Source organism: Rosa rugosa, chromosome 4 (genome assembly GCF_958449725.1).
Source record: "Rosa rugosa chromosome 4, drRosRugo1.1, whole genome shotgun sequence".
Lineage (NCBI taxonomy): Eukaryota > Viridiplantae > Streptophyta > Magnoliopsida > Rosales > Rosaceae > Rosa > Rosa rugosa.
This window is the reverse complement of record NC_084823.1, coordinates 47376468-47447794: the sequence shown is the minus strand read 5'-3', so window position 1 is coordinate 47447794 and position 71327 is coordinate 47376468. Positions and strand designations below refer to the sequence as shown.

The 71327-nt window shown below is 40.4% G+C and overlaps 3 protein-coding genes, 1 long non-coding RNA gene and 1 pseudogene across 7 annotated transcripts; 3 read left to right on the top strand and 2 right to left on the bottom strand.

The window, feature by feature from the left end:
* The first annotated feature begins 8571 nt into the window (after positions 1-8571).
* On the top strand, positions 8572-9258 carry LOC133742229 (uncharacterized). The gene is made up of 2 exons (XR_009862434.1): positions 8572-8601; positions 8672-9258. It is a non-coding gene; the product is annotated as an uncharacterized LOC133742229 (long non-coding RNA).
* A 19387-nt stretch (positions 9259-28645) lies between these two features.
* LOC133744924 (probable fructokinase-1) lies at positions 28646-29542 on the top strand (annotated as a pseudogene).
* Positions 29543-30761: 1219 nt separating this feature from the next.
* Positions 30762-34415, bottom strand: LOC133745683 (UDP-glucose 4-epimerase GEPI48). Its single transcript, XM_062173794.1, has 9 exons — positions 34022-34415; positions 33395-33444; positions 33158-33293; positions 32931-33032; positions 32606-32833; positions 32190-32268; positions 31979-32061; positions 31467-31558; positions 30762-31263 (listed from the first exon to the last, which is right to left on the bottom strand). Exons 1-9 carry the CDS (start codon positions 34202-34204, stop codon positions 31170-31172), a joined length of 1047 nt encoding a protein of 348 aa, XP_062029778.1. The 5' UTR covers positions 34205-34415; the 3' UTR covers positions 30762-31169.
* A 17114-nt stretch (positions 34416-51529) lies between these two features.
* Positions 51530-54276, top strand: LOC133743768 (RNA pseudouridine synthase 3, mitochondrial-like). 2 transcript variants are annotated; one of them, XM_062171797.1, is made up of 9 exons: positions 51530-52018; positions 52099-52158; positions 52248-52406; positions 52585-52632; positions 52740-52820; positions 53043-53159; positions 53277-53378; positions 53460-53618; positions 53712-54276. In XM_062171797.1, the coding sequence occupies exons 1-9, from the start codon at positions 51683-51685 to the stop codon at positions 54084-54086; spliced, it is 1437 nt and encodes a 478-aa protein (XP_062027781.1). In that variant the 5' UTR covers positions 51530-51682; the 3' UTR covers positions 54087-54276. The 2 variants fall into 2 exon arrangements, with proteins under 2 accessions (XP_062027781.1, XP_062027782.1); XM_062171798.1 differs by lacking the exon at positions 53277-53378.
* A 3206-nt stretch (positions 54277-57482) lies between these two features.
* On the bottom strand, positions 57483-60091 carry LOC133741754 (uncharacterized). 3 transcript variants are annotated; one of them, XM_062169482.1, is made up of 9 exons: positions 59731-60091; positions 59557-59625; positions 59439-59471; positions 58802-58955; positions 58603-58632; positions 58391-58502; positions 58201-58287; positions 58025-58105; positions 57483-57919 (listed from the first exon to the last, which is right to left on the bottom strand). In XM_062169482.1, the coding sequence occupies exons 4-9, from the start codon at positions 58906-58908 to the stop codon at positions 57842-57844; spliced, it is 495 nt and encodes a 164-aa protein (XP_062025466.1). In that variant the 5' UTR covers positions 58909-58955; positions 59439-59471; positions 59557-59625; positions 59731-60091; the 3' UTR covers positions 57483-57841. The 3 variants fall into 3 exon arrangements, with proteins under 3 accessions (XP_062025466.1, XP_062025465.1, XP_062025464.1); XM_062169481.1 differs by having other exon boundaries at positions 58802-58890; XM_062169480.1 differs by having other exon boundaries at positions 58802-58890; positions 59557-60091.
* Between the last annotated feature and the right edge of the window lie 11236 nt (positions 60092-71327).

The window sequence follows — 71327 nt, the reverse complement described above, 5'->3', positions numbered from 1 at the left end:
GGAGACAATTGGGGCCCGCAGACAGAAGAAGGCCCGTCAAGCTCCGTCGAAAACTGCCGTGGTGGAGGGAGAGGCGCCCGCCGCCAGTGACCTAGACTCATTCGCCGAGTATGCGGAGTTCATGACGGATGGTGAGCGGGAGTTCCTCTTCCACCTCTGCGAACGGCTAGGGTTCGGCGGCCTAGCGGGGATCTCGCGCCCAACGGCTATTGACCAGTCGCCCTACAGCTCGGCATTTGGTCAAATATCCGCAGGGTTGCACGACATGTTTGAGGCGGCGAAGAAGCAGCCTCTGGTCGAGGGGGAGCTCAGGGAGGAAATCCAAGGTCTCCAGAGGGAGTTGGCGGAGGCGAAGGAGAAACTGGCGGAGGCAGAGCGGCGCCTGGCGAAGGCGGAGTGTGATTTTGCGGACGCTCGAGGCAAGCTGACGGTGGCCATCGAGTGGGACTTGGAGCGGAATGAACGCATCTCCAAGTTGGAGCAGGACATCGCCCTGCTGCAGGAGCGGATAGCCGCCAAGGACAAAAAACTCATTATCGTGCAGCGGGAGTCCGCCGCCAGAATAACTGAGGTGAAGCGGCTGGAGGGTGAGGTTGCCCGCCTGAGGGCTGAAGGGAATACTGTCGCGGCCGCCGCTGTTGAGGCATTCAAACAGTCGGCGGAGTACAAGAAAGCGCTGACCCAGTCGGCGAAGGAAGGGGCCCAAGTGAACATAGACATGCTGAGGCGGAAGGGCGCCATCGACTTCGCCAAAGCGTCTCAGCCCGACGTGCCGCCGGCGAAGAGTGCCCCACCGGAGAAAGGCGTCGTATCTTCCCCCGCGGAAGGTGCCCGCTCAGGTAGCGGAGAAAGTGGCGCACGGCCGGTGGAAGGGTCCCAGCAGACTCCTCGTCCTACCCAGTCGGAGGTGTCACGTGCTGGCTTCCTGGCGGCGCACACCCAGGCGGACGGCACGATAGAGACGCCAAGTCCCACAGCCCGAGGGTCTGACCAAACGAGCCGCGCAATTCCGCTGCCGCACGCTGAAGCAGAAGATGCCGAGGGTCACCCCTGATGCTCGAACCTTCACCATATTTTCCTTCTTGTCCTTTTGTAGCCGCTGAGGCATAAAAATTTGTACCAAACATTTGAAATGGAATGAATTTTTGATTGTGTTTGTTATGATGTGTTTGTACCGCTAGTATTCTGACTTAGATTTTTCTTTTGTCAATCAATGAAACATTAAAGGAATTAAGATTGGTCCAAGTGCACCACGTAGCGGACGTGGTCCGCTGACGATTGTTGGCGTTGCCAGTTGCCCTCAGTGCAAGACTTGGTAACAATGGTTTGAATAATTCCTCGTTTCATTGATAGCTGATTGATCAGCGTGTACAAAAGTGGGGTAGTACCCGTTGGGTAGCTTCCCTTAGCTAAATATTGAACAAAAATTTAGCTAAGTCAAGATGCGCCTGGGTAGCGGATGACTATTTGTAGTAATACCAAAGGTGTTCGGTATTCCAAGGGTGGGTCGATGTGACGCCATCCTTGTCCATTAAGTAGAAGGTGCCTGGGCTAACGACTTCCACAATTTTGTATGGACCTTCCCAAGTTGGGCGGAGTTTTGTTGGTGATGGAATGACTTCCTTCATTACCCAGTCCCCCAATTGGAGGTTCCGGGCCTTGACTCTGGCGTTGTAGAAACGTGATACCCGTTGTTTGTTTTGCAAGTTGTGCAAATGGGCCTTGTGTCTTTTTTCTTCTAGGAGGTCCCTGTCCAGGTTGACGCCGTTGCTGTTGGTCTCTGGGCAGTAGCCTTCGACCCTAGCGGTAGGCTGAGTTACTTTAACAGGTAGGACAGCCTCTGTTCCGAACATCATACAAAAGGGTGTTTCGCCGGTGGCGGAAGTTGGAGTTATCCGGATGGCCCATAGAACTTCTGGAAGCTTCTCCGCCCATAAACCCTTGGCGTCGTCGAGTTTCTTTTTTAGCAGCTTCTTGATTATCTTGTTTGCTGCTTCGACCTGGCCGTTGGTTTGGGGATGGGCGACAGATGCAAAACTCAACTTGGTGCCCAAGTTGGCGGTAAAGGAGATGAGTTCCTTGTTGTTGAACTGCGTGCCGTTGTCTGTAATGATTGTATGTGGGACACCATAGCGGCAGTAGATGTTCTTCCAGAGGAAGTGAATTACCTTGGCGGTAGTTATTGCCGTCAGTGGCTCCGCCTTTATCCACTTGCTGTTGTAATCGATGGCAACAATAATGTATTTGAACTGGCCCTTGGCGGTTTGGAATTTTCCCATCAAATCAAGGCCCCACGTGGAGTGAATCCATGGGCCGATGATGATTGACAGTGGTTCTGCCGGTGCATGTGGGAGATCTGCAAACTGTTGGCATTTGTGGCAAGACCTCGAAATCCGCCGGGCGTCGTCACCAAGTGTGGGCCAGAAGTAGCCCTGTCGCATTGTGCGATTGGCCAAGGATCTGGCGCCTGAGTGGTTTCCACATTCTCCGCCATGGATTTCCGCTAGGACGACCTTTCCCTCCTCTGGGGTTAGACAGCGGAGGTTGGGATGGGTGAATCCTTGGCGGTAAAGCTTGCCATTCTGGATGTTGTAGCGGGTTGCTCTCCGCTTGATCTGTCTCGCCTGGACCTTATCCTCCGGCAATGTGCCGCTGCGTTTGTATGCAATCATCTCGTCCATCCAGCTGGGGCTGACCTCAATGTTGAAGATCTCCACGAGGGTTTTTGTGATACTTGGCCTGTCAAGGCACTCCACCCTTGTGTCCGCTGGACTTTGATGTGGTTGGGCGGTTACCAGTCTCGCCAGTGAATCAGCCTTGGCGTTCTTTTCCCTGGGGATTTGTGTGATGGTGTGAAATTTGAACTTTTTGAGCAACGTTTTGACGTACCCCAAATATGCCGCTAACTGTTGGTCCTTGGCCTGGAAGCTGTCGTTGACCTGGTTAACGACTAATTGAGAGTCACTGAAGATGTTGACGCTGTCAGCCCCTGAGTCAATGGCGAGGAGCAGTCCGGCGATGAGTGCTTCGTATTCCGCCATGTTGTTTGAAGCTTTGAAGTTGAATTTCAACGCGTACTCCGCGTTCAGTCCCCCGGGTCCTGTTAAGATGACCTCGGCGCCGCTGGCCTTGGCACTGGCGGAGCCGTCCACATGCAGGTTCCAATCTGACTGTGGGGGAGTCGCTTCCTCAGCGGTTATCATGTCTGTTCCGGGCTCTAGCTGGCGCTCGGTGAGCTCAGCGATGAAGTCCGCCACTGCCTGGCCTTTTATGGCGGTTCTTGGCTTGTAGTCTATGTCGAACTCGCTGAGCTCAATGGCCCACTTGCTGAGGCGCCCTGAGTGTTCAGGGTTCTGCATCACTTGCCTCAGCGGTTGATTGGTTAACACATGGATTGTGTGAGCCTGGAAGTATTGGCGGAGGCGTCTGGCGGCAACGATGAGTGCGAGGGCTAGTTGCTCCAAGGGAGGATACCTTGTTTCTGCTCCGTTCATGCCTCTGCCGGCATAGAACACTGGGAGCTCGTCTTGGCCTTCCCGCCGGACAATGGCGCAGCTTACCGCCGATACCGAGACCGCTAGGTAGATGAACAGTGTTTCTCCTTACACAGGGACAGAAAGGAGAGGGACTGCCGCTAGGTATTCCTTCAGGCCCTGGAACGCCGCCTGACACTCTGGGTTCCAGTTGATGACTTTTTTGTGAGTCGTTTTGAGGAGTTTGAAGAATGGGGCACACTTATCGGTGAGTCTGGAGATGAATCGAGAAAGGGCGGTTAACTTGCCCTGGAGACATTGGATGTCCACCTTATACTCAGGGTCCGCCAGGTTAAGGATGGCATGTACCTTGTCCGGGTTAGCCTCGATGCCTCGCTCGCTGACGATGTATCCCAGAAATTTGCTGGCGGTGACGCCAAAGAAATATTTTTCTGGGTTGAGGCGCATACCATAGGCCAGGAGAATGGTTACTATGATTTTGAGGTTTGCCACATGTCCGCTGGCCTTTATGCTCTTAACTAGCATGTCGTCCACGTAGACCTCGATGATTTTCCCCAGATGCTCAGCGAACATGGCGTTCATCAACCGCTGATAAGTTGTACCGGCGTTCTTCAGACCGAAAGGCATGACATTGTAGCAGTAGAGGCCTTTGTCGGTGGTGAAGGTGGTGCATTCTTGGTCGCCGGGATGCATCTTGATCTGATTATATCCGGAAAAAGCGTCCATCATGCTGAGGAGCTCATGCCCGGCGGTTGCATCGACTAGCTGATCGATACGAGGTAGCGGGAAACTGTCCTTTGGGCATGCCTTGTTGAGATTTTTGAAGTCGACACACATCCGCCACTTGCCGCTGGGCTTCTTGACCATTACCAAATTGGAGATCCACTGGGGATAGACGACTTGGCGGATGAATCCAATGCCCTGGAGCTTGGCAACCTCCTCTCCTATTGCCCGGTACTTTTCCTCATCAAAGGCCCTCCGCTTCTGCTTGATGGGATAAAAGGATGGTTTGATGGTCAGCTTATGAGTGATAATTTCAGGAGAGATACCTGGCATGTCCGCGTAGGACCATGCAAAGACGGCGGCGTTATCACGCAGGAATTGAGTGAGCTCCGCCGCTACCTCTGGGTCCAACTGGGCACCTATGCGGACCGTCCGCTTAGGGTGCTCGTCCGAGACGCAGACAACCTTCAACGACGTCTCCGAGTTGACCGGTTCCTTCTTTACATACTTCTTCTCTTCATCCCTAGGATCCTCAAAGATATTTGGTGCCTGATTACCCACCGTCAGAATTTCATGGCGGCGGGCTGACCGTGCCATAGTCGTTGAATAGCACTCTCGAGCCAATTGTTGACTTCCTCTCACACAGCCCGTGCCGTTGGGTGTGGGGAACTTCATGAGAAGCATGTATCCGGCGATAATGCTCTTGAGCTTGTTAAGCGCTGGTCGTCCAATGATGGTGTTGTACGAACTGAAACAATCAACAATAATGAATTCCGTATGTACCTCCGCCATGCATGGGCTAGCACCAATAACCAGTCGCATGTAGTCCGACCCCAGCGGTTGTGTGACGTCTCCGGAGAAGCTGAGAAGTGGCTCGTGATCCTGCAGTAGTTTCTTGTTCCGCTTGAGGTGGTTGTAGCATCCTCTGAAGATGACGTTGACAGCGAACCCGCTGTCCACCAGTATTCTCCCCACTGAGAATTTGCCAAGAATGGCGTCGACCAAGAATGGGTCGTCATGTGGTAGATGCACTCTGCGCTCCTCCTCCTCTGAAAAAGTAATAGGTTCCCAACCTGCCCTTGGGAGCTTGGCGGACCTCTCGTAACGGATGTTGCAAACCTCCTTTGGGTGATTGGCGCGTGCATAGCGCTTTCTTGCCCTGTGAGACATGCTGGTGATTGGAGCGCCGCCATCGATGGTGTTGATGCGGCCCAAGGTCTCAACATTGGCAATTACTGGTGGTGGTTGGCGTACCTTGAACTGCTCCAGCTTGCCGTCACGGTTGGCAATTACCTTGAACGGCCGTTTTGAGAGCATTGCAGCTGTTGGTATTGTGGCCGCTGTCCTCGTGGTATTTGCACCACTTGCCGGTGTTCCTAGGTTTGCCCGTTTTTGGGTACTTTGGAGGGGGTGGCGGTGGGATCTGATCCTTGCACTGATTGTAGATGTCTTCATACGAGGCCGTGAGGACCGTGAACACTGCATACCGCTGTGAGGACTCTGCCTGTTTGTTGCGGTTATCCCCATGGGTTGGGCGGTTGCCCTTGTTGTAATTCTGGTCCCTTTGCCGCTTGCTCTGGTGGTGGCCCTGCTGCCACTCCCTTTTCTTGTCAGTTGGCGGTGCTGAAGGGGTCTTGTGAGCAGTTTCCTGATGACTGGAGGATGGCTGTGTTGGCTTTGTTGGAGTTGCTGGTGGCGGTGGGGTTTCTCCATATGTGAGGAATTCCGCCTGGGCATGGATGACCGCCTCACTCATGACGTGGTCATATGCCGCATTAGGATGATTGTAGTTGAGATGATAGAGGAATGGCCCCTTGAGGAGTCCCTGCTTGAAGGCCGCTAATGCCATTGTTTTGTCTAGGTCACGGCACTGAGACGCTGCCGCCCGCCACCTTGTGACGAAGGCCTTCAGTGACTCGTCCGCCCCTTGCTTGACACAGAACAGCTGACTTGTGTTGTGATGTCCGGCGGACAATAGGATGAACCGAGAGAGGAAGGCGTTTGACAGTGCATGAAATGAGTCAATAGACCCTGGCGGACACTCGAAAAACCAGCTCATCGCCTCCCCGTCCAATGTCTCGCTGAACAAGTGGCACAGGGTGGCGTCGTCGAATCCCTTGTTGTTGGTGACTTTCTTGAAGGTGTCCATGTGGACGAAGGGATCAGACATTCCGCCGTAATGCGACATCTTTGGGGTTTTTGCAGACGCTGGTCTGATAGCTTGCAGAATCGCAGCGGTGAAGGGTCCAGGTCTGGAGGCGAAAAGTGGATTCTGAGTTGGCGCTGGGGCGCCCGACTCCGCCCGGATCAACCTCTGCTCCAGTTGGTGCATCCTTTCCAATATCTGGGCGGTTGCATCGCCGACGGAATCAGCCTGAATAATCCGCTGGGTCTGCCTGCGCCTCGGCGCAGGCGGATTGCCTTCAGTCCTCGCCCTAGCCACCGAGCGGTTGGTGTGTGGCATTGATTCCGCCTCCTGCTCTATCATTAGCTGGGGGATGGGCGGTGGTCCCATCCCCAAAAGTTCAGGTGGGTCCAGCGGTACCTGCATCTGTATGACTGGCCCTGGTAACAATGCGCCAGTGCCTGGTCGACTACGCCTGGTGCTATGCGACTGCTCGCTCTGTGCTGGGCGGGCGGTGGCCTCCAGCGTCCTCTTCAGTTCCTCAAAACGTGCCATAAGCGTAGCCACCTGTCTTTAGGTCTCAGCCTTTTCCCTGCGCTCCTCCTCACGCTCTCTGTTTGCCTTATGAATGTCCGCCAGTGCTAGCTCGTACGAGATCTTGGCCCGGCGGGCGGCTGCTGCTTGGATTTGCCTCGCCGCCGGGGTTGGCCGGGGTTGTGAATAGTGCGCGGTTAACGGCTACTGCTGGGTCAGGGGTTTGGGGAATGGCAGAATGGTCTGCCTGCTCTTCAGCGTTTCCCCCGCTACCGTTAGTCATGGTGATTGTGGTGGGATGACCTTTTGTTCAAGGGTTCCCACAGACGGCGCCAATATTAATGTCTAAAAGTTCGGCGGTAGCTGAACCTTTGTTAACGCTGATCCGGTAGGCGGATCGATACCCGTGGTACTCTCAAAGCTTCCGCTACCTGTCAAGTAAAATACACAGCGGCGTCAGAGGGAGGGAGACCGCGCTGGGCGGTCTTCAACTCTCCGATGCCTAAGTTAGTCAATGTATTTATGTTGACAAAGTAACAGTAGGTAAGTATTGAATGCGTAATTAATGAGGAGAGAGGAGAGAACCTTTTATAGGTGAGGAGGAGGCTGACCTCCTCCTTGTTTTCGATGTGGGACTGATGTGCTTCAGTTTCCAGCTCTGGGAGCTACTGATGCCATTTTGGCACGGCGCATGGCGGCGCGTCGACGGTGACCTGGGGGTGATCCGACGCTGAGGTTGTAGCCAGCCTGGCGATGTATCTGTATGTCACTCCTTTGGTTGGAATTAGTACCTTTGGCGGTACAATGAGCGTGGCCCATTATAGCTAATTATGCTTGCAAATGTACATGTATGTACAATGACGGCTAGGAGGCTTCATGGCTTCTTCTTCTCTTCTTCTCTTTGCTTGAAAATGCAGAACTAGAAGGCTAGAGAATGAAAAGGAAAATGGAAAGGAAATGGAGAGACAAAGAAGATGAAATGGATGAAGGAATGTTGTTGTATTCTTGTTACTTGTTGTAGCCTTTATATATAGGCTACCAAGCCATAGTGTTTGGCCTTAAACAAATCATGATGGGTCAGGTTTGAGCACTTACACACTAATGGAATGTTAGGTTTAAGCACTTTCTGTTCCTTTATTCCTTCAATTATATCTTCATCAAGCATTTAGAATGAGACTTCGACTTCTTCATATCAAATGATCCATCATGAGTGTAGATCATTCTGGCAAAATTTCAGAGCTTAATTCCATGTGGTTGGGCCGAAAACGCTGCTGGACTCCTTACAGGTCCAGTTTTCCAGTTTTGCTTCTGCAGAAAATTGGACTGATTGTTTGAAGGCTTTCCACTCAAAACTAGCTCTGGCACTCTTCATAAGAAATGATCCTTGGGATTTCTAGAATTGATTTGGAAAGTTTCAGCTCATTTGGGTTTCGTTTGGTTAGTCTGCCTCCCCTCCTACCTTGTTTAGCTCGGTTTCTCCTAGCCGAAGTAGGAAAATGTGTAAAATTGACCAATTAGTGCATTTCCATTTTTCTTGATCATTTCTAGGTAATTATGGACCTAACGCTCATTTCATCTTCATCTACTCCAATGTACCTAAAAATAGAAATTGAGTTAAAAATCGATTCGGTTAAGGAATTAACTAAGCAAAATGTGAGGAATTAACTACTAAAATATTACATTAAAATGCTCTGATCGGAGCATAATTATGCGATAATAATGTTGGTAATTCCCATATTTACTTTGTTAGTTTATCTTATTTTCTGGTTAATTTAGTTATTTTTATGTTTATTAGGTTTGCCAAAGCAAGGAAAGAAATATGAGCAAAAGGAAGGAGATTTGTGCAAATAATGGAGAAGTGTGGAATCTTGATGAGTCAAGGAAGCATACGGCAACATGAAGAAAAAGATATTCAGCAATTAATTATCTTGGCTGCTCTTATTGGATAGAAGGATGTCAATGAATCCAAAATCAATCAGAACATTAATAAAGGAGCTTTCCGTGGAAGCCAAGGAATTAGAGTCCCAAAAGGAAAGAAGAAAAGAGTTACAAACTGAATAAAATCTCTCCTTAGACGTTGAAGAACCATACCATCACACATACGGAAGAGGAGAGACGCACAAGAGCTGAAAAAGAAGAAGAATTACAACCATCACCGAAAACGATCGATCGCTGCCTGCCGACGATCGATCGCCGATCAGCCTTTTCCTATTTCTTGGTTTTTGTTGTCTTCTTTCTCCATGAACTCAATTGTGTTTTTGATTTCCATTATGTGTAACTAAATTTCCAGTAGCTAGGGGGTAGTTGAAGCCCTAGACATGATCCACAACATGCTCTGACATTCAATTTGTTTTCCAATTAATAAAGTTGAGGTTTTGTTTACCGATTTCTCATTGATGAGTTCTATGTTTGTATGCTTTGGAGGCCTACTTAGTATGCATGCTAGGGTTCTAATACTTTGATTATTTGATGCCTGGATCAATAGTTGGATTCCTCAAATTGTCTAGAGAAGTAATTGGTGGTTTTCACTATCAAGTAGACAAAACCCTAGGTTTAGCAAGGCTCTAAGTTATTTGCGATGTCTAGTGATTACTCAAACTCTTTTCAAACTTAATGATCTCTGCATGTTTAATCTAATAAACGTACCTTTAGGTTGCATTGCTTGGGAATAGTCTAGGTGTAGAGCACTTCCTGCCTAGCGTACAAAGTAAGAAAGGGTAATAGGTTGTGTTCAAGCGTACCGAGCCAATCTGAGCGTCTTCAACTAAGTTAATTAGAAGTAAATTGGACAAAGTGTGTTGTGTGTGATTGTTGGAGGTGGATACTTCCTTCCTAGCTAGTTTCATCATCTTGATATCAACCAATCTTAAATCTGTTCAGTTTCGTTTTTCTTTCTGTTCTCTGTTTTCACGTATTTTATTCTCATAGTAAACGAAATCCAAAAATTCCCAAATTTTTTGTGCTGGACGCCTTGTGTGTCTAGTACGTCTCTGTAAATTTTCATATTTTTCTGGGTTGTTTTGGTTAGGATTTTAGATTGTTTTTCGACTGCTGTTCAGTAGGAACTGCAGTCACATTTTTTGTGACTTTCATTGAAGCAATTAATTTAACTTAATCCTCTGCGGGAGACCCTTATTTCCCTATATTACAATTGACATACTTGCAGGAGAATAAGGAAAATCAATAGCTATAAATTAAGCTATCATGCTCATATCAAATTCTTCCACACTTAGCTTTTGCTAGTCCCTTAGCAAAACAAAAATACAAAACAAAACAAAGACTCAACAAAAGTTAAGTAAATGACTCTACTGCCTCTAACTGTTGTCTCAGAGACTCCAAACTCATGGCTTTCACGTTAAACACTTAATCAAAATCACATAGATAATTCCAAGGTTAATAAACGTGTGACACTCATATGACTAAGTAAGATATGGAGAACTTAAGTTATACAATAAATGATAGCATGTTTCGAACAAGTCCAATCCAAACTCACAAGGCATACTCTCGATTTTTCTCTCAGAAATGGCTATGCTTAAAAGCTTCACACTCAAGTATATGCAAGAGAACAAATTGTAAGGCAACAAATAGCTTGCATATTTCATCAATAAAAGAATTCTGTGAATAATTTTTAAAGACCTCAAGAAATGACTAAGTGCACAAATGGACCTAAACCATAAGCTCGACTTTGTACCTGACTCCACTAACCAAAGGCTGCCCATCTCAAGGATCAAGTAAGGACTTGAAACAGGTTGTAATGGGGCTAAGCTAGGGTTTTCGAAATGAAGATTAAGGATGCAAAAATTCTAAGGACCTAGCAGAGCATATATGGACCACCTTATGTCACCATTTTTGTGAGCCAATTATCTTTGTTTTGGGCCCTACTGTTAGCCAAATAGCTACCCTCAAGTATAAGGGGTACAAGTAATAGTATAGGGATTTAAGAAAGGTTGTCGAACCCACGAGGATTGGATTCCTTTCACTAGCTAGGGTGTTAACCTAAGGAGAGCTAGAATATGCAAATGTACAATCACAAACCTAAATTTACAAGGAAATTTAGGCTTATGGTGAGCATGTGCATTGTGGTGGTAGTGAAATTGTTTGTTGGATAGAGTGGTGAACCAAATTAAAATAAATGCTCAAATATAAACTAAACTAGAAAAATAATGGATGAAGTTAGAGGTTGGATTGTCTACCACTAACCTCCCTTGCAAGTATTGAAGTTCAAATACAAGCGATGCTATTCTAATTTTCCAATTACCCTCTTTGCATCCGGATAAGACTACAAAGGCTTAAACTCCTTTAATGTTATTAATTCCAACCGGATAAGTCTAGAATTAACTACCTAAGAACAATTCATATTACCGGATAAGTCTCAATTCATTGTTCCTAGATGCATAAAGCTTTGAGTTTAGATAATCATGCAAGCAAACCAATCCTAGATCTAGGTGATTTTAACTCACAAGCTTCACATGCACATAGAGGATGTTATCATGCTATCAATGCTCAAGGTTAACTACTCCCTAAACATTTTTTCATGAGATGACAAACACAACACATTCAAATTAGTTAAGTTTGAATAAATGTGTTCACTTCTTGAATTAGCATATAAAGATGAAAATCACAAATAATATCAAATGTAAATTAAAACAATAATTCATACAAGTTTGGCTAGGGCTTTCAACCCTAGCCCCAACAAAGGACTATAGCTCACTCATAATTACATATACTAACTTCATAATCAAATTAAACACCAAAATATAATCTAGAGTAAAAGGGATAGAGTTGGCTTAGTGGTGTGTTGGATGGTCCCCAAGCTCACATCTTGGTGATGGTGGTGGTGATTCTCTCTCCTTCTTGCTCTTGAAGAGTTAATGATAAAAGATAGTGAAGCTTGTATTATGTGTTGTGTGAATAGGTGGAGTGGATGGAGAAAATGATGATAGAAAAGAGAGTGGAGAAATGATGTAGTGGTGGTGTTAATGGAGGTAGAGGATAAGAAATGGTGGTGGTGATGGAGGAGATAGAGTAGTATGGATATTATGAGTTTGGATTTTGGGAGGTGGATATGGAGGTTTTATGAAGGAGATGAACAGAGAAAGAAGATGTAATGGGGTGGAATGGGTGATGTTGAGAGTGAGAAGAGAATGTGTTTATATAGGGAAGAAAAAGAAGAGTGAAATGATGAGTGAAATAAAAATAATGAAAGTGGAGTATGGAATTGGTTTATAAAATATGGACAAGATGGAGTAATGATGAAATGAAAGCAAAGCATGAAGGTGCAGAAATATGGAAGTGATGATGATATATTAAAGAGGATGGAGTAGAAAAATATATCCAAGGAAAAAGAGAAAAGCATCTAGCTTTCTTCATGTGGGTAGGAATATGTTGAGCTGTTTTTTTAGGTCACTTTCTGCCCCTTTATTCCTTCAATTATTTCTCCACCAAGACTTCATCATGGGCCTCCGATTTCTTCATATCAAATGTTCCTCTATGAGTGTAGATTATCCTGTTAGAATTTCAGAATTTTTGGAATAGTAGTTGGGCCGGAAACGCTACTAGACTCCTTACAGGTCCAGTTTTCCAGTTTTGCTTATGCAAAAAATTGGACTGATTGTTTGAAGGCCTTCCACTTCTATCTGCCTCTTGCACTCTTCATAAGAAATGTTTCTTAGGATGTCTAGAATAGATCTGGAGATTTCAGCTCATTTGGAGTTCATTTGGTCAAGCGTCCGCTCCTTCTTCCTTGTCTAGCTCACTTTCTCCTAGCCGGAGTAAGAAAATGTTCTAAGGTTGACTTTTTAGTGCATTTTCATTCTTCTCCATCATTTCCTAACATGATAAGGAAAACATAATAAATATATATAAATAAACACAAATATTAAGTAAAGTATAAGATTAGGAAAATAATGAAATTGGATTAGTCAACATTAAATTGGACTTTTAGAACATGTAATTTTCATGTTTTTGATAGGAGCATTTTAATGTGATATTTTAATAGTTAATTCCTCACATTTTGCTTAGTTAATTCCTTAACGAATCGTTTTTTAATTCAATTTTTATTTTTAGGTACATTGGATTAGATGATGATGAAATAAGTGTTAGGTCCATAAAATGATGGAGAAAAATGGAAATGCACTAAAAAGGTCAACTTTACACATTTTCCTACTCCGGCTAGGAGAAACCAAGCCAAGCAAGGAAGAAGGAGCGACCACCTGACCAAATGAACTTCAAATGAGCTGAAACCTTCCAGATCCATTCTAGACATCCTAAGAAACATTTCTTATGAATAGTGCAAGAGCCAAAAAGAAGTGGAAGGCTTTCAAACATTCAGCCCAATTTTCTGCAGAAGCAAAACTGGAAAACTGGACCTGTAAGGAGTCCAGCAGCAATTCCGGCCCAAAGGCATGGAGATAAATTCTGAAAATTAGCATGATCTACACTTATGGTGGATCATTTCATATGAATAAGTCACGGACAAAATCTGAAGTCTTGGTGGAGAATTAATTGAAGGAAAAATGAGTAGAAAGTGACTCAAACCTAACAAATTCCATTAGTGTTTAAATATTCAAACCTAACAAATTCCATTAATGTTTAAATGCTCAAACCTAACCCATCATCATTTGTTTAAGGCCAAATAGTTTTACTTGGTAGCCTATAAATAGAGGCTACAACAAAGAAGAAAAACACATTCCTTCATCCATTTCATCTTCTTTGTCTCTCCATTTCCTTTCCATTTTTCTCTCCATTCTCTAGTTTCAAGTTTCTGCATTTTCAAGCAAAGAGAAGAAGAGAAGAAGAAGCCATGAAGCCTCCTAGCCGTCATCATTCACCTTGTGCCGTGATAGTGAAGTCTTGCTTTCAAGATTCAAGATCAACGTCTCAAGCTCTTCATCATCCACTCCCTTCACGGTGTAATTCTATCTTTTTCCTTGTAACTTCTTTTGGTTGTCTTTGTTTGGATTTGTAGAACTATGAATTCTAGTTAACAAATAATGTTAAGGGCAAAGTTTAAAGCCCGTCTCTATGTTTGGATAAAAGTTGTGATTTCTTTGTGTTGATTTTTATGTTGCTTATGTGAGATTGCTTAATTGATTTTGGATTATAGAAAACTTTTGTATGGATGTGTTCTTTGGTGGCCAACTTAGGATATATGCATGTAATTGGTGCTAGATTTAAGTAGTAAAGGCTTTGGACAAAAGTCGAAATCAATTAAGGAGGATTGCAAATAGATGAACTTATTCATAACTAGGTTGTGCACTTTGGTTGACATCCTTTCTTTGTTCTTCATGCATTGAATGTGTTCTTGATTAGCTAGCTTTCTAGACTATGATTGCATGTTAAATAGGATTGATTTAGGTGCTTTCACTTAGATTAATTATTCAAGGAAAGTAAAATATGGGAAATCGTTTGCTTACTAACGTTTCACATGGTCAACTTATTTCTCATGACATAGATAATCAACTATAGGAATTGTAATTGGATTTCATTCATATGATTGTGGTTTTGATCTTTGTTCCTTGCATTCCACCCTTGTACATGTGTTTTTACATTTTCTTTATTTCATTTAATTTTAATTCCAATTCTATATTCCCAAAACCCCCTTATTTGTGTTCACTTGTATATATTTCTATTCTTTATATTATTTTTGTATATATTTCTATTCTTTATATTATTTTTGTAAATAATACTTTATTATTTTAATTCTTTTTTTGTTTTTGCAATTACATGTGTACCCTCAATCCCCGACTAGAACGATCCCTACTTATTCTATACAAACAACTACATTTTGCAGGGTTAAATTGCGCGCTTGCTTTTAGCGTATCAATTTTTGGGCTGAATGTTTGAAGGTCTTCCACTTCTTTTTGGCTCTTGCACTCTTCATAAGAAATGTTTCTTAGGATGTCTAGAATGGATCTGGAAGGTTTCAGCTCATTTGAAGTTCATTTGGTCAGGTGGTCGCTCATTCTTCCTTGCTTGGCTTGGTTTCTCCTAGCCGGAGTAGGAAAATGTGTAAAGTTGACCTTTTTAGTGCATTTCCATTTTTCTCCATCATTTTATGGACCTAACACTTATTTCATCATCGATCATCTACTCCAATGTACCTAAAAATAAAAATTGAATTAAAAATCGATTCGTTAAGGAATTAACTAAGCAAAATATGAGGAATTAACTATTAAAATATCACATTAAAATGCTCCTATCAGTGCTCTATATATATCTCCTTTTTGTCTCCTCCGAATTTTACTAGGGTTTGTCTAAGTGTGCAGTTTCAAATTCCTTCTCCTTCCTCATGGTTCGAACCATGGTTACAACTCGCATGCGTGTCAATCAACGCCGAGTTCTCTCTCTTGAGGAAGAAGGTCGTCAAGCGGCCGCTCACGCTGGCCTCACTCATCCTGGGGACCGTCGTCCTACACGTGAGCGTAGCCGCAGTCCCCCTCCTCTGCCTCGTCGCTCTCCTTCAGACTCCATCCCAGCGAGTCATCTTCCTCCCGGGCTGCTAGTGTTCCCCGGCCTGTGGCCGCCCTGGAAAGCTTGTCTGACTCGATTGATACTCTGCGTTCCTCTCTCCGAGATGGTATTATGGTGACAGATTAGCGAGTCACATGCATGATCGATTACATCACTGACATGAACTTCTCTTTGAACCGCTGTCACACTGCAATGAACAAGCTTGCTTAGGAAGTCAATAACATGCAAAGTCATCCTCCTGGGTTTCCTCGCAAGGACGCTGCTGCGTCACTCCATAAGGACCCTCATTCGGAGGCTGAAACCAGCAAAAGAGCTGCCACTCTCCACACACTGCTCCTCCAACCAAAGGAATAACTGGAAGTACAAGTCTAGGCTGAAAGACTTTAAACATTAAGCGCTGCATGGGAGGCAACCCATTTCAACACAGTAGCTGTGGAGGAGCCATCAACGGAGATTTGCTTTCTTGAACTCTTCCCTTTTCTTTTATTTTCGTAAATTTTTCTTTGTTTTAGGATTTCTTGCATTAACACTTATGCCATGCTTGATTGATGCTTTGTATTTATACTTGTTTATACATTGAGGACAATGCATGATTTAAGTGTGGGGGAAAGGTTAACGTTTCACTTTGTTTATAGGAGATAGTTTTGTGGTTATAAAAAGAAAATAAAATAAAAAATCAGAAGAAGAAAAAAATAATCATTAACTTTGTTTTAGGTTTTATATTCATGTTTTGGTTTTTGTTTATTTTTGTTCTTTATTTCGTTGGTTGTTTGTTTATTATTAGAGTCAAAATGAATTTTGGGTAAATATCTTCTTCATCATAGGCGCATCCAATGGGATGTGATGTCTAAGGTCTAGTTTGGATACGAGAAGTGATGACAAAGGGTCTCGTCCCCTGTCAATTAAGTGAGCTGAGCTCCGCCAAAATCGTTCCTCTCTTCACCTGGTCATATTCCAAAGGAGTTACCGAAAGGAGAAGAGAAATATCCCTAAGTCGAAAATGTTTTTTTTTCTTGTATGTTGCGTCACTTTATGTGTTGTTCTTCTTTTTGGTTTGTTTGAGTCTTAGGATGCTCCTAACGTCTAGGATGAACATGTCTCTGAATTCATGGCTGAAGGTTTTCGCAATCAAACTAGGACTTAATTGAATTCTGTGGTTAATCGACATTGTGATACTTGTATGAAGATTTGAGATAGGATTGTAACTTGGTTCATAAAGCATGCTAGGATTAAGTCTAATTCATTTGACCCTAAGTGAGTTGTTGAACTAAAATACTTTCTTTTTGAGTGTTTAATTGATAATTCCATAATTTCATGGCTGTATTTGCAAAACCTCATCATTCTTTGAAAATCCAATGATCATGTGCCATAGATTTTAATGGACTAGAGAATACTAGAACTCGACTTTTGTGACTGTCAAAACTTGTATGCCATAATATGCCCTGATCTTGGATAGGATAGAAGGCATTAGGGTAACCACCATAGCCAAACAAGCATGTGTCCCCAATTGTGCCCGTCGTGGGACTCTTTAGAATGAACCCCTTTGAGCGTACGTTGAAAACCTTTGTTTCATCACCCTCACTACCCTACCATGAGCTTAGTACAGGATATCTCTACCCTTGTACTAGGAACTTAGTAGAGCATGACATATTGTGTAGGGGTGACGATGAAAGACAAATGTGGGGTGGGGAAAAACCAAGAGAGAGAAAAAAAATTGCCGAAAAAAAAAATTGAAAGAAAATGAAAAAGGAAAGAAAGAAACACGGAAAAAGAGAAGAAAAATTGAAAAGAAAACTCTTGGGAAATTGTTTAAGTGTGGTTTTGGACTTTCAAAAGAAGGCTAAAAATTGAAAATTAGGCCTTTGTCCATTTCTATATTGGTTAGAGTGAAGGTTGGACCCAAAACAATGATAAATGGCCCATAAAAATGGTGACATAAAGTGGTCCATATATGCTCTGCTAGGTCCTTAGAATTTTTGCACCATTAATCTTCATTTCGAAAACCCTAGCTTAGCCTCATTACAACCTGTTTCAAGTCCTTACTTGATCCTTGAGATGGGTAGCCTTTGGTTAGTGGAGTCAGGTACAAAGTCGAGCTTATGGTTTAGGTCCATTTGTGCACTTAGTCATTTCTTGAGGTTTTTAAAAATTCTTCACAAAATGCTTTTATTGATGAAATATGCAAGCTGTTTGTTGCCTTACAATTTGTTCTCTTGCATATACTTGAGTGTGAAGCTTTTAAGCATAGCCATTTCTGAGAGAAAAATAGAGAGTATGCCTTGTGAGTTTGGATTGGACTTGTTCGAAACATGCTATCATTCACTGTATAACTTAAGTTCTCCATATCTTACTTAGTCATATGAGTGTCACACGTTTATTAACCTTAGAATTATGTATGTGATTTTGATTAGGTGTTTAAACGTGAAAGCCATGAGTTTGGAGTCTCTGAGACAACAGTTAGGGGCAGTAGAGTCTTTTACTTACTTTTTGTTGAGTCTTTGTTTTGTTTTGTGTTTTGATTTTGCTAAGGAACTAGCAAAAACTAAGTGTTGGGGAATTTGATATATAGGAGCATTTTAATGTGATATTTTAATAGTTAATTCCTCACATTTTGCTTAGTTAATTCCTTAACGAATCGTTTTTTAATTCAATTTTTATTTTTAGGTACATTGGAGTAGATGATGATGAAATAAGTGTTAGGTCCATAAAATGATGGAGAAAAATGGAAATGCACTAAAAAGGTCAACTTTACACATTTTCCTACTCCGGCTAGGAGAAACCAAGCCAAGCAAGGAAGAAGGAGCGACCACCTGACCAAATGAACTTCAAATGAGCTGAAACCTTCCAGATCCATTCTAGACATCCTAAGAAACATTTCTTATGAATAGTGCAAGAGCCAAAAAGAAGTGGAAGGCCTTCAAACATTCAGCCCAATTTTCTGCAGAAGCAAAACTGAAAAACTGGACCTGTAAGGAGTCCATCAGCAATTACGGCCCAAAGGCATGGAGATAAATTCTGAAAATTTTACAGCATGATCTACACTCATGGTGGAGCATTTAATATGTAGAAGTCACGGGCAAAATCTGAAGTCTTGGTGGAGAATTAATTGAAGGAAAAATGAGTAGAAAGTGACTCAAACCTAACAAATTCCATTAGTGTTTAAATATTCAAACCTAACAAATTCCATTAGTGTTTAAATATTCAAACCTAACAAATTCCATTAATGTTTAAATGCTCAAATCTAACCCATCATCATTTGTTTAAGGCCAAATAGTTTTACTTGGTAGCCTATAAATAGAGGCTACAACAAAGAAGAAAAACACATTCCTTCATCCATTTCATCTTCTTTGTCTCTCCATTTCCTTTCCATTTTTCTCTCCATTCTCTAGTTTCAAGTTTCTGCATTTTCAAGCAAAGAGAAGAAGAGAAGAAGAAGCCATGAAGCCTCCTAGCCGTCATCATTCACCTTGTGTCGTGATGGTCATTGTTGAATAATTACAACAACGTGCTTTGCCTCTTTTCGACAACATGCAAAGCGCGATGTTAAGGACTCGTAGACTTTTAATGACTTTGGCATCTACAACATGCGCCAAACGTTGCCAAAAGTGATTGACAACGTGAATTGCATGTTGTTAAACATGTTTTTTCTTGTAGTGTGGTGAAGTCTTGCTTTCAAGATTCAAGATCAACGTCTCAAGCTAGCTCTTCATCATCCACTCCCTTCACGGTGTAATTCTATCTTTTTTCTTGTAACTTCTTTTAGTTTTCTTTGTTTGAATTTGTAGAACTATGAATTTTAGTTAACAAATAATGTTTAGGGCAAAGTTTAAGCCTATTCTTATGTTTGAATAAAAATTGTGATTTCTTTATGTTGATTTTTATGTTGCTTATGTGAGATTGCTTAATTGATTTTGGATTATAGAAAACTTTTGTATGTATGTGTTCTTTGGTGGCCAACTTAGGATATATGCATGTAATTGGTGCTAGATTTAAGTAGTAAAGGCTTTGGACAAAAGTCGAAATCAATTAAGGAGGATTGTAAATAGATGAACTTATTCATAACTAGGTTGTGCACTTTGGTTGACATCCTTTCTTTGTTCTTCATGCATTGAATGTGTTCTTGATTAGCTAGCTTTCTAGACTATGATTGCATGTTCAATAAGATTGATTTAGGTGCTTTCACTTAGATTAATTATTCAAGGAAAGTAAAATATGGGAAAAATCGTTTGCTTACTAACGTTTCACATGGTCAACTTATTTCTCATGACATAGATAATCAAATATAGGAATTGTAATTGGATTTCATTCATATGATTGTGGTTTTGATCTTTGTTCCTTGCATTCCACCCTTTTATATGTGTTTTTACATTTTCTTTATTTCATTTAATTTTAATTCCAATTCTATAATCCCAAAACCCACTTATTTGTGTTCACTTGTACATATTTCTATTCTTTATATTATTTTTGTATATATGTCTATTCTTTATATTATTTTTGTAAATAATACTTTATTATTTTAATTCTTTTTTTGTTTTTGCAATTACATGTGTACCCTCAATCCCCGGCTAGAACGATCCCTACTTATTCTATACTAACAACTACATTTTGCAGGGTTAAATTGCGCGCTTGTTTTAGCGTATCAAGTCCCCAACTGCAGAGCAGATTCAGAGGATCTGTCTCCAGCTGAAACGATACGGAAAGGTTGAAGGCAAGAATGTCTTTTATTGGTTCCAGAACCTCAAGGCTCTGGAGAGGCAGAAGAAGAGGTTCACTTCGGATGTTCCTGTGCCCATGCAAAGATCAAGGCTTGTTGGTAATGGATCTATGAGCATGGAGAAGAGTTTTAGGGATTGTTCAATCTCAGCTGGAGGGGGAACTAGTTCTACTGGTGTTGGTGGATCTATTGATCTCAATTTTGGGTCAACTAGTTCTACTGGTGTTGGTGGATCCATTGATCTCAATTTTGGGTCAACTAGTTCAACTGGTGTTGGTGGATCCATTAATCTCAATTTTGGGTCAGGGGTCGGCTACAGTGTTGACCCATATTTCTCCCCATCCTTCACTACTAGTACTAGTACGACTTTCTTTGACATGAATGAAGAACAAACTTTCATGGAACAACGAGGAGAAGATCACCAGGAGATTGAAACCCTTCCACTGTTCCCCATGCACGGTGAATACATCTTTGGCAACATGAAGACTACTTCTGAGGGAGGTAGCGGCTATGGCTACTACTCCGGTGGCTGGGGCGGCTACAACGGTGGCTCTCGCATTTCCTTTGAGCTCAGCCTTAACTCCTCCGGAGCTGCTGACTAGGCTTAGTATAGCGTTATTATTATTACTATTATTATTATTATTTTTTGTTGTTGTTGTTGTTTTTTTTTTCTTTTGAATAAATAGCTGAATTTAATAAGACTGAATGAATGTAGTTTTTTTTTTTCAATAAATAGGACTCAAAATAAAAGACAAAAATATAAATCCCTTCCCCCACACTTAAATATTGCATTGTCCTTAATGTAATCAATTAAAAGCATGCAATGAAACAAGTAAGCATAGATAGAAGACATTTACGAAAACAAATCCTAAAACAAATAAGCAAAATCGAAAAATAAAAGATAAGGATAAAGAAATCAAAATCTGATTGGATTGGGTTGGGTTGCCTCCCAAATATCGCTTGGTTTTAACGTCTTCTCAGCCTAGACGTAATAGAAATTAAAAAGTTAGTAATTATAATTAACAAAGAAATACAAAGTCTATAAACAAGTATAATTATGAATTACAAACTACAAGTAAAATTAGCAATTATATTGTACATAAGACACAAGTGAGTATAAAACATGAAAAGTATTTTTACAAGTGTAATATGTATATATATTTTTTTATTTTACCTTAGTGTATCACAACATTTTCTTTTTGTTATACATATTATTGATATCAAATCTAATTCCAAGCAGTAAATCAAGTGGACGTGCGGCCCAAGTATGGTCGCCTAGACACAAACTCCTTTTCACATCCTTTGGGCAACCTTACTGAAAATGGCCAGGTAGGGGAGGGCGAACACGAGAGACAAAATCCATTTTGGCATGAGCTACTCCCACATAGTGGTTTAGGCCCATTTGGAAGCACTTCTGGATTCAAAAACCGTCATGAACGTTGTCCCCTTCCTAGACACCATTCCACATAGGCTATACTTACTAAGATGAAAAATGTTATAAGTGTGAAGACAGTTCAACAAGTGTTAATAAAGGCCGCCCTCAACCTTAAGGGACCTGAACTAGGCACCAAAAAGGGGTTTAGGCCAATATTAACAAAAGAGACTTCACCTATTCCATTCAATTTACAACTTACAATTAAAACTCGTATTCAACAATATAAAAAAAAAATCCTAGTTAATTTAAACTAAATTTCAAACAATTTATATACAAGAATTATAAACAAAAACAAGTGATTTTTCAATCCCCGGCAACGGCGCCAAAAATTGATACGCTAAAAGCAAGAGCCCTATTTAACCCTGCAAAATGTAGTTGTCAGTATAGAATAAGTAGGGATCGTTCTAGCCGGGAATTGAGGGTACACCTGTAATTGCAAAAACAAATAAATAATTAATAAAAAGTAAAAAGTATTATGTACAAAAATAAAACAAAGAATAAAAATATATACAAGTTAATGTAAAAAGGGGGGATTAGGATTTTTAAAATCAAAAATTAAAATAAAGAAAATAAAGAAAATGTAAAAACACATATATAAGGGTGGAACGCAAGGAAAAAAGATCAAAATCACAATCATATGAATGAAATCCAATTATAATTTCTATAGTTGATTATCTATGTCATGAGAAAGAAGTTGACCATGTGAAACGTTAGTAAGCAAACGATTTCCCATATTTTACTTTCCTTCAATATTTAATCTAAGTGAAAGCACCTAAATTAAACCTATTGAACATGCAATCATAGTCTAGAAAGCTAGCTAATCAAGAACACATTCAATTAATGCATGAAGAACAAAGAAAGGATGTCAACCAAAGTGCACAACCTAGTATGAAAAAGTTCATCTATTTGCAATCCTCCTTAATTGATTTCGACTTTTGTCCAAAGCCTTTACTACTGAAATCTAGCTCCAACTACATGCATATATCCTAAGTTGGCCACCAAAGAACACATACATATAAAAGTTTTCTATAATCCAAAATCAATTAAGCAATCTCACATAAGCAACATAAAAATCAACATAAAGAAATCGCAATTTTTATTCAAACATAAGAATGGGCTTAAACTTTGCCCTGAACGTTTATGTCAACTGGAAATCAAGTTCATACGAAATCAAAACAAAGAAAACCTGAAAAGGTTACAACGAAAAAGATAGAATTACACCATGAAGGATGAATGGTGGAAGGCTTGAGACGTTGGTCTTGGATCTTGAAAGCAAGGCTCCAAAGCTTCAAGACACAAGGTGGATGATGACGGCTAGGAGGCTTCATGGCTTCTTCTTCTCTTCTTCTCTTCTTCTCTTCTTCTATTTGCTTGAAAATGCAGAACTAGAAGGCTAGAGAATGAAAAGGAAAATGGAAAGGAAATGGAGAGACAAAGAAGATGAAATGGATGAAGGAATGTTGTTGTATTCTTGTTACTTGTTGTAGCCTCTATATATAGGCTACCAAGCCATAGTGTTTGGCCTTAAACAAATCATGATGAGTTAGGTTTGAGCACTTAAACACTAATGCAATGTTAGGTTGGGTAGTTCTTCTCTTTTTCTCTCCTTCTCTCTTTAATTTGATGTTCATGGCTTGTATTTGTAATAACATGTATTGTGAGTAGTTGGATTTGAGGCTAGGGCAAACTCATGTGCAAATAATGTAAATTTCCTTGTGGTTTGATGTTTATGCATGTTTTGAATTTTTTGGCTACTATACTTTCATGTATCCTAAGTGTGTTTATAGATTTATCACCTAGAAGCATGCTTTAGTCCGGAAATTAATTAATCGGAAACATGAACTTGATATACTCTTGATTACGTGAGCATGTGTAGCTAAATAGGTGGTGGCTTAGCTTATTCCTACGGGAAGAACTAAGTTGCTTGAATTTCTTACTTGAAATTAAAGCATGATGTTGTGAGTTTAGGTTCCGGAAGAATTTAGGCTCCTGACACCATAGGCCATTTAGGATCCAGAAGATTTGAATGGTATAAAGGTCGTGTAATTTAGCTTCGCTTCAAAAGAGATTGTTAAATTGCATGATTAGTTGATTTCTTGGTAGACCAAAGCACTAAGGGGAAGCTTGTCAAAGCATGTTATTACATCAAATATGGGTTACATTTTGTGCATGAGTAAGGTCAGGTGTGATACCTAAGTCTCTATTTTTCTCATTGATTTAGTCTCTACATTTTCTTTTTGTTTATTTTATGCATTTAATTTTCTTTATCCAAATTAAAATCAACTAAGCCGCTCACTACCACAATTGTTAATACCATCCTCATGATTTTTAGCTTCCAAAGGGCTAAGGTTGTGAATTTGTAAAAAAGTAGACTTTGCATGTGTTAACTCTACCCTTGGGTACGATACTCTTACTTTTTCCTTTACTAAAACTTGACTTCCTAATCTTGGGAGTAGGGCACAACATACACAAATTTGCACATATTTTCATACTCGTGATGCACCCAACACTATTCGCTACCAATAAAGATGCAAGGAATCATGGTTGCCCATGCAATTTAGTCTTGCTCGCGAACATCAACAGAAGAGGGCTATTTTATATGTGCATGCATGCAATTAAGGATAGCTATGAGATTATTATGCTTGGCGAAGATATATATGAATATAAGATACGTGCATATCCTACCGTTCGCATCCAAGAAGATTACGTCCAGGACTCCAAGAGGCAATTAACCTTGCCTATATTCTAGCTACGTTACAGAGGCAATCTCTTATTGCCTACGATAGACATCAGGCAATGTTCTAAAACTCAGCCGCCTAGGCGCTGGGCGGTGCCTCTCCACCTCGATTAATGAAGACTCGGTGATTCTGGGTTTCTGGATTTTAGGCGGGCGCCCAGGCGGATTAGGCGGCTAGGCGGGCTCCCAGGCGGATTAGGCTGGTGCCTAGGCGGATTAGGCTTTTTATTACTCTTTAAGCCTTATATATTTTTAATTATATAAACAAAAGCCATAAAAATAAAATAAAAATTAAAAAAATACAAAACCGCCTAGGCGCTAGTCCCTTGGCCATGCCACCGCCCAACTAGCGCCTAGTGATTTTTCGAACCTTGCTATCAGGACTATTAAGTGTTTTGATTTGATTCAAGGCCAATAACTGTGGCCTAAAATATAGTATTTCATTCCTATTAGGAAGGAGAATCTGCAGAGAGTAGCCTATATATAGAAGCTAAAGACGATATATAAAAACAACAACTCTTCAATCAACTAATCGCACATATTATCAAAGCCTCCCCCGAGCAACCTTCAATCTAGTTGAAAACCAGCAAAGCAAGGGAAACACCCTCGCAACCCAGCAAAGCTAAAGTCACGCTTTAGCAAACCCATGCTTTCTCCTACTTCCCGGTGATTGCTCTGTTTAGTCTACAACACTAAGGTCTCGTTTGGTTCACGGAAGGGAAATCAATTCCCTTGTCTTTCCCATTGGGAAAGGAAACTAAAGTTCCTGTCAGATTTCCTTTCCTGTGTTTGGTAAAGCAGGGAAAGCATCCAGGAAAGACCATTTGATTTCTCTTCCGATGTTTGGTTGGTGCAGGAAAGGAAAGTAAAAATATATCAATGTTTCAATAATACCCTTATATTTTAAAATAAAAACAACCTAGAATGAATTTTCAAAACTACCAAGGGTACTCAAGCAATTAATGCTGGGGTATTATTATCCAAAATTATTGCAATTAATGCTGGGAAATGGGATGGGAAACTCAATCCCATGAAGTTTGAGTGGAATGAGTTTACCCCCAACTTTCCCCTATGTCAGGAAAGCATTTCCGGACTTTGTGGTTACCAAACAAAGGAAAGGAATAACTTTCCTTTCCCAAGTACTCAAATCCGCGAAACAAACGAGGCCTAAGTATTGACTCGGTGACGCAAGAGATCACACCACAAGTCCTTATCTGTAAGGCAAGAAGTCCTTTTCCCAAAGGCAGAGAAAAGAACCTGGTGATGAGGTTGGTGCTCTCCTCGTCCACAGCGTTTGATTCAAAAGTCAGGTCAAGGGACGCCCCGACGATTACACAGAAAGGTGCTGCCACGCTCGTGCATTCAAAAGAGATTGTTTGCTAGTTAGACTGATTTTGGAGCCAAACAAGCATTTCCAAAAATTCCCATCTACTATAGGTGGCAAAGCTCACTTCTCCCTAATGATAAAGTACACTACTGAAATACAACTTGGCTCTCGTCCTGAATCAAGCCAGGTCTTTGCTATCTTGTCTTGAATTGCATCTGTCTCAGAAATGTGATTCATTTAGAAGTTTTTCGAGTATAAAGTCCACCTCCCCCATCTACTACTTTTCTTTTGGGAGGCGAAAGGCGAGCTGTTCCGCGACCAAAAACTGAATACAACACCAACCACTAAACCATTGAGGGCACCAAATGGAGTTTAAATCATAGCTTTGACCCATTTAGACACCATGATTTTCTCTACAAAATCATCTCCTCTCTCTTTTCCTTTTGTTTTCTACCGGCGGGAGTTCTCTTCTTTTCTTTGTTTTTTTTTTTTTTTTTGATAAGAACTTTCTTTGTTTCTTCTCCCTTATTATAATGTAAATTTTGGGCCCCATATCTCCAACGGTCCAAACCCATGCATTTGCTTTTGGATTTATTGCACAACAGCTACCTCTGTTTCAGTTTGAATTCAAACTTGATTAAGAAAAGCTCTCCATCTTTCCAAGTTTGAAGTGCTAATCCAATAACCCAATGGTCCAACCCAACGGCACAAATTATGTCCACATGTAATATACTCTACCATATGACAATAAAGTGAGTGAATGAAGCTAAAATGGACTTTCAAGTAGAACAACAAAAACTTAGCTCCCAAAGCTGGAGATGCTTTTAGCTTTGGTTTCTAAAATAATATGGATTTTGCGCGTAGCCTAGTTCGATTTTGGTCACAACCGCCACTAAACGTACTCTTCATTGGAACAGTTCCGTCAAATGGCACATCCAGTTTTGTTTTTCTGCAGATTATTGGTTTACTGCTCATTGCTCACCTTAGACTATGAGTTTTATTGTGCATTAATTCCATTGGGAACTACCTGATAGTTGCTTCGGAGCTTAGTCGCGGTATCCTTGTTTATTCTTTCCGACACTTTCATGTTGTCGAAGTGATGAATCAAGTCGAATACATGATGAAAATTAAATAGAGAAGCTGTCAAGCTACTATACACAATTTTCTGTTTGAAAGCTTTTGGGTAGCTAGGCCACCTAGGCGTGTAGCTAACTAAGTTGCCTATTTGTATGTTCAATCCTCTGGACTCAATCAGGGTCTGTGCAGTCAATAATGTTCAAATACCCTCTGGACCCATTTTATCAATATTGCTAGCTTGTCTTTGTAAATGGGAGATCACTATAGGTACAATTCTTGTGCATATCGTATTGGCATTCCCATACAAAGTTATGACAAAGTCTCTTTACTAATCTTGGAGAATCAAAGGTAAAAGCATCTGCATATGCATGGGAGTCAGTTTCATGTGGAGTCTAATTTTGGAAAGTAGGTTTTGGGTAATATGGAATTATGTGTCTAAAAGATTTCTCTGATTGTTGAAATCGTGGTTTTTAAGTCCTAGACATTTTAGGACGTGTAGGTTTTCTAATTGGTTATCTTTAGGATTTGGTGGATATCTTGTATTAAAAGTTCTTTCCTAATGAGAGTCTAATTAGGGTAGAATCTTGGGTGATTGAGTTTTTGCTGTTTGTCCATCATATATATTGAGAAATATACACGGTCAGAACTGGGAACCTAGGGGACGCAAGAATATTGGTAGAGTCTTGCATGTTTGCTTGAGATTGAGTCTTCACAAAGAGTCAAACTACTTGGTCCATGTATAAGTGTTATTGATCATGTTTTCATATGCATAAACATTCTCTTGAGATCAGTAGAGAGACTATGAAGAAAGAAGAAGCGAGATTTGGTTATCGTTCAAGTGAAGGAGTTCAAGAAGATTGACAAACTTTGAGTTAGCTTTTGTCTAAACATTGTAGCCGAGCTAGTGCTATTCAAGTTTGTAAAAGAACATATCCTTTTAATAAGATAATTCTTATTTTGGGTTCTCGAGAGTGAGAGCCCCGCAGTGTTTTTAATCTCATATTTGAGGTTTTCACTGCGTTACCAAAATCTGGTGTTCTGTTTGTTCATTTTGGTTTCTGCTGCGCAGTAAGGATTGATCCGTGCACTGCAATCCCCATTTTCCAGAAAAACACATTCTATCCTTGTATTTTCAACCACGGAGGGAGACAAGGAGAGATGGTTAGGGGGTTGATCTTGAAGGACACGTTTGCTTAGAATATGAAAGATTGAAGCCTCTCCACGGGTTTAGAGTTGTGACATTACTTTGAAATTTACATGGTTTCTGGGAATGAAGTCATAACATTTAAAAAGTGAAAAAAGACATGCTAATATAGTTCGGGAGTTCAAACATATTTTGATTCTACTTGAAGATGACAGGTTGAAATGGGTAGCAAGCCATCCAACAAAGCCATTTTTGAACAAAGCCGTTCTTGAATATGAACGTACTTCTCCGCATCCCAAATTCCAAAACCCTCAGAATCATCCGACGGACTGTTGATGGTGAGGTTCAACAGCTTGGTGTTCACGGCGTGGAAGCTCTTGGAGTGGAGAATCGAGGAGCCGGCCTCAAAGATCTAGCCGGAGACGTTGACCGGCCCCGATGATGGAGACTTTGTCATGAGCTTGGGGAAGTGTGGAGAGGAGCAAGAAAGAGATTAGACTGAGGGCGGGAAATGACGACGACATGTCGTTGACATTGGAGAAGTCTGATTTGCAGGCTTCTCTAAGACACCCAGCTCATTTTTTCAAAGAAGAGGATGAAACTGAATAGAGTGATATTTTAACCAAATTATGGATTAACTATAAAGTGAATTAGTTTACGATGAGGAGTAAGATTGGCATTAGTAATTTGATTAGAAAAATGAATCAGTTTTCAATGAGGAGTAGGATTGACTCTCTTTCTAGTCTATAAATAACTCATGCCTTCAATCCAATCCTGTATATCTTACAACTATCATTATTTCTCTCTCCTCCTATACCCACCAAACAACCTCCTCCTCTGCTTACTGTCTTTGTCTCGGGGAGATGCTGATCGACTTCGTGCCCAACGTTTCGGGGGTTTCACTGGCCGAAGCCCAGCTTTCTTGAAGGCCCCCGGTGGCGCCCCCGCCAACGTGGCAATCTCTGTGGCTCGGCACGGCGGCAACTCCTCTTTCGTTGGGAAGCTTGGTGACGACGAGTTCGGACACATGCTCGCTGGAATCTTGAAAGAGAACGGTGTCTCCGGGCAGGGCATCCTGTTCGACCAAAACGCACGCTGATGGAGAACTCATGTTTTACCGGAACCCTAGCGCCGATATGCTGCTCAAGCCCGAAGAGCTCAATTTGGAGCTGATCAGATCCGCCAAAGTGTTCCATTATGGATCAATAAGCTTGATCGTTGAGCCATGCAGGTCGGCACATCTGAAGGCAATGGAGGTCGAAAAAGATGCCGGTGCCTTACTTTCCTACGACCCGAACCTCCGACTACCATTGTGGCCTTCACCTGAGAAGGCACGCGAACAAATAATGAGTATATGGGAAAAGGCAGAAGTGATTAAGGTCAGTGATGTGGAACTTGAGTTTCTCACAGGAAATCCCAACATTGACGATGAATCTGCGATGACTCTGTGGCACCCTTAACTTGAAGCTCCTCCTTGTCACTCTTGGTGAAAAGGGTTGCAGATACTACACTAAGAATTTCCGTGGATGTGTGGAAGCTTTTCATGTAACTGCGTAGATACTACTGGTGCTGGTGATTCATTTGTGGGTGCTCTTCTCGCAAAGATTGTTAATGACCAATCTGTTCTTGATGATGAGCAAAGGTTGAGGGAAGTACTCAAATTCGGAAATGCATGTGGAGCAATAACAACTACTAAGAAGGGAGCAATTCCTGCACTCCCCACAGAGTCCGAAGTCCTCGCCCTAATCAAAGAGGCATAATCAATATTTTTGTTTTTGTTTTTTGTAATAGCATAGATTCTTTTTGCAGTTCATCCATCTTTCTAGGACTTCTGTGTTTTTAAACTTCATTGCTTTTGATTTGAGATAGTTTTCCAACCTCAGTAATATTTCTTCTCTTCTTGCGTGTATCAACATTTAACTTACCCTTTAAGCAAGCATAATCGGATAAAATGTTAACTTTTGGCTGTCATTTTTATTTATTCTTTTTTTTTTTTTTTTTTTTTTTTTTGGTTCATAACTTAATTTTGTATAAAATTTAAGATGAATGATTTTGAATTTTTGATACATATAACTGGGTTGTACGATAGAAGTGAAGTTAAGCAGGATAGATGAGGCAATCTTAGGATGAAATTCTTTCACCGTTTGATTATGTGGTGAAGTAAGTGGTCGATGAATCTTTGAATTAGGAGGGCGCTCACATTCAAAATCCCTTTGAAATCAACTAGTGTTTATATGCATTTTATCAAGAAAATTCGGTCACAAGATAATCCATCTTTTTCAGATCTATTGATTTTGTAATGAATGGTGCCTCTGTTCTCTATATAGACCATGGTTCATAGATTGCATTGTTCATAAATCCAGTTTGCCGATGCGAATCATCCCAAAAAGCGTCGTTCTACCATGATCCTGGCTTGTGCTTTCCTCAAATTCTATGCTAACACTTTAGGTATGCTCACTTGGAGATTCATAACTGTCCAAGCAGCCGCTGAAGACGAACAAACTTTGGTTAATGGGTGATATGACAAATGGGTGACAGATATCCAAGTAGAAAGCAGAGCTTATGAGGATCTATGGACTTGAAGAAAACTCAAAACTTACAAGAGGTAGAAAATGGTTTATTGAACAAACGGATGTTCAGATATGTCACCATATGAACTGAAACGATTCCTCAATATTAAGGGGTTCAATTCATGAAAAGAGCATCGGAGAGCTTGACAATAAGCCTTTTGTAAGTGCAATCGTTTTTCACTCTCTCCTCCGAAACTTTTATGAAGAAAATGAATAATTCTGAACGGCGAATTGAAATGGGACGATGAACTGCACCAGGCTGATAGAATAACATGGCAAGAGGAAGTATCAATGTACTGAATCAAATCAGTTGTCTCTCTGACTGTAAGTTATGAGCGGTTTTCGCTTAACTCAGACGTATAGAGCAGTAAGCAAACCATAAATCACAAATAAAACTGTTGTACACAAGTTTCTCGAGAACAAGTCAAATTTTTGTATAGCAAATATATTAGAAGGCAGCAATCTGATCTCATGATCTTATCCAAAGGTTACAATTTTGCTACTAAAGCTGTGATCAAATTAAAGGACGATAAAAACATAACATTAATTGGCCAAGTAATCCAGAACGTAACACCACAATGACTATCGCTTATAAGTACTGTCGACAAACAAAAACCTAATATCTGGAAGGCCACAAAAGATTTACATAGAGGGTGAGAGATGACGCTAAACTAAGATATAAAGTATATAAAACTATCAGCTTTTAGTTGTAGCTAGAGTCTGGAGATCCATAAATATGGATTTGCCTAGCCTAGTTCCACTGATGGTAACCCCTAAACTAAATTTGTAAAGCATATGAACTATTAGCTTTCGGCTTTCAGCTGCTATTGTCTTGAGGTCCATAGCCATATGGGTTCTTGCTAGCCCAGTTCCACTGATCCCGGCACATGTCATCAATGTTATATTTCGCCCTGCACGAAGATTTAGCGAGTAAGATATAAAATCACAATTCATATTACCATTTCATTACATCAGGTAGAAGGGTGGGTTGAGCATGGCAACAAGATTGGTGCACAAAAGAATGCACACAACTCTAGGTCATACATTAAGACATTTCAGTTATCGATAATTTCGTTGATGAACAGAATGCATAAAAGTTTGCAAATCAACTTACTTCCAGTTCAGTTCCCTCTCTGCCTTATCTGTTGATGCATAGACAACTTCAGCATCACCAGGTCGCCGGCCAGCAATAACAAGAGGAATTTTCTGAAACAATATAAGGAAACATAAGCTTAACAAGAAAGAGACAAGGTTAAACAGAAACTGAGCGTTATGGAGCAGGACTGGTCGTGGAACAAGGGCAGAATGTAAGGAAAAATTCTAGACCTTCAGAAAAGTCATTTTTAGTATACCATCGGGAATTTGAGAAGATAGGGTCTCAAAAACACACTTTCAGTTTTCAATTAAGATATGTGACAGATAAGACATCCTAGAAAATAAGAGTTTGCAAAACACTTTCAGAATCAGAACCCCCCCCCCCCAAATCCACAAGAAAGGTGGAAGGGCACTTTGGCTCTGAAAAATAATCATTTATGTTCAAATAAACCCCCAAATTCTGATTGAGTTTCAAAGAGTCACATGCATCAAAATAGGTAACACTGAAATTTTAAACAAGAAAAAACTAACCTTTCCAGATGCCTTTTCAAATGCCGCAACCATCTCCAAGACCGATGTTCCTTTACCAGTTCCTAAATTGTACACCTCACAACCTGTGGATATATAAGTTCTATAATGAGCCATTGTCTGGATAACAATAACATAAACTCACAAGCGATGTTGAACAGTTTTAGGGTGAGGCATGGCGGGAAACTGATAGAAACAGGTTCAACCCATATACCTATATTAGCTTCTTCTAACTTGTTCAATGCAGCAATGTGCCCATGTGCTAAATCATCAACATGAACATAATCTCGCACCTGAAATACAACAAACACCATCAAATTGAGCCTCCAACATTAGTATAGGACTAAACACCAAAAGGCAAAGCAAATGATGCACAGATACTTCGTTTCTACTGTGTGTGTGTGTGTGTGTGTGTCTATATATATACTTCGTTTCAACCCATATACCTATATATATATATGGAAAGTCAAAAAATCATCATGATACCAACAAAAGGATATAATACTAAAGTAATCAAACTAGAACAATAAACAAGTTGCAAAATTGAGTACATATAAAGAGAAAAAAATGAGCAAAGCTTTAGCAAAAAAACAAAATCTGTATAAACAAAACAGGTAAAAGAGCACATACCCCAGTACCATCTTTGGTATTATAGTCGTTTCCAAACACCGTCAGTGCCGGACGCCTTCCAACAGCAACTTGCTGCACAAATGGCATGAGATTGTTTGGGATCCCATGAGGATCCTCACCAATATAGCCACTATGGTGTGCACCAACTGGATTGAAGTATCTCAGCAATATGACTTTCCACTCAGAGTCTGAGCGGTATATATCACGACAAATTTCTTCAATGTAGAGCTGAGAGATAAACGACAATGCAAATCAATAACCAAGAAGCTGCATAGTACCACAAGAATGATCAATAACTGGACAACCTAAGTATGAGAATATGTACCTTAGTTCGCCCATATGGATTTGCTGCAACAAGAGGGAACTCCTCGGTACACGGAACCACCTTCGGCCAACCATAAACAGTGGCTGACGATGAGAACACAATCTGAAATTATTCAAATCAATGGGAGATCCAAGTCAATTAAACATCATATACAAACACAATCAGCCAAAAAAAAATTCATCAAAATTCTAACTGAAGAAACAAAATGCTTTAACAAAAAAGAGAACCTTTTTGCAACCATGGGCTGCCATGACTTCCAACAGAGTAATTGTCCCCACAATATTGTTGTTATAGTAGAGCAATGGCTTCTGAACACTTTCACCAACTGCTTTCAGTCCAGCAAAATGTATGACAGCATCAAATCTGCAGTTTCAATGGGCAGTTTGGATTTCGTAAACTTTAAACACTCAGAACAATGATAAATTTGAGTTTTGGTAGGGAGATTCTGGGTTAAAGATACTTACTTTGTTGCAGAAAAGAGTTTTTCCAGTGCTGGTTTGTCCCTGAGGTCAATCTGCACATCAACATAGAATTATGAGAAACCACACCCATGGAGAGGTCTAATTAACATCAAAGTTCAAAACTCTTGATAACTGCATCAAATCTGCATTAGACTTTCTTATATGAATACTAGATTCACGAACCTACACCAAAGAATTAAACAAGTTGCCCAAATAGGAAAAACTTAAGAATTACAAGTCCAATAAGTTGCACATGGACAAGTCTTAGGTAACTATTGGCCTCCAAAGTTCCAAACTTCCATTTTCTTATATAGTAAGATACCTCAACCCTGCACAAACTATGTCTTTTATGACAACTTAGAGAACCCAGGAAGAAAAATACAGTTCTTTTAACACACCCACCAAACCAAAAACCAAAAAAAAAAAGATTTAAAAAAAATTCAATTGCCCATAAAGAAAAAAAAAAAAAAAAAAAGCAGTTTCTGACAGTTACGTTCAAACAAGAAGGCACAACCCACCATCAGTGTCAGTCAGGCATCCCCCAAATCCAAAATTCACAACCCAAAACTAATCAAAACCCATAATTCAATACAAAATTCAAAGAAAGAAAAAAAAAAAAAAAGAACAGACCTTGTGAAAGGAGAGGTTCCTGCCAAAATCCCCAGCGAGTTCTCTGACACGGTCAATAGCAATTTCAGAGGAATTGTCAAGGTTGTCAACGACGACGGTGCTGAAGCCGCCGAGTAAAAGCTGCAGCACGGTGTGGCTACCGATGTAACCGGCCCCGCCGGTGACCAGAATGGTCTTGGCCATCAACGCCGATTTGGAATAATAGGAATTGGAATTGGAATTGGTATGAGAAAGTGTGAGGCTTTGTGGTTTTGATACCGCAGGAAAAGCATGACAGGAAGCCCAATATATAGGAATCGATGCTGTTCCAGTAGACAACGCCAGACTTTAATTTAATTAATTTAATCCCCAAAATCAAAATGAGCAGTTAACTCCGTCTCTCTCAGTAAGGAAATTGAACACCCAGAAGAAGAAGGGAAGGGTGGTTTTCTCTTTCGTGGTGGACCAGATCTGCCACGTGGTGCGATCTGGGGTGAAGACTCACATGTCCACCAGCGCAAGAAACAAAGCGTTGCTGGCCTCTGGGATTTTAGGTCAAAAACAATATCGAAGAATCTTGATGACGACACACTAGGAGGGTAAAAATTGTTTTTGATTCGTTTTGGGGTTTTTTACTTTTATGGGAGGCGTTGTTATTAATATTATTAAGCTCCCCCATATCTATTTTCATTAATACGCTGGCATTTACTGGGAATATTTATGCTATTCTAATGGGGAGACAGGGGGAAGAATTTGACAAGATTTTGACCTTCTTTCAATACTTAGTAATGAATCATATTTTATGTCAATCAATTTCCAAATTTAATGGTTCTTTATGAGTAGATTCTTCATGTCATTAGCAGAAAATTCGGATTTATAGTAATAGGCTACAAACTACAAATTATTATAACTCGTTGGAGATGACATCGTTTTATTATCTAATTTTTCTTAAATAAGAGGGAAATCTAACATTTGATTTAGCTGTGTTTTCCTTTTTTTAAATTTCTATGAGTGAAGTCGAAAAATGAGGTGTTAAGGCTTATAGATGGATTAGGGGAAGAAATCAGGGGAAGAAATCTGCTGTCTCTAATACCCTGTGCCAAACCTGTCCTCATGCATTCATTGGTCCATAAAGATTAAGAAAATATTTTCTTAATCTTTTGTTTCATATTTTATTCTTTGTGGACCAATGAATGCATGGAGACTGGTTTGGCACAGTATTTTTGGGGACAGCAGATTTCATCCCATGGATTAGTCGTACAGACTGAAATCAATTGTGTGTCTATTTATAAGCCTTTGCATTTAAATGGGTTAGTCAAAAACGAGGTGATAAGGTCTTTGCATTTAAATGTTATTTTATTAAAATAAATTCATCAATTGTGTTAGCCGTATAAATTGAAATCAAACAGGATCAATTCAAATTTCTCAAAAAATAATACACTAACCATTCTAAATGATAACACGAAAATCTCATATAATTATGATTGTAGTAAGTTTTAAATTCTATAATCATGTAATTTTGATCACAAACCCAATGTTTCCAAAACGAAAATGAGGTATTGATTTGGAAAGATGTTGACAGAAAGCAGCCCTAAAACGGACAATGAGTCCTATATGATTATATTCCCTTTCTTTGTTAATATGAGGATCAGATTCTCCGTTATATTCTAGATTAGGTCAAATATAGAATCTAAAATTCCCATCTCAAAAAGTTTTGATTCACCAATAGACTAGTAGCAGCTTGTCGTTCAATAAAAGGGGCCAAAAGCGGTGCACCTGGAAATCTCGTGAGTTTTGGGCACGGCAAACGTGTTAGGCTGTGAAGCTGTAATGACAAGGAACTAGTTTGTAACCTTTTTTCTTTATGTGGAGGTGCAATACACGTCACTTTTTACATGCACTTTTCGTGAATCTTCAGGAACAAGAAGAGAAGTAGAGAACCATTTTCCTTTTTTTTTTTTTTTTTTTTTAAGTTGGGGGAGGAAGCACCGGCCTAATCTAGAAATTTATGTTTAAGGTAACGTGTCCTTTGCTCACGTAGAAGCCAGTTAAAGGGGGAAGAAAAGTCCGCGGAATTAAGGGCGCGGGAACCGATGTACACGTGTTGAGAGGTGAAAGGGAAAGAAGAAAAAAAAACTATAGAATATAATCCTAAGAAAGATGAAGTTCAAGGGAAAGGTTGTTTAAAAGTTTTGACATAGAATATAATCCTTAAGAAAGTTGAAGTTCACTGGTTTTGGTCGCCGACTTCACTTGTTGTCTTATACCATCGGATAGAGTCGTAGAATTAATATGTTATGTATTTCATTGAAAGATAAGGCCGGTGGCAAAACGATCAAAGTTAAAAGCTAAGAGGATATGCATAAAGAGATTCATATGAAACAGAGCCTTCAAAAGAGTGGCCAAAAGAAGGTTAAAATATGGAATGTATTTCGTTGAAAGATAAGTGTACAAGTCAGTTTGGACATTGGAGCTAAAACGATCAAAGTTAAAAGTTGGAAGAATATACCTAATGAGATTCCTATAATAGTGAAGAGAGCTTTCGGAACATATCCAACTTTTTCACATGTTGGTTTCGTAAGGATGCTTTGTGGGTAGAGGTCTTGTGAATTGGTATCACGACATGTTTAGAGGTGGAACTGGATAAAAATTCAATATGAGATGATCTACATAAAATGACATTATGTATGAAAATGATGTGAAATAACTGGATACTAATCCGTCAATAACGGTCATCTTTTATGAAGAAAATGACACAATGCTGGTGAATGTTGATTGAGTATGTCGACAATTGATGATAAAAGTAGACGGGTGATAGATCTTAGGATCCCAACACCCCCAAATGCAATTATATATTGTTTGGAACTAATATATGAATTCTTGTGATTACTAATTCTGCATGATTTGATTTTTGTGAGAACATACAACTTTTACTTGGCGTCTTAATTTCATTTATTCACCTTAACGTTTATCGGTTTATGTTTACAAAAAGGGAGCTTCTATTCATACCTCCAAAATTGGTATTTGGACCTCTCTCTTTTTCCAATTTATAGTTGACTTTGTCAACTCATGTCAAATTACCAATAAGGACACAAAAGAGGGAAAACAATCTCTCTTTTTTCTGAAAATATTTTTTTTTAACCATACCCCACCCCTCCATTTTCATGATGTCAGTGAGGTTTGAACCTGTGACTTCCACGATATCGGGTATCCTATATAACTAACAAGCCACAGCTCACTGACAAAAAAAAAAAAAAAAAATTCTCTTCTTACCTCTACAAACAGTATGTTTCGATGAGGCAATTCGCAAAATTCTAAGCTATGCATTGCCTATTATATTGTTGCTTGTGCTTTTTACCCAACTCGAAGCAATTAGTAAATATGTGTCTCTCCCCAAGCTAAGGAGCATTATGTTGGACCGGCTTTGGAACACCATGACCACTTTCAGTATGCGTACCTGCAATACATAAACCATAATTAAGTGATGAAAACTTTGTATCCAAAAACTCAATTTAATTAAAAATTTTGAGAATTGGGAGTAATATCTAAACATCTCAGATAGTAGTATACTAACGTGCTTCTATATGCAATTGATTTAATGAAAAAAAAAAAAACTGTATTGACTACCAACTGGAGATTTTTTTTTTTTTTTTTTGGTGCAGCTTAATTGTATCAATGGTAAAATAGGATTGTGAAATCTTCAAAAAATTGAATGAGGTTCAACTACCGATTTTGGAGGTATGAATAGAACGTAAAAAAAAAAGTTTTTATTGATTTTATTGGACGATGGGCGTTGTGGGAAAATTAGGGAGGTTTAGATAACAAATTGGTTATTTATAAAAGTAAGTTGGAGGTCTATTAAGTTGGGAGGTCCAAATGCCAACTTTGGAGGTATGAATAGAACCTCCCTTACAAAAATCTTAAGAGAGACAAAAATGGTATCATCTAAGAGCTTTAGGAATGTTCCTTCACCATTTGGATGATATGATCTTATGAAAACATAAAACTGGTTTATGTTTACAAAAATCTTAAGAGAGATAAAAATAGTATCATTTAAGAGCTTTAGGAATGTTCCTTCACCATTTGAATGATATGATCTTATGAAAACATAAAACGAGAGTCCTAAGTTATTGGCCTCAAAGTTTATGTTAATGTCGAAAAGTTCGGAGGTAGCTGAACCTTTGTTAACGCTGATCCGGTGGGCGGATCGATACTTGTGGTGTTCTCAAAGCTTCCGCTACCTGTCAAGTAAAATACAAAGGGCGTCAGAGGGAGACCGCGCTGGGCGGTCTTCAACTCTCCGATGCCTAAGTTAGTCAATGTATTTATGTTGACAAAGTAACAGTAGGTAAGTATTGAATGCGTAATTAATGAGGAGAGAGGAGAGAACCTTTTATAGGTGAGGAGGACCTCCTCCTTGTTTTCTATGTGGGACTGATGTGCTTCAGTTCCCAGCTTCAGAAGCTTCTGATGCTATCTTGGCGCGGCGCGTGGCGGCGCGTCGGCGGCGATCTGGAGGTGATCCGACGCTGAGGTTGTAGCCCGCCTGGCGGTGTGTCTGCATGTCATTCCTTTGGTTGGAATTAGTACCTTTGGTGGTACAATGAGCGTGACCCATTATAGCTAATTATGCTTGCAAATATACATGTATGTACAAGTCCCCCAAGTCCCCAGTCAAGGAGGGCAATCTTGGTTGGGGAGTTACTCGGCGGTTTGAAGCGTTTTCTTCCGCTAGACTTGCAAGAGCATAATTAGCGTCAGTGCGTTGTCAACCATGGATTTAGTGAGCAAACGCTTTATACCCTTTCGGGTGGGCCCCTGCTAGGCCCCCCAGGGAGTCCCCCACTCTCCGGCTAAGATAGACCTCCGGATGGTCGGCAAATTGTTTGTTGAGGGGGAGCTGCACGGAGCAGAGGGTGTTGGGTAGCGAACCCAATCTTAGTACCCGAGTGACGGGGGTCAACGTGCCTGATCAGGGCCGTCGTAGACTGTTGACAAGTCCCCGTGTCCCGTAGGGACGGTCTGACCGTAACGCCGCGTGACGGTCGTTGTCAGAGTGAGGCGTGGCCTCGGGATCCGCCGCTGAGGTTGTAGCCCGCTTGGCGGTGTGTCTGCATGTCATTCCTTTGGTTGGAATTAGTACATTTGGCGGTACAATGAGCGTGACCCATTATAGCTAATTATGCTTGCAAATGTACATGTATGTACAGTTTATAAAAATCTTCAAAGAAGAGAGACTAGTATCATCCAAGAAGCTCCGAAAGTGTTACCGCAGTTGATCTAAACAGACGGTTCATTATTATCCCATATAAGACCCATCTTACCCCACTATGGGTGGAGCCTCAAACAAGACCCCCCTAGCTGTCCCCCTGCCCCTCACCACCTAACTTTTGGGGTACTTCTTCCCTATTTCGTTGTTTTTTTTAGAAGCAAATGACAATATGACATGCCATTTACATAACAAGGGACTAACGGTTAGTGACCTACCCTAGATACATATATTCTACAAGATTATTCCAATATGCTCCCCCAAATCACCTACCCTAAAACTTTGTGACCTTGATCATAACCAAACCACATGACGAAAATATAATAATGGTAGAAAGCTAATTTGCTGTGCTGGATTGGTGGCTATAAAAAATGACATATTACAGCTCCTCATCACCATCATTCATCCCATTCATTCCTCTAAATATAATCAACACACAATTTGAGCTAGCAATTAGTATTACCTGTTCACACCCATAATACACCCACCATATGTACCGACAAATAATTCCCTGTCCTAGGTTGGGAAAATGATTGTGTTCGTCACTAGGTTGGGCCTTGACTTGGACCATGACTTGGTCCCAAATGCAGAACGAATTGTAGGCTATAACCAAGACCAATAATCACACAGGCGGTGATAGGCCCGTCCAACATAACTGTTTGACCAGATTGTAAAATGGCCCCAATATCTGTCGGTGCAATATTAGTTTTAGCAACTTTCAATTTACTTCCCAATTCACACAATGGAGTGTAGTTATTCAACATATTGCATAGTCCGCGTTTCAAATTTGTAGCCAGTGTCATTCTCAAAAAAAAAAAAAAAAAAAATGTAGTCAATGTGAATGGAACGGCTAGGTTCCAAATGATGAAATGAATTGGCTTACTCGAGAAAAATCATGTTTTTTGGATGATCTATATTGTGTGTGGTATTGCCTCTAAAAGAACTCTTAATCATTCTCTTGAAGCACATATAAATAAAACAAACTATGAAAATATGAAAGTTAGCATAAAGAGGGCATCGTTAAAATTTCTCTTCCCTAATTGAAAGACGTTGAAGTTTCCTAATCCACCCATAATTTTTCTATCCTAAACATTTAAAGGCATCTATAATATAATAACTTCACTAATTGAAAGACGTAGAAGTTTTCTAATCCATCCATATGAGATAACTTGCTTGTTAGAAAGTGAAGAGTATGAAGAGAGAAGAATAGATGGGGGAAAGTGAAACGTATGAGAAAGGTGATCATTCTTGTTCATTTAGTCAAGTTGATTGGGTTGCAAGAAAGCGTTTCCATTTTTATGTGTTGTGATGATTCTGTTTGAAATAGATTAGGCCCAGTGAGGTAACGGAGGAATTAGGTGCAAACCTAATAATTCTCATGACAAGACACATGAATGACGCACTCCAGAATGAGTACCTCAACCCATAATTTTCATGACAAGACACATGAATGACGCACTCCAGAATGAGTACCTCAATGAAGAAGACCCAAGAAAACTATGGGTAGAACTCGAGCAGCGTTTTGGCAACGTTCGTGACTCCCTGCTTCCTGATTTAGAAGTGAGATGGCATAGCCTCCGCTTCTGTGATTTCAAGTCTGTACTTGACTACAGTTCGGAAGCACTTCGTATCAAGTCTTTAATGGAATTCTGTGGGCAGAAAATCACTGATACGATGTTGATCGAGAAAACTCTCTCTACCTTCTACGTCTCTGCATTGATGATAACCAAGAACTATCGGATTGATGCCAATGCCGGACGCATCACAAGATTTCATGAGCTTATTGGAGCCATGAACGTAGCTGAAAAGCACGACAACATACTTGTGAAGAACTATAACTTTAGACCCGTGGGAGCAAAGCCAATTCCGGAGTCTAATTATAGTTGCGCCCCTAAGGGAGGGCGCCAAGAGCGAAACCGTAAGGAAATTGATAATTCTGGACGTTCTGGTCCATATTCACGCCCCAAAGAGGAAGGAAACCGCCAAGATAGGCGTGCACAGAATCGTAGAGGTCAACGTGTGAAGAGAGAGAGAGGCAGAGCCTCCGGCTATGGTAGTGGCGCCACCAAGGATCATAGCCGTCCCCAACGCATTCTAGCCGCGCCTCGATCAAGGGAGCCTGACCATGATGATGCTTGTCTTCGGTGTGGAGCGTCCGGACATTGGGCTAAAGCATGTAATGCACCCTAGAATGTTGCTAACGCGTACAAGACGTATCGTGAAGCAAAGGGAAGCAAATTACATGGAGCAAGAAGATCAAGATGACGATCTTGCTCTAAGGGTTGAAGACATCAAATGCCAAGATCCAGAGACTGGCGATTTTGATTAAGTCTTTTTATTTTCCAATAGATGTAATAGGCAATTGCCATATATTTTTGTAGTAGATGCCAATGGTTTAGTCTTTCTTCAAAGTAGGCTCACCCAAAGTAAGTGTGATGTCTAGGAAGGTTATGAGATTAGTGGTACTTAAGCGAGCCTTACTCCACCGACATCTCTCTACTCACCTGGTCACATTTATTTTGGAATTACCGAAAGAAGTTAGACGACTACCATTGTTTTGCATTAGCTAGCATTTTGGATTAGATTTTCTTGGTCAAAGAGACAATGATGTAACTCTGTTGGCTTATGAATAAAATTTCGAGTTCTTTTCATTATGACTCCATTTTTATTCTGAGCATATGACTTTGTGACTACGATGGTTGGGCCATCAGTATTGATTCAAGGACATGGAATAACCCAAGTTCTGCTTGCCAAATGGCACCTTGATTACGGTCACAGAAACTCTCTACGCTCCTAGGGCAAATCGCACCTATGAATAGCCAACGGATTCCATGTGAAAACGCATGTAGACAACGGAAATGAGTTCATTTGCAATACCTCTAACGATTGCGAATAAAGACGCATCTTAGAGAAGTTTATGTGTCTCTCTAGTGGACTCTATGTTACTATTCAAGCTATTAAATACAATAAAACCATCCATTCTTTCGAGCAAAATGAAGCACGAATTAAAGGTTGATTCCTGGACTAAGTGTGACCTCCGTCGCTGCCTCTAGCGCCACCGTTGTCCACCACCAGCCCAAGGCTGGCACAGTCCCTATCCATGACGCCATGGATGGCGTCCATCTTGGTGATTGCAGCATCACTTGGGGCGCCCATCATGGTGATGGGCGCCCCAAGTGATGCTGCAATCACCAACTTTGCTTCAAATAGCGTTTCAGACACTCAGACCCAACCACAATCCTCATTGGTTGCTTCTAAGGCCTATCACTCAATTTACAAAGCCGGTTCCTTAGGAAAATTATGACTGAGACCGTCCTATGCAAAGGAAATGAACATACTCATTCTGTTCTTACATAGAATCCATGGGAATTTTGCGGACTAATTCAACCAACTTGCGGACGTTTAAATATCTCATGATGTTGGTTGACATGCAAACACGCTGGTCACATGTTGTGCCATTGTCCACCTGTAAATGTTGCTTATACTACACTCCTAGAACATATCATATGACAACGGGCTCACTCCTTGGATCATCCTATTCAGTCAATTGGACTTGACAATGCTAGAGAGTTTACATCGAAGACTTTCGATAGTTATTGCAATGGAACTGATGTTGGACATCATATTCTCATGTACACACCTAAATGGTCTCGCGGAAACGACTGCGATGGTAGCCCGGACATTGGTAATGCGCACCAATCTTCTTATATCCGCTTGGGGTAATGCAATATCGCATGCAGCTATGCTAATTCGTCTACGACCTACCGCCACTCAATGTATCTCTGCGTTACAGCTAGTGACTGGGTACAAGTATTTCGTACTTATGCACATTTGAATGTGCCATTTATGTGCCAATTGTGCCGCCACAGCGCACTATGATGGGTCCTTACAGACGAATGGGCAACTACTTTGGATTTGAGATTCCAACAATCGTCCGCCACTTAATGCTCTTGCTAGGCGATCTCTTTACCGCATGTCTTGTGGATTGCCACTTTAATGAGACAGTGTTCCCGTCGTTATGGGGAGATAAGAACACGAATGTTCAGCATGAACGACAGGAATTGTCGTGGCCTGTCCTCACTATGTCTCATCTCGATCCCCACTAAAGTGACTAGATCAGACATATCTGCTGCAAACATGCCTGCAAGGAAGGACGTCCTTTACGAGAGGACGTAGTGTCACCCTATACGGAGGTAGGCATGGCACCAACGCCAAAGAGAGTGGCACTCTGGCGTTATAGGTCATGGCCCTAGCTAGGATGCGTGGGAGGCCCGGGGGTTCGAAGGATACTTTGGCATAACCAATCCTTTGATCATCGACACTCAAAATCCGTCTCATGAGAATCTTTTGGATTAAGGTTATCGTTGGGGGACGCCTCAACGTCAGAACCTATTCATGAGAATGTAGAGCTCTATGAAAATTACACTAGTGTACATGAGACGTGGGATAGAAACTCCATCATAATTGATGATGTAGTTGCGCATTTCGTTGCGCATGAGTTTGTTGAGTCCGATGATATCGAACCACACTTCGTTGATGAATGAATACCAATGTAGAGAAATTTGGCCTAAATGGAAAGATGTGATCTAGGTTAAGTTGGATTCTCTAACGAAGAGGAAGGTTTTCGAGCCAGTGATGCCAACACCTCCTGACATAAAACCTGTTGACTAATGGGTCTTCGTTAGAAAGCGTGATGAGGAAAAGATATAGTAATCTCGCCTTATAGCAAAATGCTTCTCACAAAACGCTTTGGAATCGACTACGATGAGACATATTCTCTTGTAATGGATGTCATTGCACTCCACTACCCTGTCAATTTTGTAGTTTCCGAATAACTGAACATGCAGCTTACAAATGTGGTCACTACGTATCTCTATGGGGATCTAGATACGGAATTACATGAAGGTTAATGGTGAACTTCATTTACCCAAGTCAAGTGGCTCTAGACCACGGAGCGCGTTTTATAAAGAGGTTGAAACGCTCACTAAAGTGACTACTTGATTAGGAAGGGATATGCCCACGCGTTTCCATAACAAGTTTCGGATTCCATTGCGGTTCATGTTGGACATGATCTTCATTGGAAGCCCTTAAAGAGTTAAGGGAAACCGCTGAACACTTGAAATCCGAGTTTGAGATGAAGGATTTTGGGAGAACACGATTATGTCTCGGTTTGGAACTTGAGCATCGTATTGATAGATGCTTAGGCATTTTGACAAGGTCAAACCTTCAAGCACCCCTATGATCGTCTGTAGTCTTGATCCTAAAAAGGATCATCTTCGTCCAAAGGATGATAACGAAGATGTGCTAGAGGCAGAAGTGCCTTACTTAAGTACAATAGGTGCATTATTGTACTTATCTCAATGCACAAGATCAGACATCTCATATGTTGTGAACTTGTTAGCTAGTTATAGCTCTGCGCCGACGCGACGCAATTGGATTGGTGTAAAAGATATATTTCGATACTAGAGATGTATGACTGATATGGGCATGCTTTATCCCTACAGAGAGATGATGGCTTCAGACCCGTCACACACCAGGAACGCCGCCAACACTGGCCTGCGTCCACTATCCCCATCCCAAAACAACATGTATTTTGGAAGGTTTTGCTGATATTGGGTATCTTTCTGACCCACACAAAGGTCATTCCCAAATTGGTTAAGTGTTCACCATGGGTAAAGACCGTGATATCTTGGAGGTCTACAGAACATACCCTAGTTGCTATATATTCAAACAATGCAGAGATTATTGCTCTTCACGATGTGGTTCGTGAATGTATATGGATTGGATCCATAATTACGCATGTTCGAACAATTGTGGTTTGAAGTCTACCACAGATGAGCCTACGAGCATTTAGGATAATACTGCTTGTTTTGAACAAATGAAGCAATGCTATGTCAAAAGCGACAACACCAAGGATAATCAGCAACAACAGACTCTCCTCAAGATCAAAGTGAACTAGGTTCGATCTGAGGACAGTGAGGCAGACTTGCTCACTAAGTCATTGCCCAAATTCCACTTTCGAGAAACATGTTGGTAGCATCGTTTGCGGAAGTTATCCGAACTCCCATGACCGTAGTCATCAGTGGGAGATGCAGACATTAGGGGAAGATGTCTACATGTATGATCTTGAAACGTGAAAGGTGTGTTGTGCTCTTTTTCCCATTCGACCGAAGTTATTTTTGTCCCACTGAGTTTTTGTTACTCGGCAAGGTTTTTAATGAGACAACGAGAGAAACACTACATTTGGGCGATACAAAGGGGAGTGTTCAAGTAAATCCAGAATATGTGTCTGGCCCAAACTCTAGGTTACTTAACCTAGTTGCTATAGGGTTTTGAATTAGAGATATTCTCGGAGATATTCATAGATATCCGATTAATTATACGATTATCTTTCCTTGTACAACTCTGATTCTATGTCTTGTAATCCTCTATATAAAGAGGCCCCTATTATTAATGAAAGCACGACTCAATTCTCTCTCAATTTCAGTTTTCCTTAAACAAATTATAATTTCTTTCACCCCACTCATGCTCTTATCCAATTTCCATTTGGATGTTATTAGAATCGGATTTAAAGAATTATATATTAAAGTTGAGAAAATCATGTTGCTACCTAATTGCATTTTTTTTAAGGGGGTTTGGAATCTAGCAAGAATCAAGTGAAGTTGATCGTAGTTTGATAGACGAACAATAAATGTAGCAAGTGTAAACAGACAAAAGGTGGAATAGAAAGTTTAAGGAGAAAATATATGATAAGAGGTCAAAAAATATACGTAGAAATTATAAGTCACGGAGATAAGCTAGAAACTAGAAACTACAAAGGTGCCGATAAGCTAGTAGGACCGATATCCAAACTAACGCTGCATGTATACCCTTTTAAGATAGGAAACAGAACGGGGTGGAGATCCAACAATGATATTAGCATGTGATGAGGAAGAAGATGAAGCATCACCCTGAGATTCACCATCACCACTGGATTGAGATCCACAAGACTGAGATCCTTCATGGAGAGATCCATCAGAAAACTCAGAAGAGGAGTGCTATTGAACTCAAGGGTTGGTCCACTATTGGATACCAATTTAGCCTGATCCAAAGCATCAATAGGACTAAAATAGTCTATAAATTGTTGAGAAGAACTCCCCACAGCAAATTGAGAGGTTCTTGTGACTGGTGTATCGCAAGAAGTTCTTGGATTTTTCTGATGTTCTGGAGCAGCAGATTGAGAGGTTCCTGCGCTAGGTCTCTGAGTTTCTTGGCGTCCAAACTCATGAGCGGCCTTCAAGGGCTGCAACTAGTGCAGCCGCATTAGACCTCCGATTTTGGGAGGCCTCCAAGTACGAAGTGGTGTAGTTGGTTAAGGTGCTCTTTTTTTAGATGCCAGGACCTGAGTTCAAATCTCAGACAACTCTCTTTCTTCGTTTTTGTTTTGTTCATTTTTTTCATCTTTTTTTTTTTACCAAGATATATATATATATATATTAAATCCTATAATTAATAGGCCTCATTTAGATGTTCGCTCTAGGCCTTTGAAAATTCAGGACCAGCTTTGTCCAAACTCAGAAGCTCCTGGACGTTCCTCAGTTCTTGGGCCTCCAAATCGAGAAGTTCCTACATTGCCAAACTGAGCAGTTGCCACCACAGAAACACTGATGGTCATCAAGGAACAGCCAGCTACAATTAATGGATCATTAGAAGCATCTAATCTAGCAGCTATTAGGTATTGACCAACAACGTAACCTTTAAAGATAAACCAGTGACAGTAAATGATGCCCCAACAGATTTCAAACGGTAACCAACAACAGTTAACTGATCAACAACATCATCCAAAGACTGAGAGTCCCAATACATCCGTTCATAAAGAACATGTCATGCGAAAAAGATCCCTGATAATACTATTACATAAAAGCCAAGAAAATCAAAATGATACTAATGTTAATTTTCATTTATTGCAGCTAAGTAATATCAGACTTGAAAGGCACATATACATCTAAACAAAAAATGAATTTTACTTGTAGTAACAATAGGACTTAATTTACTTGGTAGATGGAAACGCCATCGTCTTCTTACTCTAGGTCTGAGATTTTTAACCCTACATCCAAAGCTAAGACAGCTCCATTCATAAGGGTGAGCGTGAGGGGAGTTCATCCTTGATTAATTTCAGATCTAATTTTAGTTTGATGAGAAGAAATTCTTGTCTTTGTTGTCTAAAGATGAGAAGAATTTTTTTTTATTTATCAATTTTTTTTTTGGGTCTTAAAAAATGAGAAGAAATTTTTTTTTTGAATGAATATCATATAGATATATTAATAACTCAAGCTAGAATGAACCATTACATATCCTCCCTCTATCGACAGATGATAAGAAGTTTGAGGAGGTTTGAAAGAGAAACGAAAACAAAAAATGAAAGGATTCGGCGGTGGACATTGTGGATGCTATATAGAGTATACTTTGACCAATAACATAAAGCCACGAGTTAGACAAAAACCCCTTTTGCGTTATAAAATTCAAATAAAAATTTTCAATAGTTGATAGATTGAAATAGGTAATAAAAAATAATGATACAACCAACACCAATAAAAGTTCCACAAACACTGTTGATACAACACTATTAAAACAAGTAATCATGCTTCAAAATATACACCTTATAGTTTAGAGTTCTCAAGGTTGTTGAAACCATTTTGATACATGAAATCTGCAAACTGATTATACATCCTTACATGTTAAAAAATAGAGGTTCGTCGTTTTCAAAAAAAAAAAAAAGAGGAGGTTCGCATATTAATTAGTAACATGTTTAAATTCCTTGATGGAATTGAATATAAAAAAGAATGGTTATCTTTACTACTATAAATGGGGCCCTCTTTTGGTGTCAAAGGGCTTCACCAAATTTTGAAGTACCTATAATACCCTTCAATAACATAATTGTCAAATTAAGTTAATAGAATATAAATAGATAAAAGTGTAAAAGTGTAATTAGCCAAACTACCATTATTTTATGTCTAAAAAATAAATAACAACTATTCTTTTTAATCGATCTATTTTCCATTAACATCATAATATTACCCGCGAGAAACGCGGGTACATTGCTAGTAAATACTGAAGGATGATTTCGTTCCAGACAAAGTTGCAAAAATAAATTTCAACAGGACAATTAGATTTTGAACAAATAAGAAAATAACTAGATTCAACCAAAAGAAGCCCAGTATGGACAATGATAACTCAATAACAAATCAAAAAGGACTTATATACTCTCCTAAAAAATAATATGTCAGAATTCATATAAGTATTTTCAATTCCTAATATCAGAAAAGTTTTAACTACGGAAAGTTTGAAAATGGAAATTTCAGTAGTTGAGCAAAACAAGCGGTCATTCTTCTAAATCAACTACTCAACCTGACAAATTAGGTGTCATACATATCTCCAGAACTTAAACAGTCCAACTGCATTTTGTTAACCATATGCTTAAGCTGATAAGGCATGAACATTTTGAGTTATCAATAAATTTATCAGAGAGGGCAATGAGTTAGTTTTCCTTTCATTTCTTTAAAAAAAAAAAAACTGAAAAGGCATGAACATTGAGGTAACTTCAAATAGACCATTAAGTTGGTGAGCCGTGACCTGTTGGTTAGCTAGTCTAACTAACACAATGGAGGTCATGGGTTCAAATCTCACTGACATCAAGGTGGGATGGGGAGTTACACTGTCGTTCATAATTTAAAAAAAAAAAAAAACCATTAAATTATGCTATCATTAGATCAAGAACAATTCTAATAGCTCCCAATTAGAAACACTAAGATTGATTTCATGAATTTCTCCAAGAAATGAAAATTGAAATGAAAAAAAACTTCGCATTGCTAATAGGACTTAATTTACTTGGTAGATGAAAATGCCATCGTCTTGTTGTTCTGGGTCCAAGATTTTTAACCATACATCCAAAGCTAAGACAACTCCATTCATAAAAGTGAGCGTCATGGGAGTTCGTCCTTAATTGTTTCGAATCTAAATTTAGTTTGATGAGAAGAAATTCTTGTTTTCGCTATATGAAGATAAGAAGATTTTTTTTTTTTTTTTTTTTTGAAAAGATGAGAAGAAGTTCGAGGAGGTTTGAAAGAGAAATGAAAATGAAAAATGAAAAGGATTCGGTGGTGGGTATTGTGGATGCTATATAGGGTATGTTTTGACCAATAATTGTGTGTTTCTTCTTCATTGTTTTGCCAAATTGTGTGTTTCTTCTTCATTGTTCAAGGCTTTTCTATAAATTATTTGAACAACAAATAAAAAGGTTCTTCTATAATGTTCATTCAAATATTTGTTTGATCAGATCAGGGAAAAACCTTGAACAAAATTTTCAATAAATTAGTGTTTTCAAGATTTGCCAACAAATACACTTTGCAAAATATCAAAAAAAGAAGAAGATAGGAGAGAGCGAGAGCTCTCTAAACCCTAGCGCCGCCACCGATAGGTATCCTCTTTGGAGGGCTCCTTCACCTCCTCTCCAGCGTACAAGTTCTCTTCACTATGGCTGCATGCCTTTCATCCTTCGACGGGACGATTTTCCGATGACGGCAAGGGATCTAATTGGCCGGGTGTCCTTTGCGCTATGGCTTCAGATTTGGGGCTCTCTGGTGTTGTGGGATCCTGGTGGTCCTATAGTCGGATTGCAGCTGCTCCTAGTCGGCGAGTGGTGGAGGAGAGATTGGTCAACAAGCGGGTTGATCTGGTTTGCACTGGTGTAGGCACGACTGGTGGAGTTCAATCCTGTCTGGTTCGGGCGGTGATGTCGATATTGGGCTCGGCGGGCTTCTACTCTCTTGCACGGTGGCGGCTGGGTTATCCCTTGGTGGTTGCTCTTGTTCTAGTGGCGCAGATGGTTGCAGATCTCGTCAGGTAGTAGCCGGCGGTGGTGCTTGGTTTCTTTGCGTGGGGTGCCCAGAGTAATCTGGGTTCTCCTTACGGGCTGGTGTTGGGCCCATATGCTGGGCCAGACCTTTCCATGGGTCTGGATCTAGGACCCGGGTGACTCCTCGTTTGCTTCTATGTTAATTTGGACAAAGTTTCTGGGTGTGCTGCGCTTGTTTTCAGGTGGAGTGAACGTTTCTAGATTCTATAAAAAGGCTCGGTATAGTCACGCTGTGAGTACCACAATTGCGTGCTTTGGCAAGCAGTGTCCCTTATGCTGGGTCGAGTCTAGTCTTCGTTGGTCTATTGATCTTCTACATGCCCGGATCGTAAATTCTGATTGTTGGGTTTACAGCTCTCAAGATCATGACAATGGTTTCGTTGTTGGTAATTATCTTAAAGACAATGAGGACTTACCTTCAGAATTTACTAGTTTCTCTAGAAAAGTTTTAGAGCAGAATTTAATTGTACAAGAACAATTGGTTGATGTAGTACATCTTCTAGTTTGTTCTAGCTTAGCTCAAAGTTTTAGGCATTTTTGGCCTTTGTATGCTCCTCATTGGGATGCCCTCTTAAGCGATTTTAATCGCTAGATCAATGAACTTTTCTTTCAAAAAAAAAAAATATGAATTGGGCTTACTAGCTGAATTTTTGGGCATCAACAAGGTCCAATCATATTGAAATAAAGTATAAGTAAGTATAAAACGACAGATAAATAAAACAAATTATGAAAATATGAAAGTTAGCATAAAGAGAACATCGTTAAAATTACTTTTTCCCTAATTGAAAGACGTTGAGGTTTCCTATCCACCCATATTAGAGCAAGTCCACCCGTTAAGGTTGGCAGATCAATACTAGTCACTGTTTTTTGCCTTTCATTTTCACTATTTAGGTTGGTAGGTCAGATACTGTTCACAAAAGGTCAATTTGGGTCACTTTCTGGGTCAATTTCTTGACATGTCAACTGACATGCGGTGGCCTTTTGTGAATAGTATCTGACCTGCCAACCTAAATGGTGGAAATGAAAGGCAAAAAACAGTGAATAGTATTGACCTGCCAACCTCAACGGGTGGACTTGCTCTTAAGTTTGGGGATCTTTCTAACTTAAAAATTTAAATGCATCTATAATATAATTTCACTGATTGAAACATGTAAGACAACATGCTTGTACATGGGGTGAGGTGATAGAAAATCAAGGCAAATACTTAGGTGGGGGGTATCAGAAGCAAGTAAATTTTTCATCTTTTCCGAAACTGCCCCTGCTCTCTAAAGTGAAATACCCAAAACACCCCCCTGCTGGGCAGTGATTGGCCCTCCCCACCACGTGTCCCGTGCGGGTGCCCTACGCAAGATTCTCTCGAAAATCAAAACTATGGGGACCTTAAGGAAATTGAGACCAAACAAAGGGACTATTTATCTAATTAAGCTTTCATTGTTCTCCTCTGTAATCTCGCGCCATCTCCATCTCCACCGTCGCCGTCAGTCCGTCACTCACTCCCGCAATCCCAACATGTAAAACGATGCGGAGAAGAATCATAACCTACTGCCACGTGTCACTCTGTACTCGCCAATACTCTACCTTATCTCCTCCACCGCCGCAGACCGCCGGACCGCCGCCGCTCATCCGAGTGTCGAACCACGTCGCCAAACTGGGCCCACCGAAAGAAGGCCCGAAGCCCAGGCAGCTCCTCTCCTTGCCGCCTTTCCCCGGCGGTCGACATTTGCCGGGGAAGAAGAAGTCATGCCAAGACGGCGCCGTTTCACGACCCTCACACGTCACCGCCGTCAGTTGGCTCAAGTATTACTTCCATGAGATTGACGACACCGCCATTCGGTCCCATTTCAACAAAGGCCTTGTGAGTAAAACTTGATGAACTCTAATCCCTAAAGTTTTGATTTTTATATACCTTTTATAATTTGTTCAATTTAATTATAGGTTCAGATGGAATGCCCGGATTCAATTGGGAAGGAAGGGCAAGCGAAACGCATGAGAAAGGTAATCATGCTTGCTCATGTAGTAAAGTTGATTGGATTGCAAGAAAGCGTTTCCATTTTTATGTGTTGTGATGATTCTATTTGAAATAGATTAGGCCTAGTGAGGTAATGGAGGAAGGTGCAAGAGTATATGTACCCGTATCGATTGCGGAGGGTAAAGTTTCAAGGAGATTTGATTGCATACCAAGTGAGACATTGTACCCAAATGCGGATGAGATTGACTACTTGCAAAGGCTTGTCAAGTACAAGGTCTAAGTCCTGCGCTCTTTACATGGTTTTTGTTTGAATTCTGATATTCACTGGTGATTTGATACAGGCGTTGCCATCTATATGTTATGTTGAGTTATTTTTATGTAGCTGCACCTACTGGTGGTTTTCATCAGTGTGTTTACGTTTCTGATTATTGTATTTTGGTTATATATGTAAGGATTCTGCTATAATAGTGCTGAACAAGCCCCCAAAATTGCCAGTCAAGGTTAGAATCTATACTGTGCCAGTCTTTGTAGTGTCTCCTACTGTTTCATTATATCAGCATGCTGTGTTACGGTTTGATTTAATGAACATGTATAATGATTTGATTAGGGTAATGTGCCAGTCCATAACAGCATGGATGCATTGGCAGCAGCAGCATTATCTTATGATTATGATGAAGGTCCTAAATTGGTAAGATTTCAATTCTATATGATTCCCATCAAATAAAGTTCTCGGGGATATTGAGAACATGTGGCTTCGTATCGTAGTTACTAGCTTTTCTGTATCATAGACTGTTCATATCAGCAGTCTTCAACTCTTTGGTTTTCGTTTGAACTTAATTGATTCTTCAATACACTTAGTTTCTAATTGCATAATTTAAGAATGTCTGTTTATATATGCATATATTATCAGGTTCATCGGATTGACAGAGAGAGCAGTGGCCTCCTTTTAATGGGAAGAACAAAAGACAGTGTTTCTCTTCTGCATTCGTTATACACTGACATCAACATTGGGAAATCATCATGCAGGGTATCATACTTCATGTTTCTAATCACTCATTTAGCACCAGGCAACAACTTGTAATATGAAGTATGTAAAACTGTTAAGATTTAATTCTCAAGACTTACATGATTTGGATAATTCTAGTCTTGGAATGATGCATGTAGAACAAAATGTCAGAGGTACTGGGCATTGGTTATAGGGTCGCCCAAGGAAAAGGAAGGCTTAATTTGTGCTCCTCTCATGAAGGTTCTCTATCTCTAAAGTCAAGTTTCAGATTTCTGTTGTGAAGAAATAGTGTGATTGTATTTATTTCATCATTGATTGCAGGTGCTTCTTGACGATGGGAAGACAGAGAGGGTCATCTTGGCTCATCAATCAGGATTAGAAGCTTCCCAACCGGCTCTAACTCAATATCGGGTGCTTGGTCCTACGATAAATGGATGCTCATGGATTGAATTACAACCACTCACTAGCCGAAAGCATCAGGTACAAATTCCTTAACGACACTTCCGGAAAATGAGAATTGGTGGATACTGGATTTAAGGCCGTCTATGATTTTCAATTCTTGTATTTGTACAGCTCCGTGTTCATTGTGCTGAAGCTCTAGGCACGCCAATTGTGGGTGACTATAAGTATGGGTGGTTTGTTCACCGGAGATGGAAACAAATGCCTCAAGTCGATATTGAGCCGGCAACTGGGCTACAATACAAGTTGCGGAGGCCAGCGGGTCTGGATGTACAGAAGGGAAGTGTTCTGTCAAAAGTCCCTCTTTTGCATCTACACTGTAGAGAGCTCGTACTCCCCAATATTGCTAAGTTCCTTGTTTTATTGGATCAGAAGTCAGACAACCGGCACCCTGTAGACAGTTTGAAGCCAGATATCCTTCGGTTTGTGGCATCGATGCCAACCCACATGAAACTTAGTTGGAATCTCATGTCATCTTATTTGGTGTAGAGGACAGGTTAATAAGCTATCAATCAGCTCAGTTCTTCCCCTGATAGAATCTTCCAAGGCCTTCTTTTGACTCTACTTTGAGTACTGTATATAACCAGAATATAAATTTCAGAGTGGATAAGAAATTTAAAACATGTAGACCTTCAGTGCTTGTTTTGCTAGTTGTATCACTAAAAGTCATTTTAACATACTTTGATCTCGAGTAACAGTGAAAATTTCTGTTAGATACTGTTGGCAGGATAGATCAATTCAACTATTGCTTCTGTAATCCCTGCTTTTAGCGGAAGCTTTGAGGCTCGCACTTGGTTTGGTACTTTGGTAGTGTTGTTCGCTTGTTTGTTAAGTCCAATGCTTCTAAGTCTACAATTGCCAATCAACATCTTCTAACCGGTCAAGTCATATGTTGGTGTTGATCAACTCATTACTCGGTGTGCCTTCCTTACATCTTGATCACATGGAAATTGCATAGTCCGGTGGTTGGAGATAAAACACTTATGTCCCTTTTGCTGACACCTGATGCCAATTGTGGAACGAGCCAAGGGTTGAGGAGATTTAGCAATGTAGCTTCTTGTTGCTACGGGCTGTTAGCTTCTAGTAATTAGTTTTGCAGTACGGGTTTGTCTAAGGTTTATTAATATACTGATATATTAAGTATTGCAGTTCGATATTGAAATCACACTAGCTCCATGCATTAATAGACTAACTTAGCTGGATCTCGAGCTAGTTTATTGAGTGTACGGAACTGATCTACTACTGTATTATGTGTCATGTAGTTGTCTGTGTTTAGAAGTCTGCAAAATAAGAAAATCGATCTGCGGGCTTATTTAATTTGGGTGAGATTTTCTATCTGATTAGGATTTGCTTTTGTACGCAACCCCTATAAAACCCTCGTCTAGAAATTCTTCAATATCAAATATTAGCCTCCCCCTAAACTAGTTGTTCCAAAAGTGTACATCGAGTTACATGATTTTTACAGCAATGAAGCAGAGAGAAACTCCGGATCCCAAGATGATGTCAAAAGCTAGAGTTGGGTTATATCCGATTCAACATGTGGAAGATAATCGGAAGCAGGCGGCTTCTAAAAGAATTAGGATATGTGTTCGCTCTCTGTGCAACTGTCCCATAGGACGGGGATTACAAGAGACCTGGGTGTGATTCTTTCGAGCATTGCAGGTGTTTCAAGTAGCCGTGAGGCCGTGCCCATGCTACCCATTGATGTAACCATAATGGAGCAGACCTATACTTACTATGTAGGGCCAATCGTCCGTGGTGATCAAAGAGTTTCATCGGCTAGGGCTAGGTTGGACTTTAAACCTGGAAGTATGGAGAAAGTGAGGCTTGATAGTTTGAAAGAGCCACAGTTCCGACGGCCTCGCAGAAGGTGGAACTGTTGATCAACTCATTGCTCGTATGCCTTGCTCACACCTTAATTTATCATGGACATTGCATCGTCCGGTGGCTGGAGATAAATCACATATGTCCCCTCTGCCGATAGTAAGGAGGGCTGGGTTTGAGTCTATAAACTAAAGTTTTAGGTTATTAGCTACTCCAATTATTATTGCTACTTCTCCTTTTCATTATAAATATTTTTGATCCGTCATAATCTTGTGATTGTTAAATACAGAAGTTAGTTCATTCCAACTTATCTTCTTTTTTATAAACTACTATGTACAAATTTTATAAATTGTTTACAATACATACATGATTGTTTTATAGTTTGTTTACAATACATGATCACGTGATGTTCGAATGTACTCTACTCGTGCTTGAGAAATAATTTTTAATTTTTTAATTTTTAAAATTTTTAATTTTTTAATTTTTTAATTTTTTAATTTTTTAATTTTTTAATTTTTTAATTTTTTCATTTTTTCATTTTTTCATTTTTTAATTTTTAAATTTTTAAATTTTTAAATTTTTTAATATCAAAGTAAATTTCATTCCAATAAACTGCAATTACACATTGACCGCAATTCCGGCACCTATTAAAGGACTACAACAACGACAACCAAACATCAAAACAAAATCTAAATATTTCCACTAAAAAGAGGAGAGACTGACATGTCAATTGATTCAACAATCACTATAGGATAAAAGATCTTGTACGACGTATAAAAATATGTCCTTATAGACTGTGTTGTAAATGACATCTCTATATGCACGTGTGAAAAAATATTTATGACGCATTTTGTACTTTGTAAGATATTATTCACTTTGCACGCTGTAAAAAAAATGCTTGAGTAGTTTAAGGCATGTTTTTTTAATGTTTTTCAGTATACATATAGTTGCTTTAATGTTCTTTCTTGTCTTACCAAAGTCCTCCATGATTTTCAACAAGCTCATCAACAAGTTGAAACCCCCAACATCCTTTCTCAAAGTAGCTAACAATTGCCTTGACAAAGAAAATCAGAAATATCCTTAACCCCGACCAATTTGTGAGGAGGGTTTTGATCATGCACTTGGATGTTGTAGAAGAAGAAGCAGAAGATCATGGGGAATATTAATCATGATAAGCTGAGAAGAATGTCGCTTGCCCTGCTTACATGAACCTTCATCATGAAAATTGTGCCCGGCCTTGTTGTCTTTACTAAAAAAAAAAAAAAATTATATCTACTCTCGTAAACAATTTCACAGATTGAAGCCTAAATAATTGGAAACGAATGTTTTTTTGTTTTTAGGGATATCTTCACATATGGTGTATGAACTTTAGGCATTTCTACACTTTGGTGTACCAACTTTCATAACTATCAGAATTGTGTATCAAGTTTGCTCAAATCTTTCATTTTGGTGTACGCTGTTAAATTTTCCGTTATCTTTGCTAAAAAAAAAAAAAAAAAAAAATCCATTATCTTTCCTTTAGCTTTGTCAGTTTTTTTTTTTTTTTTTGTAAAGATAACGAAAAATTTAACAACGTACATCAAAATGAAAGATTGAAGCAAACTTGATACACTATTCTAATAGTTATGAAAGTTGGTACACCAAAGTGTAGAAATGCCTAAAGTTCATACACCATTTGTGATGTTTTCCCCTTGTTTTTATTTAGTCACGAGACTCATGACCACAAACAGACCCAACAATTATCATATTCAATTTGGTTTTGCTTCCTCTTATTTTTTTTTAAATTTTTTTAAAATTATTTTTGAAAATAAAAGAATTTCTTTTTTTATTTTGATTGTGAGGAGTCGAAAGACTCGAAACAAATAAAAGGAAACCAAAAAATATCAAATGTTGTTTGTTTTATCAACAAACCAGCACATGTATCACATGTATTACAGAGGGACAATGGCTTCTCCAAGGCAAGGTACCAAAGGGAACCAACAATGGAATTAGCTCCTTAGTCATCAGTGGCTGATGTGAGGATCTAGTATGATAAGGGTCTACGATATTAAGAAAACCAGATAACCTTTAAAACATTACAGTAAAGTATATGAAGGGAAGCATCAGCAGAATATTACCAAACAAAGAGGTTGCCAAAAAGTATTACCACTATGTACTATACAGATAGGTACTTTCGATCAATTCATCAATGTGACACAAGCCCAACAGTTGAATTCTGTCTAAATCTAGTCTTATGGACAATTCAAGATAGGGTACCTCAGGCTACATTTCCACAAAGCCAACAGTAATATTCTTTGTGCAGTTATATCATTTGAGTAACGTGTATTCACAAAGCCATTATGATAGACGAGTGTAGGATGGATTCAGAGACAAAACAACTTTCAGACGAGTGTAGGATGGATTCAGAGACAAAACAACTTTCAGAATGACGCCGACTTTGTTCTGCGAAGCTGATATTGGTACTGGGGACCAACAGGTGGTGTCGCTGGCAACATAGCCTGCAAAGACATAGTGATAAATTAATGGGGATACCTTTGATATAAGAAAAATTAACACTAACGGTTCTTGACAAAGCAAAAGAATTTTAGAACATGTATCCCAACCTGAAGAGATCGCTCCATCACAACTAAATGAGAGCAGTGGCAACAGTGAGGGGATCCAACAGGTGGTGCTGCCAACACAGCCTACAAAGACAAAGTGTTAATAAATGGGACACCCTTGAGATAAGAGAAATTCACACAAAATCTTGACAAAGCAAAATGAATTTTAGAACATAAACCCCAACGTGAAGTGATCGCTTGGTCACAACCAAATGAGAGCAGTGGCAACGGGGAGGGAATCCAACAGGCGGTGCTGCCAATAGAACCTGCAAAGACAGTGTTAATAAATGGGACAACCTTGACATAAGAGAAATTAACACAAAATCTTGACAAAACAAAATGAATTTTAGAACATAAACCCCATGCAACCTGAAGTGAACGCTCCACCACGGCCAAATGTGAGCAGTGGCAAAGAGAAGGAGGGGAGCCAACCTCAACATCAACATGATCACCAAATCTCGCTCCAGGGATATCAATTGGCCTGAGAAAATAAAGACAAATCAAGTGACAGAAATCAAAAGTATATAAAATTAATAGATATCAGAAGTGAATAAACGTCACGGTAAAAATAGTGATTATACTGAGAGTTGGCTGCTGGATGTTCAGGATTCCTGCAACAAAAAAAGAACAAAAAAGTAAGGCTTCACAATTTGTAAACACAATGAAGATAGCTGGTAGGGCAAAAATAAATCACATATATTGCCTTTTCGCACACCACTTCCTAAGAAGGCTTAGTTTAGCTATGGATGGACCCTACACAAGGAGATTAAAAATTTATACCATTGGGGGATGCCTGGGATCTCCAATCTCTGAAAAGTATTCCTGTATCTAACCCTAGCACTTTGACGAACACGAAATACAACCATGTTCTGCAACACAGTCAACATCCCAAATTTGTAATCCACTGAAAATAATCTCCCACTTGGACTTCATACTGATCCACAGAGATATTATCCAAAGTTAAACAAGAATTCCTTAGTGATCATTAAACATTACACACGATTGCAAAAACCTAACTCCTTAACTCACTTGTAAGACTTAGCTACTGACATAGAACCACATAAACCCATATACTGACCTCAAATCCAGAACTAAAATCAACACAAGCGACCAACAAGAACATGAAAAAAAAATTAAATGAAGTTGTAAGAGTGATTTTATCCCAACACTTCATATACAGGGTACTACTTTAGGTTGTGAAAAGTTCAAAACCAAACTTCATGATCATAATAAATCTTGCAAATTGTCATAGAGATTTTAAATACTGTCAATAGAATGCTGACTACCTAAATACAATAAAATGTTGTTTTGGTGCAGATTCAAACAATACGAATTATCATTCACAAAAGTAACAGTATGTAATTAAACTAAAATGACAAACAAAAATGACAAAATTAAAACTAAAATCATTACACACCTCATTCTCTTCATTCAAAAGAAGCGGCAGTCCCTGCACAAGAGAATCACAAAGTAAGCACTAATTTAAGAAGAAGAAACGCAATTCTAAGAAGAAATTTGTAAAAGCAGTTAGTTACCGACATCCTAAGCGATCAAGATCCGCACAAATCTAGCAAGCAATCAAGGTCCGCGAACAGAGAAGCAGCCTAAATTCAACGTAGTAGTCGCGTATAACCATTTCGCCGATTTTGATCCACTCTAATCGATACGAACTTACAAACCCTAGCAGAGCAGAGAACGAGAGGGCTTACCTGGAGCGGTCGCTGTGGAAACGAGAATCCCCAATTTTGAATCTATCAGTAGCGGGAGGGAGCTTCAGATTACTATTTATACTCCAAGCGATACCCGCTTACAAATATGACCCGCACCGTATATGTCGGATCGGGTTACTGAACCGACCCGGCCCACAACAACTTTGCCCCATAGTCCCTTTTTCTTTGCGAGAACCCATCTTCACAGCAATAAGATCTGTCTCTAAATGTCCTAGGAATCTAAATAGCAAAATGATAGAACAACTTCATCAAGGGATGAGGGGGCTCATCGGAATCGGAAAAAAGAATCAAATTCTGGTAGCAGATGGTAGAGATCTATATCTCGGATGGGGGAAAGAGAACAATCTTTTGGGCTCGGAGGACAAGAAAAACAAATGCAACCTATCAGTTATCAGAGCCCTATATATATTTGACAAACTAGGGGTTTATGTAGTTACTGAATTGCCCTTAAAAATTTGCTTTTGTGAAAACGGTTATTTTATTCGTTTTTTCTTTTCTTTTCTTTTTTGGAATAATTGCTCTTCTTTTTATTGGATTGATATCATGCCAGAATTAAGAGAGAATGGCTTTAGTGTGCATACAAATTGTAGATATGTGTGTGTTCGGCATGGATTCAAATTCTCACCTCTGCGAATTTGTGTCTTTGGTTATCTTTCATTTCTAATTTAAATTGTCAATTAAAAATTTAAAGGCTATATATATGACACGTCAACAAAATGCGTATAAAACATGAATGATTATTGATTTGGCAAAAATTAGTATTAGTGATGTAGTTATAGATAACATAGAACTAAATAATTAAAATATAGATATATGATCGAAAAATGAGTCTATTTAATGTATTAGTGTTTAAGGAACTGATGCAGATGAAATAAAAAAAAAAAATTTACAATGAAAAAAAAAAACCCTAAGCGACTGCTGCCGCTTCCTAAAGCTTGAAACCCTAACGAACGATCACTGCTCGATCGTTCCTAACCAGCCAATGTCGATTGATGATGTCAATGCTAGTTTCGTTGCCTCGCTGGCCCTTGCCGGCAATGCAGTGGTCGACATGTCGCACATGAATGGAGCCAGAATCGGGCGTGGCTGGCAAGTATACTTGCTTGCTCACCCTCTGATAGCCAAGCCTAGCTTATGGTGCTGAGACCTGCAGCGGAATTTCAAAAGGATCTGGGTTCTGGACAGGGACTTTAAGGTTCTTAAACCACAACAGCGCTATGTTTTTTCTTTCGATCTTCTGAAGGACCGTAACAAGGTAATCAAAGGCGGCCCCTAGTATTTTAACAAAGCTTCGATAATCCTTCAAGAATATGAAGGCCTGTATGCGCCTCATACCGTGCCTATGCATGCGCTCTTCTTCTGGGTGAGGATCACAAATATCCCACAAGCCCTAGAGGTGAAAGAAACAATCATGAATGTTGCTTCTATAGCAGGTAAGTTCCTCGAGCTTGATCAAAAGATGTTTGACAATCGAGGTCTGATTAGGGTTCATGTCGAGCATGATATCCAGAAAACATATCACTACAAGAAAAGTAGTCTACCACAGTATCACAATAACAACATGCTCTAAATGCTTGTTGTTACTTACAGTATTCGACGACGGGCAAAAAATATGCGTTGTAGTAAACCATTTAACACTATATGCGTCATTTGCACGTTGTTAATCTAGTATCAACAACCTACTTTGCGTGTTGTTATCTCAAAGTTGTCAATTAAGTTATCAACAAGCAGGTGTGCACGTTGTTGAAAATTTTTCAGAATGACAACATGTGACGAACGCTGTCAAAACTTTGGGATAAAAAAAATAATAGAAAATTATGAGTGGAGCTGTCCGTTTTATTCTAAATTTTAGGGGAAATTTGAAATTTCGTTGACCTACCTTTTACAAAGTTTCTAAACGCCCTAGTCGAAGCCAAAAGCTCATCTCCCGCCACCAAAAGCTCTCGCCCTAGTCGACGGTGACCTTCATAATGTTCGACGGGGTCGGAGCCACCTAGTCGTTTTAGACCTCAAGCTACTTTTCAAGCAGTCCTTCCCTCCCGCCATCAACTCTCTCAAGGTACCAATCGCTCTTCATTCTCAGTTTTCAATTTCAAATTCTCAGTTTGTAAATCAACAACTGACAAATTCTCAAGGTACTAAAGACAACATGCTAAGAGTGTTGTTAAAAATTACAACACGCGCTTGAAACGTTGTCGAAAAGTTATGACAACGAGCAAAGCTCATTGTTTTTGCTCGTTGTTGAATAATTACAACAACTTGATTCACCTGTTTTCGACAACGTGCAAAGCGCGATGTTAAGGACTTTTTGACTTTTAATGACTCTGGCATCTACAACATTCACCGAACGTTGTTGAAAGTGATTGACAACGTGAATTGCATGTTGTTAAACATGTTTTTCCTTGTAGTGCATTGTCTCTAACAAACCCTAAAGCTCACTGCGGGAGTAATTGAAGAAATCTCTTTCTTCTTCGAGAGCTTGATTGGACACTGCAAGGCTTGCTACCTCATTTTCCATGATAACAACTTGCCCTGCTGCTGGAAATGAAAAACCACAAACTCCCAAGATGACCAAGTTGACTACCGGTGCCGAACTAGTAAGATCCTTTACTGGTTTCAAAGAACCTTATTTCACTAACGGAACTTTCAAGTCTCAGGGACTCCAGACCCAAGTGTTGCCATATGTGGCTAGAAACTTGTTTGGTAATGGAGGTAAAAATCTACGGCATGTCCTCCTCAAACCTACTGTGGAACATTCAAGCCACAGTACTAAAGGCTCAAGCAAGGACAATGAGAAGCTAGCGCTTGTGCCGGTGGAAGAAGTGCATAGTACTAAGAGGGAACGCCCAGCCTCACTGTTCTCGTACCCAAAAAAAGTTAAAACTTTTCTTCGAAGCACAACAGGATAGTAAGCTGTAGGATACGATCACCAAAAAGATCAAAGTACCGGAGTTTCATACAAAATTCACTGCCAAATCATTGGGTTTAGTTGAAACCCCAGGAGGAATGTTGGTACTAAAAGAGATTATGATGCCTCTAGCTACTGTCCCAAAAGAAACCACCATGGTGGAGCACAAGAAGAAGAAGGGAGGTGGGCCTCTTGGATCGAAGAACAAGAACCCACCAAAAGTCAAAAAGGTGCCAGCAGAAGATGCTCTTAGTGTCCTGTACTCTAGAAAACCTCCAAGCCCTAGCTTGAAGGGCAAGGAAAAAGTGTAATTTTATTTTGCATTAGCCTATAACTATGATATACATAGTTGATAGGCTTACTTGAATAAATGAGCAATGGATGTTTAATGAATGGTCTAGCCCTATGTACTTTGTGAACCTTCACAACCTCTTGCCTATCTGTAAAGGGTAGCGAATGGGTATGTAATGGTTATTCTGGCCTGAGTTTTATTTATGACAATCATTGATCGATTGATTCAAAAAACTGATCCGGATGAAATGAACAAGGTGATAGATCAAGATCCAACTATATGAGAACTGAGAACTTATACCTCCTTCACCCCGACTTCTTTTATTACTTGACGGTGGAACCTTATACAAGCTTGCCGACTTCGTTTCCCTACAAAATTGGAATAGGTCATAAGTTTGTTTGTTTGTTTTTTTTTTTTTTTGGTGATTATTTCATATAAGAGCAACAGTGCTAGAGAGTAAGTATTTCAACAAATTAACATAATGTGCGAATTTTTAACTATCTACTCTTTGTTCAAAGCCACCAAAAGTTGGGGTCACAAGTTGGAAATGTAGAATCAGTTCTGTTGATTGTTAAAAACCAGTAAGTCATATAAGTAAACATATAAGCCAATGAATAAAACAAACATTGTAAAGAGAAAGATAAATCAAACCAAGTCCAATGTATATTCATTCTCTTTGATCAATTTTGGCCCTTGAAAATAGGCATGCAATCATGTGATCGAGTTTTGCAACTAAAATTACTTCATTCTCATTGCCAGGGACTGAAGCACAATCAATATGCCGATATCCTGCCTCCAATTACAAGAATCATAAAAGACTGAAATTTGATCTCAATCAGGTACAAAATTTAACAATCCAAAAGTTATTTTCTTCAATCTCTAAGAAGATTGAGTAAAAGAGGAAGAGGAAAACCTTGATGGCGGCGGCGACTGGCATCACTGACCAAGCCAGGGATGGACTGCCAGGTTCCTAAGCCCAAAGAAGGCATCTTAGCTCCGGGGTTCAACTCAAAGAAACGAATGTCGGTCCAATGACATGGAATATACTCCTAGTAAATATTCAAATATTAAGAGCCCTTCAACTATTTGGTCCAGTGGCTATGTCTTTCATTTGTGATAAGAAACCTTGAGTCAAAGATTGAGGTCGTGCCTAAGCACTGATTCTATGTCTTCAAACGGGGGATTTGGGGCTTCCCTTCTCTTGGTCGGCATGAGGAGGACGATAATGACTTGATTTTGTTGATGTTGTCTTGCATCTCTAGACTTCGGGATATTCTATTTGCTTCGCCAGCTCTTGCAATGGTTTGCGAGGTTACACAAGGCACATTCGATCTCACGATTTGTTTGTTTTTAATGACTTTAGTTATGATATCATGGCCATTAATGAATGAAATTCATTTTACTCTAAAAAAATAATAGATCATTTAATTATTAAAGGTTTCGAGTTCGACTCTTATCATCCTCTACCAATTATTTATATATTAAGTGGAGCATTAACAAATGACTGAACTCAAACATATTTGCACTAGCTCCTAGTAATATGAGAATCGTTATTGTACGAGCTTAGCTTTTTTCTTTTTATTGTATTGATCGAGCTTAATATTAAGTTGTAGAGTAATCCATTTATTTTACAAAAATTAGTTGAACTATCCAAATTTAGAACTAAATTTTTTTTCTCTTCATAAACATACAAAAGTCACATAGAACTTCATTAATAGGTGGTACAACGGATTTTCAACCTTTTAGACCAACCCGAACTCTCTCTCTAGCCCTAGCGCCGCGTGAGAGCACAAACACCACGAGATAGTTCCCTGTCCGATGGCGATCTGGGATAGCGCTGGTTTCGGCCGCGTTGGCTTTATGATTGCTGCCGGATAGGCACTCCAATGGCCGGGGGTGAGGTCGGGAGGGAAGATGGTTGTAGCTTGTGGTTTGGCAGGCTAGTTTTGATGGCAGGCGTGGGCGGCTTTTCTGGGCGTCTGTGGTAGTTTGCCGTGCAGGGATGGAGCGATCTAGCCGCGGCGTGAATCGTGGGCGTCTGGCGACGGTGTGGCCGGTGGGGCTCGGGGCTGGGTGCTACACGGCAGAAGCTTGGGGCTCGAGGCAGTGCTGGTTTGTGGCGGAGCTTGATGGCGCAGTTCAGGGCGAGGCTGGCTGGTGGCGTGGCTGGTTTCGTGGGCGGGGCTCGAGGGCGGCGCTGCACAGCCTACTGCAGGCGTGGTGGAAGGGTGGTCTGGGTTTGGTCAACCCTAGCGTGCTGGGCCATGGTTTGGGCCTCTTCTCTTTGGGGCTGCCCTATTGGGCCTATTATTTAGGCTGGAGTTTTTTTAGCCCTAAGCCTAACTCTAGGATAGTAATTTTATTACTTTCAATAAGTCCCTAATTTTCAGGGAGCTACGCACTTTTGTGCCTCTAGCGAATCTTCCGGAGTAGTACTGATGGAAGATTTATGCTATTTCGATGTATTTAATGTCAAATGAGTGACCTAGTTCTATGTACCATTGTGGGTACTAACACTTCTTCTTGTCTGTCTATAGATGTCAGCGGAAGGGTATGTAAGGGTCATTCTGGCTTTTGATCAATATATTGGCTACTGCCTTCTTTCAAAATAGGTGGTACAACGCAAACGATCTCCATCCTAGACCAAAATACTTGACCAATAAAATCCTAGGATTGAGATCTACGTACAACTTTCAAGACTTTCAACTATAAATTGGGGACTTTCAAGACCAAAATACTCGACCAATAAAATCCTAGGTCGTACATTTCAGGAGCAGCATAGTTGCAATATTCAATGGAGGAATTTAGTGGTTTTTTGTATTTTAATTTTTCCCTTACCAGTGGTTGATTCTTTTTAGATTCTTTTTATTTTTGTTTTAGGTGCATCTTTATATATTTTCTGTTATTGAGGGGATTTGTTTGGTGGACTTTATTGGATTGGGCTGCACAGACTAGGTTATTAATCCTAATGTGTTCAAGTAAATCCTAATTTGTGTTTGGCCCAAACCCTAGGTTACTTGACCTAGTGGTAATAGGGTTAAATTAGAAGGATCTAGATTCCTATTCAATGTACGATTACTTTCCTTGTATGATTAAGATTCTATGCATTGTAATCCTCTATATAAAGAGGGCCCCTATTATCAATAAGAATAGACAGCAAATTTCTCTCAATTTCAGTTTCTCTACAACACGTTATCAGCACGAGCCCTAACCCTAGCTTTAGAAACCAAAACCCCAGAAATTGATCAAGCTCCACCAGATTTGCCTTGCCTGCGCTACTACTGCCCCCGCGTCGCAACTCAATGCTAACCCTACCAGGTTAGCCTCGCTGCCCCTGTAGCGCCCTCAAGCCCTGCTTGCCTTCTACCTTCGCGCGCGCTCGCCTGCCCTCCCGACCGCGACTCACCAGCGGCCTCGCGGCATCTCCACAGCATCCCCGCAACTGTCCTCGCGGCCTCGTGACATCCCCGCAGCAGTCGCATCCCCGCAGCGGCCCCGTAACTGTCCCCGCGACCTCGCGACATCCCCGCAGCAGTTGCATCCCCGCAGTGGCCCCGCAACAGTCCTCGCGGCATCTCCGTAGCGTCCTCGCGGCATCCTTGCAGCGACCCTGCAGTATCACTGCACAGCCCAACCAACATCTTTTTCGGTCAAGAATTCCGACATCTTTTCAAGGTAAACTTTTCTAAAAGTTCCCGTTTTTGAAGTTTTTCAATTTCTTCTTCTTTTTCTCGGGGACTTCCAACATCCCTTCTTCTACCCCCCTTTCTTCTTCATAGGGGAGACCAATAGCCGAACTGTGGGGGTTCGTGCTCACTCCAAGCTTGGAGCTTGTAGAGTCCTCCAAACTTAGAGTTTGTTGAGAAGAAAACGATCGACCACATACGTCGTCATTGCGATCTAATCCAAAACCCCTCTTGGAATCGGATTTTCTTGGAAGCGACTCCGCTCAGAAAATCCCTAATTTCTTGGAAGCGACTACGCTCAGAAATTTTATAGTTTTTCGTGGTAGCCTTCTTCGCTCCGAAACTAACCCTATTTTCTTATTGTTTTTCAGGATGAGTAACCTGAACAAGTTGAGCTTCGCTCCACTAGAGACAACAGGCGCAGGATACCACAAGTGGGTCCGTGATGTGCGCCAGCATCGTAAGGCTGATGGGATCCTGAGTACGATCCAAGAGCCAAGTCAGGACGTGCGTACTCCTCAACAAGCTGTTGCTTTTGAAGCAAATAGAGCTACGAGAGAGGCGAATGAAGCTAAAACCATCATTCTCATGACAAGGCACATGAATGACGCGCTCCAAAATGAGTACCTCAATGAGGAAGACCCAAGAAGACTATGGGTAGAACTCGAGCAGCGTTTTGGCAACGTTCGTGATTCCCTGCTTCCAGACTTAGAAGTGAGATGGCATAGCCTCCGCTTATGTGATTTCAAGTCTGTACTTGACTATAATTCGGAAGCACTTCGTATCAAGTCTATGATGGAATTCTGTGGACAGAACATCACTGATACGATGTTGATCGAGAAGACTCTCTCCACCTTCCCCGTATCTGCATTGATGATAGCCAAAAACTATCGGATTGATGTCAATGCTAGACGTATCACAAGATTTCATGAGCTCATTGGTGCCTTGAATGTAGTTGAAAAGCACGACAACATACTTGTGAAGAACTATAACTCCAGACCCGTGGGAACCAAGTCAAATCCGGAGTCTAATTATAGTCGCGCCTCCAAGGGAGGACGCAAGGAGCGAAACCCTAAGAGTAGGGATAATTCTGGACGTTCTGGTCCATATTCTCGCCCTAAAGAGGAAGAAAATCGCCAAGATAGGTGTGCACGGAACCGTGGAGGTAAACGTGTGAAGAGAGAGAGAGGCCAAGCCTCCGGTTATGGTGGTAATGCCACCAAAGGCAATAATCGTCCACAAAACGCTCCCAGAGCGCCTCGATCAAGGGAACCTGACCATAATGATGCTTGTCTCAGATGTGGATCAAGTGGACATTGGGCAAAGAAGTGTACTACATCCCAGAACGTTGCAAACGCATACAAGATGTATCGTGAAGCAAGGGAGGCAAATTACATGGAACAAGAAGATCAAGATGGAGATCTCGATCTAAGGGTGGAAGACTACAAGGATCAAGACCCAGAAATTGGCGATTTTGATTAAGTCTTTTTATTTCCAAGAGATGTAGGCAATTGCCATATTATTTTTGTAGTAGATGCCAATGCTATTAGTCTTTCTTCAAAGTAGGCGTACTCAATGTGAGTGTGATGTCTAGGAAGGTTTTGAGATAAGTGGTACTTAAGTGAGCCTCGCTCCACCGACATCTCTCTACTCACCTGGTCACATTTACATTGGAATTACCGAAAGGAGTTAGACGACTACCATTGTTTTGCATTAACTAGTTTATTGGATTAGATTTCATTTGGTTAAAGAAACGATGATGTAATTCTGTTTGGCTTATTAATAAAAGTTGAGTTCTTTTCTTTATGACTCCTTTTTTATTACGAGCTTTTCTTTTAGGAATGGATGAACTTCAATGTCTTGCGGATAGTGCGACTACGCACACCATTCTACGACATAGGCAATTATTCTTGGAGATGTTGCCTACATATTCATCTGTGACTACGATGGCTGGGCCATCAGGTTTAGTTCAAGGACATGGAATGACCCAATTCCTTTTGCCTAATGGCACCTTGATTAAAGTCACTGAAGCTCTCTACGCTCCTAAGGCAAATCGAACCTTATTGAGCTTTAAAGATATTAGAGCCAACAGATTCCATGCGGAAACGCATAGTGAGAACGGAATAGAATTCCTTTGCATTACCTCTAATGATTGCGGAAGAAAGCGCATCTTAGAGAAGCTTATTTGTCAATCTAGTGGACTTTATGTCACTACAATTCAACCTATTGAATCCAATAATGTCATAAGAGAATATCTCTTGGATTCAGACACATATTGGCTTTGGCATTATTGACTAGGACATCCTGGTCGTGATATGATGCTCCGTATACTAAAGACTTCACACGGACATCTATTCTTCAGAGTGAGAAGAAGCAAGAATCGAAAATTGATTCCAGGACTTAGCAAGACCACAACAATTGCAGCATCTGGCACTGCAGCCGTCTTGGGGTGCCATAGGGCCGCCCAAGTCCCATGTGATGACGCCATCAATGGCGCCAACCATGAGCATGACGCCATGGTTGTTCCTCCCAATGGCCATGACGCCATAAACAGAAATTCCCATGGCTCGAATGCCATGATGGGAGATGTAGTCACACATTTTGCTTCTAATAGCATTACAGTCGCTCAGGCCCAACCAAAATCCTCCTTGGTTGCTTCTAAGGCCCCTCGCTCTTTCTGCAAAGCCTGTTCATTAGGGAAATTAGGACCGAGACCGTCCTATGCAAAGGATCCCAAAATACTCATTCCGTTCTTACAGAGAATCCAAGGGGATATCTGTGGACCAATTCAACCATCATGCAGACCTTTTAAATACTTTATGGTATTGGTTGATGCGTCGACACGCTGGTCACATGTCGCGCTATTGTCCACTCGAAATGCTGCTTATGCTAAACTCCTCGCCCAGATTATCCGTCTACGGGCTCACTACCCTGACCATCCTATTAAGTCAATTCGACTTGATAATGCTGGGGAGTTTACATCGAAAACATTCGACGACTATTGCATGTCACTGGGGATTGATGTAGAGCATCCAGTTCCCCATGTTCATACCCAAAATGGTCTCGCAGAAGCCGTTATCAAACGACTACAGATGATAGCCCGGACATTGGTTATGCGCACCAATCTCCCTGTTTCTGCTTGGGGATATGCAATATTGCATGCAGCGACGCTAATTCGTCTACGACCCACTGCAACCCAATCTTACTCTGCGTTACAGCTAGTGACTGGGTACGAGCCTGATATCTCGCACTTACGCATTTTTGGGTGTGCCATTTATGTGCCTATTACGCCGCCACAGCGTACTAAGATGTGGTATAACCGTCTAAGTGACGGAATTCAGAGATATACATGAAGATTCCAGACGAAATTCAGTTACCCAAATCAAGTGGCTCTAAACCACGGAGCGCGTTTGCGATTAGATTGAAACGCTCACTATATGGATTGAAACAATCCGGACGGATGTGGTATAACCGTCTAAGTGACTACTTGATTGGAAAGGGATATGTCAACAGTGAACTATGCCCATGTGTGTTCATAAAAAGGACAAGTTCCGGATTTGCAATAGTAGCGGTTTATGTCGATGACATGAACATAATTGGCACCCTTAAAGAGTTAAGGGAAACCGCTGAACACTTGAAATCCGAGTTTGAGATGAAAGATCTTGGGAAAACACGGTTTTGCCTCTGTTTAGAACTTGAGCACCGTAGAGATGGTATCCTGATTCATCAATCAGCTTATACCCAAAAGATGCTTAGGCGTTTCAACACTGACAAGATTAAGCCTTCAAGCACCCCAATGGTCGTCCGTAGTCTTGATCCAAGGAATGATCAATTTTGTCCAAAAGATGACGATGAAGAAGTGCTAGAGGCAAAAGTGCCCTACCTAAGTGCAATAGGCGCATTATTGTACTTAGCACAATGCACAAGACCGGATATCTCATTCGCTGTGAACTTGCTAGCTAGATATAGCTCTGCGCCAACACGTCGCCATTGGACTGGTGTTAAAGATATCTTTCGATACCTAAGTGGTACGATCGACATGGGCTTGTTCTATCCCTACAGAGAGAAGATGGATTCGGACCCATCAAGTGCCAGGGACGCCACACATGGTGGATTGCGTTCCCTCTCCCCATCCCAAAACGATATAAGTATTTTGGAAGGTTTTGCTGATGCTAGGTACCTCTCTGACCCACACAAAGGTCGCTCCCAAACTGGTTATGTTTTCACCATGGGAAAGACCGCGATATCTTGGAGGTCTACAAAGCAGACCTTAGTCGCTACCTCTTCGAATCATGCAGAGATTATTGCTCTTCACGAAGCAGTTTGTGAATGTATATGGCTTCGATCCATAGTTACGCATGTTCGAAGCAATTGTGGTTTGAAGTCTACCACAGATGATCCAACAAGCATTTATGAGGATAATGCTGCTTGCAGTGAACAAATGAAGCAAGGCTACATCAAAGGCGACAATACCAAGCACATATCGCCTAAATTCTTCTACAATCAGCAACAAAAGAAGCTCCTCAAGATCAAAGTGAACCAGGTTCAATCTGAGGACAATGTGGTAGACTTGTTTACTGTCACGCCCCTGATTTTTAACACAATTAAAAATCGATATATAACCCCATAATTATACATGCGTGAACGTTCAGCCATCAATACCAAATACCTGGAAAACTTTTTCCCTTAA

Bases quoted from the DNA above. Each gene is read 5' to 3' on its own strand.
- LOC133745683 (XM_062173794.1), bottom strand. From the start codon at position 34,204: ATGGCCAAGACCATTCTGGTCACCGGCGGGGCCGGTTACATCGGTAGC. The intron at 33,294-33,394 runs GTAAGTATCTTT...TTGAAACTGCAG, and splicing joins AAACTCTTTTCTGCAACAAA to ATTTGATGCTGTCATACATT. The intron at 32,269-32,605 runs GTATGTGCTCTT...GTTGTATTTCAG, and splicing joins ATACCAAAGATGGTACTGGG to GTGCGAGATTATGTTCATGT.
- LOC133743768 (XM_062171797.1), top strand. From the start codon at position 51,683: ATGCGGAGAAGAATCATAACCTACTGCCACGTGTCACTCTGTACTCGC. The intron at 52,159-52,247 runs GTAATCATGCTT...TATTTGAAATAG, and splicing joins AAGCGAAACGCATGAGAAAG to ATTAGGCCTAGTGAGGTAAT. The intron at 53,379-53,459 runs GTTCTCTATCTC...CATTGATTGCAG, and splicing joins TTTGTGCTCCTCTCATGAAG to GTGCTTCTTGACGATGGGAA.
- LOC133741754 (XM_062169480.1), bottom strand. The intron at 58,633-58,801 runs GTATAAATTTTT...TTTTTGTTGCAG, and splicing joins ATCCCAGGCATCCCCCAATG to GAATCCTGAACATCCAGCAG. The intron at 58,503-58,602 runs GTATAATCACTA...TTATTTTCTCAG, and splicing joins CATCCAGCAGCCAACTCTCA to GCCAATTGATATCCCTGGAG.